The following is a 72,089-nucleotide window of genomic DNA, read 5'->3' as shown; positions in this document are numbered from 1 at the left end:
TCCTTGAGTACTTTAGAAGAACCAAGGATATATATATAATTTTGTATGGGGTAATGACAAACAAATCGATGTAATGTGTTGCACCGATATTAGTTTGGTCACATATAAAAATAAATTTCAATCTCATTTAGGCTAAGTGTTGTTTAAGAGGTAGCACAATGAGCTAGAATAAGTCTATGCTAAATTTAGATGTGTTCTAAATATTGTGATGGATTCTACAGAAGAAGGCAGAGTATATCATTGTCTTGATAATGATTAAGGATGTTAAGTCAAGAAGTTCTTTGAGAACTTGGTGTAGTTCCGATAGTGTCAGAACTTTGAAGCTATATTGTGTATGACAATATTGGTGACATATTTCAGACCGCGAAATTAAGGTTCCACCAGAAGACCAAACATTTTTAAATGCCGACTCATTTGGAAAATGAGTGATGCGTGAAGACGCAAATGAATTACAAAATACATACGGTTCTGAACATGTCAGGTCCGTTGACTAAAACCTCTCCCGTGAGCAAAACATGATAAAGCACCGGAAGGCTAAGGTGTTATATCTTTACATATGTAAACTAGATTATTGACTCTAGTGCAAGTGGGAGACTGTTGGAGATATGCCCAAGAGGCAATAATAAAAGTGGTTATTATATATCTTCTTGTTTATGATAAATGTTTATATACCATGCTATGATTGTATTAACTGAAACATTGATACATGTGTGATATGTAAACAACAAAGAGTCCCTAGTATGCCTCTTAACTAGCTTGTTGATTAATGGATGATTAGTTTCATAATCATGAACATTGGATGTTATTAATAACAAGGTTATATCATTGTATGAATGATGTAATGGACACACCCAATTAAGCGTAGCATAAAGATCACGTCATTAAGTTATTTGCTATAAGCTTTCGATACATAGTTACCTAGTCCTTATGACCATGAGATCATGTAAATCACTTATACCGGAAAGGTACTTTGATTACATCAAACGCCACTGCGTGAATGGGTGGTTATAAAGGTGGGATTAAGTATCCGGAAAGTATGAGTTGAGGCATATGGATCAACAGTGGGATTTGTCCATCCCGATGACGGATAGATATACTCTGGGCCCTCTCGGTGGAATGTCGTCTAATGTCTTGCAAGCATATGAATAAGTTCATAAGAGACCACATACCACGGTACGAGTAAAGAGTACTTGTCAGGAGACGAGGTTGAACAAGGTATAGAGTGATACCGATGATCAAACCTCGGACAAGTAAAATATCGCGTGACAAAAGGAATTGGTATCGTATGTGAATGGTTCATTCGATCACTAAAGTCATCGTTGAATATGTGGGAGCCATTATGGATCTCCAGATCCCGCTATTGGTTATTGGTCGGAGTGAGTACTCAACCATGTCCGCATAGTTCGCGAACCGTAGGGTGACACACTTAAAGTTGGATGTTGAAATGGTAGAACTTGAATATGGAATGGAGTTCGAATATTTGTTCGGAGTCCCGGATGAGATCCCGGACATCACGAGGAGTTCCGGAATGGTCCGGAGAATAAGATTCATATATAGGAAGTCATTTTATAAGATTTAAAATGATCCGGAAGGTTCTATGGAAGGTTCTAGAAGGTTCTAGAAAAGTCTGGAAGAAACCACTTTGGAAGGCGGAGTCCCAAAGGGACTCCACCTCCATGGCCGGCCAACCCTAGAGGGGGAGGAGTCCCAAGTGGACTCCCCTAAGGGGGCCGGCCAACCCCCCACATGGAAGTGGGGAATCCCACCCCAAGTGGGATTCCCACCTTGGGTAGGTTTCCCTATCACATGGAAAGTTTTGGGTTCGGGTCTTATTCGGAGATTTGTAGTCCAACACTTGGGGCTTCCACCTATATAATGAGGGGCCAAGGGGAGGGGGCCGGCCACCCGAAGACCACAAGGTGGCTGATACGTCTCAAACGTATCTATAATTTCTTATGTTCCATGCTACTTTTATGATGATACTCACATGTTTTATACACATTATATGTCATTATTATGCATTTTCCGGCACTAACCTATTAACGAGATGCCGAAGAGCCAGTTGCTGTTTTCTGCTGTTTTTGGTTTCAGAAATCCTAGTAAGGAAATATTCTCGGAATTGGACGAAATCAAAGCCCAGGATCCTATTTTTGCACGAAGCTTCCAGAAGACCGAGGGAGAAAGGAAGTGGGGCCACGAGGTGGCCACACCACAGGGCGGCGCGGCCCAGCCCCTGGCCGCGCCGACCTAGTGTGTGGGCCCCTCGTGTGGCCCCCCGCGTTGCCCTTCCGCCTACTTAAAGCCTCCGTCGCGAAACCCCCAGTACCGAGAGCCACGATACGGAAAACCTTACTGAGACGCCGCCGCCGCCAATCCCATCTCGGGGGATTCAGGAGATCGCCTCTGGCACCCTGCCGGAGAGGGGATTCATCTCCCGGAGGACTCTACACCGCCATGGTCGCCTCCGGATTGATGAGTGAGTAGTTCACCCCTGGACTATGGGTCCATAGCAGTAGCTAGATGGTTGTCTTCTCCTCATGTGCTTCATTGTCGGATCTTGTGAGCTGCCTAACATGATCAAGATCATCTATCTGTAATGCTATATGTTGTGTTTGTTGGGATCCGATGGATAGAGAATACTATGTTATGTTGATTATCAATCTATTACCTATGTGTTGTTTATGATCTTGCATGCTCTCCGTTGTTAGCAGAGGCGCTGGCCAAGTTTTTGCTAGTAACTCCAAGAGGGAGTATTTATGCTCGATAGTGGGTTCATGCCTCCATTAAATCTGGGACAGTGACAGAAAGTTCTAAGGTTGTTTATGTGCTGTCGCCACTAGGGATAAAACATTGATGCTATGTTCGAGGATATAGTTATTGATTACATTACGCACCATACTTAATGCAATTGTCTGTTGCTTGCAACTTAATACCGGAAGGGGTTCGGATGATAACCTGAAAGTGGACTTTTTAGGCATAGATGCATGCTGGATAGCGGTCTATGTACTTTGTCGTAATGCCCAATTGAATCTCACAATATTCATCATATCATGTATGTGCATTGTCTTGCCCTCTCTATTTGTCAATTGCCCAAATGTAATTTGTTCACCCAACATGCTATTTATCTTATGGGAGAGACACCTCTAGTGAACTGTGGACCCCGGTCCATTCTTTTACATCGAATACAATCTACTGCAATACTTGTTTTACTGTTCTCTGCAAACAATCATCATCCACACTATACATCTAATCCTTTGTAACAGCAAGCCGGTGAGATTGACAACCTCACTGTTTCGTTGGGGCAAAGTACTTTGGTTGTGTTGTGCAGGTTCCACGTTGGCGCCGGAATCCCTGGTGTTGCACCGCACTACACTCCGTCACCATCAACCTTCAACATGCTTCTTGGCTCCTACTGGTTCGATAAACCTTGGTTTCTTACTGAGGGATGATACGTCTCCAACGTATCTATAATTTCTGATGTTCCATGCTTGTTTTATGACAATACCGACATGTTTTGTTCACACTTTATGTCATTATTATGCGTTTTCCGGAACTAACCTATTGACGAGATGCCGAAAGGCCAGTTGTTGTTTTCTGCTGTTTTTGGTTCCAGAAAGGCTGTTCGGGCAATATTCTCGGAATTGGACGAAATCAACGCCAAACCTCCTATTTTTCCCGGAAGGCTCCAGAACACCGAAGGAGAGTCGGAGGAGAGCCAGGGGGACCCCACACCATAGGGCTGCGCGGGCCAGACCCTGGCCACGCCGGCCTAGGGTGAGGCCACCCTGTCAGCCCTCCTGCGCCGCCTCTTCGCCTATAAAACCCCTTTCGACCTAAAAACGCAGTACCAATTGACGAAACTCCAGAAAGACTCCAGGGGCGCCGCCACCGTCGCGAAACTCCAATTCGGGGGACAGAACTCTCTGTTCCGGCACCCTGCCGGACGGGGAATTGCCCCCGGAGCCATCTCCACCGCCATCTTCACCGCCATCTTCACCGCCATCGCTGCCTCCATGATGAGGAGGGAGTAATCCACCCCCGAGGCTGAGGGCTCCGCTGTAGCTATGTGGTTCATCTCTCTCCCATGTACCTCAATACAATAATCTCATGAGCTGCTTTACATGATTGAGATTCATATGAGTTTTGTATCACTATTCATCTATGTGCTACTCTAGTGATGTTATTAAAGTAGTTTTATTCCTCCTGCACGGTGTAATGGTGACAGTGTGTGCATCCGTGTTAGTACTTGGCGTAGGCTATGATTATGATCTCTTGTAGATTATGAAGTTAACTATTGCTATGATAGTATTGATGTGATCTATGCCTCCTTTCTTAGCATGAAGGTGACAGTGTGCATGCTACGTTAGTACTTGGTTTAGTCGAGTTGATCTATCTTACACTCTAAGGTTATTTAAATATGAACATTGAATTGTGGAGCTTGTTAACTCCGGCATTGAGGGTTCGTGTAATCCTACGCAATGTGTTCATCATCCAACAAGAGAGTGTAGAGTATGCATTTATCTATTCTGTTATGTGATCAATGTTGAGAGTGTCCACTAGTGAAAGTGTAATCCCTAGGCCTTGTTCATAAATACTGCTATTGCTGCTTGTTTACTGTTTTACTGCGTTACTACTGCTGCGTTACTACTGCTTGTTTACTGTCCTGGGCAAAGCACTTTTCTGGTGCCGTTGCTACTGCTCATACTTATTCATACCACCTGTATTTCACTATCTCTTCGCCGAACTAGTGCACCTATTAGGTGTGTTGGGGACACAAGAGACTTCTTGCTTTGTGGTTGCAGGGTTGCATGAGAGGGATATCTTTGACCTCTTCCTCCCTGAGTTCGATAAACCTTGGGTGATCCACTTAAGGGAAAACTTGCTGCTGTTCTACAAACCTCTGCTCTTGGAGGCCCAACACTGTCTACAGGAAAAGGAGGGGGCGTAGACATCAAGCTATTTTCTGGCGCCGTTGCCGGGGAGGAAAGGTAAAAGGTACTCACACTCCGGATCTCGGCTACTAAGCTATTTTCCGGCGCCGTTGTAAGTACTCAAAGCTATTTCCTTTAGATCCTGCAATTGCATCTTTTTGTTTCTTGTTTACACTAGTTTGGCATAATGGACAAGAATGAGCTTCTTATTCTATTTCCTGATTTAAAACATGGATTGTTTGATGCGAAAATTAAAAAACCTATGGAATCTTATTTGCATGCTGGTAGTAATATTAGTATGAACGCTTTGAACACCATTGTTGATAATGATATAGAAAGTTCTAAGCTTGGGGAAGCTGGTTTTCATGATCTTTTTAGTCCCCCAAGCATTGAGGAGAAAATTTACTTTGATGATACTATACCTCCTATATTTGATAATGAGAATGATAATGATAGCTACTTTGTTGAATTTGCTCCCACTACAACTAATAAAATTGATTATGCTATTGTGGAGAGTAATAATTTTATGCATGAGACTCATGATAAGAATGCTTTATGTGATAGTTATATTGTTGAGTTTGCTCATGTTGCTACTGAAAGTTATTATGAGAGAGGAAAATATGGTTGTAGAAATTTTCATGTTACTAAAATGCCTCTCTATGTGCTTAAATTTTTGAAGCTACACTTGTTTTATCTTCCTATGCTTGTTACTTTGCTCTTCATGAACTTGTTTATTTACAAGATTCCTATGCATAGGAAGCATGTTAGACTTAAATGTGTTTTGAATTTGCCTCTTGATGCTCTCTTTTGCTTCAAATACTATTTCTTGCGAGTGCATCATTCAAACTGCTGAGCCCATCTTAATGGCTATAAAGAAAGAACTTCTTGGGAGATAACCCATGTGTTATTTTGCTACAGTACTTTGTTTTATATTTGTGTCTTGGAAGTTGTTTACTACTGTAGCAACCTCTCCTTATCTTAGTTTTGTGTTTTATTGTGCCAAGTGAAGCCTCTAATCGAAGGTTGATACTAGATTTGGATTTCTGCGCAGAAACAGATTTCTATCTGTCACGAATCTGGGATGTTTTCTCTGTAGGTAACTCAGAAAAATATGCCAATTTACGTGCGTGTTCCTCAGATATGTACGCAACTTTCATTAGTTTTGAGTTTTCTGATCTGAGCAACGGAAGTATTTATTAAAAATTCGTCTTTACGGACTGTTCTGTTTTGACAGATTCTGCCTTTTATTTCGCATTGCTTTTTTCGCTGTGTTGGGTGGATTTCTTTGTTCCATTACCTTCCAGTAGCTTTGAGCAATGTCCAGAAGTGTTAAGAATGATTGTGTCACCTCTGAACATGTGAGTTTTTGATTATGTACTAACTCCTCTAATGAAGTTTATGAGAAGTTTGGTGTGAAGGGAGTTTTCAAGGGTCAAGAGAGGAGGATGATATACTATGATCAAGAAGAGTGAAAGCTCTAAGTTTGGGGATGCCCCGGTGGTTCACCCCTGCATATTCTAAGAAGACTCAAGCGTCTAAGCTTGGGGATGCCCAAGGCATCCCCTTCTTCATCGACAACATTATCAGGTTCCCCCCTGAAACTATATTTTTATTCCATCACATCTTATGTGCTTTGCTTGGAGCGTCGGTTTGTTTTTGTTTTTGTTTTGTTTGAATAAAATGGATCCTAGCATTCTTTGTGTGGGAGAGAGACACGCTCCGCTGGTTCGTATGAACACATGTGTTCTTAGCTCTTAATTTTCATGGCGAAGGTTGAAACTACTTCGTTAATTGTTATATGGTTGGAAACGGAAAATACTACATGTAGTAATTGGTATGATGTCTTGAATAACTTGATACTTGGCAATTGTTGTGCTCATGTTTAAGCTCTTGCATCATATACTTTGCACCTATTAATGAAGAAATACATAGAGCATGCTAAAATTTGGTTTGCATATTTGGTTTCTCTAAGGTCTAGATAATTTCTAGTATTGAGTTTGAACAACAAGGAAGACGGTGTAGAGTCTTATAATGTTTTCAATATGTCTTTTATGTGAGTTTTGCTGCACCTCTTCATCCTTGTGTTTGTTTCAAATAGCCTTGCTAGCCTAAACCTTGTATCGAGAGGGAATACCTCTCATGCATCCAAAATACTTGAGCCAACCACTATGCCATTTGTGTCCACCATACCTACCTACTACATGGTATTTCTCCGCCATTCCAAAGTAAATTGCTTGAGTGCTACCTTTAAATTTCCATTCTCCACCTTTACAATATATAGCTCATGGGACAAATAGCTTAAAAACTATTGTGGTATTGAATATGTACTATGCACTTTATCTCTTATTAAGTTGCTTGTTGTGCGATAACCATGTTCACTGGGGACGCCATCAACTACTCTTTGTTGAATATCATGTGAGTTGCTATGCATGTTCGTCTTGTCTGAAGTAAGAGCGATCTACCACCTTATGGTTAGAGCATGCATATTGTTAGAGAAGAACATTGGGCCGCTAACTAAAGCCATGATCCATGGTGGAAGTTTCAGTTTTGGACAATATCCTCAATCTCAAATGAGAAAATTAATTGTTGTTACATGCTTATGCATAAAAGAGGAGTCCATTATCTGTTGTCTATGTTGTCCCGGTATGGATGTCTAAGTTGAGAATAATCAATAACGAGAAATCCAATGCGAGCTTTCTCCTTAGACCTTTGTACAGGCGGCATAGAGGTACCCCTTTGTGACACTTGGTTAAAACATGTGCATTGCGATAATCCCGGTAATCCAAGCTAATTAGGACAAGGTGCGGGCACTATTAGTATACTATGCATGAGACTTGCAACTTGTAGGATATAATTTACATGATACATATGCTTTATTACTACCGTTGACAAAATTGTTTCTTGCTTTCAAAACCAAAGCTCTAGCACAAATATAGCAATCAATGCTTCCCTCTGCGAAGGGCCTTTTCTTTTACTTTTATGTTGAGTCAGTTTACCCATTTCTCTCTATCTTAGAAGCAAACACTTGTGTTAACTGTGCATTGATTCTTACATACTTGCTTATTGCACTTGTTATATTGCTTTGCATTGACAACTATCCATAAGATATACATGTTACAAGTTGAAAGCAACCGCTGAAACTTAATCTTCCATTGTGTTGCTTCAATACCTTTTACTAAGAATTTATTGCTTTGTGAGTAACTCTTATGCAAGACTTATTGATGCTTGTCTTTAAGTACTATTCATGAAAAGTCTTTGCTATATGATTCATTTGTTTACTCATGTCATTTACATTGTTTTGATCGCTGCATTCACTACATATGTTTACAAATAGTATGATTAAGATTATGTTGGTAGCATGTCACCTCAGAAATTATCTTTTATCGTTTACCTACTCGAGGACGAGTAGGAACTAAGCTTGGGGATGCTGATACGTCTCCAACGTATCTATAATTTCTGATGTTCCATGCTTGTTTTATGACAATACCGACATGTTTTGTTCACACTTTATGTCATTATTATGCGTTTTCCGGAACTAACCTATTGACGAGATGCCGAAAGGCCAGTTGTTGTTTTCTGCTGTTTTTGGTTCCAGAAAGGCTGTTCGGGCAATATTCTCGGAATTGGACAAAATCAACGCCAAACCTCCTATTTTTCCCGGAAGGCTCCAGAACACCGAAGGAGAGTCGGAGGAGAGCCAGGGGGCCCCACACCATAGGGCCGCGCGGGCCAGACCCTGGCCGCGCCAGCCTAGGGTGAGGCCACCCTGTCAGCCCTCCTGCGCCGCCTCTTCGCCTATAAAACCCCTTTCGACCTAAAAACGCAGTACCAATTGACGAAACTCCAGAAAGACTCCAGGGGCGCCGCCACCGTCGCGAAACTCCAATTTGGGGGACAGAACTCTCTGTTCCGGCACCCTGCCGGACGGGGAATTGCCCCCGGAGCCATCTCCACCGCCATCTTCACCGCCATCTTCACCGCCATCTTCACCGCCATCGCTGCCTCCATGATGAGGAGGGAGTAATCCACCCCCGAGGCTGAGGGCTCCGCTGTAGCTATGTGGTTCATCTCTCTCCCATGTACCTCAATACAATAATCTCATGAGCTGCTTTACATGATTGAGATTCATATGAGTTTTGTATCACTATTCATCTATGTGCTACTCTAGTGATGTTATTAAAGTAGTTTTATTCCTCCTGCACGGTGTAATGGTGACAGTGTGTGCATCCGTGTTAGTACTTGGTGTAGGCTATGATTATGATCTCTTGTAGATTATGAAGTTAACTATTGCTATGATAGTATTGATGTGATCTATGCCTCCTTTCTTAGCATGAAGGTGACAGTGTGCATGCTACGTTAGTACTTGGTTTAGTCGAGTTGATCTATCTTACACTCTAAGGTTATTTAAATATGAACATTGAATTGTGGAGCTTGTTAACTCCGGCATTGAGGGTTCGTGTAATCCTACGCAATGTGTTCATCATCCAACAAGAGAGTGTAGAGTATGCATTTATCTATTCTGTTATGTGATCAATGTTGAGAGTGTCCACTAGTGAAAGTGTAATCCCTAGGCCTTGTTCCTAAATACTGCTATTGCTGCTTGTTTATTGTTTTACTGCGTTACTACTGCTTGTTTACTGTCCTGGGCAAAGCACTTTTCTGGTGCCGTTGCTACTGCTCATACTTATTCATACCACCTGTATTTCACTATCTCTTCGCCGAACTAGTGCACCTATTAGGTGTGTTGGGGACACAAGAGACTTCTTGCTTTGTGGTTGCAGGGTTGCATGAGAGGGATATCTTTGACCTCTTCCTCCCTGAGTTCGATAAACCTTGGGTGATCCACTTAAGGGAAAACTTGCTGCTGTTCTACAAACCTCTGCTCTTGGAGGCCCAACACTGTCTACAGGAAAAGGAGGGGGGCGTAGACATCAAGGGAAAACTTGCTTCTATACGCATCACACTTTCCTCTTGGGGTTCCCAACGGACGTGTGTATACACGCTATCAAGCTCTTTTTCTGGCACCGTTGTCGGGGAGATCAAGACACGCTGCAAGGGGAGTCTCCACATCGCAATCTCTTTACTTTGTTTTTGTCTTGCTTTATTTTATTTACTACTTTGTTTGCTGCACTAAATCAAAACACAAAAAAATTAGTTGCTAGTTTTACTTTATTTACTATCTTGTTTGCTATATCAAAAACACAAAAAAATTAGTTACTTGCATTTACCTTATTATTATTATCATGACTAGTCCTGTAGTTGTTACTCTATCACCTGAGGAATCAATCTTCACTTTTAAACAAGGCGGTGAAGAGAGTTTTAAAGAAGCTTGGTCTAGAATTTTTGATTTTTATAGTAAAACTGAACCTAAAATGACGCTAAGTTTGCTTCTTAGTAATTTTTATTTTGGGCTTATTCTTCGTTATAGATATGCCTTAGATGCTGTAGTGGGAGGAGATTTCCTTCATTGCGACGGGGATAGAGCTTTTAATGCCATAAAGAAATTGGTTGCATCATCTAGTTCCACTAATAATTATGATACATCCCTTGTTAGTATTTATAATAGATTGAACACTCTTGAGACAAACGTATCTTGCTTAAAATAAGGGTATGGTCGAATTCGTGAGCATTTTGATTATGTTCCAATAAACTCTGAACCCTCAATGTGGGACCCCACTATTAAAGTTACTGTTGATGGTAAAATTTTTGATGCTCGTTGTGATATTATGACTGAATTTTGCCTTATGCCTGAAAGTATTTATAAATCTTTGACACTCTGGGGACTTACCAAAGGAGGAGAAGGAATAACTCTCGTTGATAACTCTGTTATAATTCCCAAGGGAATAGCTGAAGGAGTATTCACAAACCTTCTTGGAAAAACGGTATCCACTGATTATCTCGTTATTGAATGTGTAGGTACAGGACGAATCACACTTGGAAGATCCCTGCTAAAGCTCTTCGGAGCAATCATAGATGTGGAAAAAGGCACTCTAGACTCCTCCATACCTGGATGCCATCATATATTCCCTAAACCAAAGGGTAAGAAGGGTAGCAAAATCCCTGGTAAGAATGTCAAGGCTCCATCTCTTGATAATACTTGATACACACTTTCTGCGCCTAGCTGAAAGGCGTTAAAGAAAAGCGCTTATGGGAGACAACCCATGTTTTTACTACAGTACTTTTATTTTATATTTGAGTCTTGGAAGTTGTTTACTACTGTAGCAACCTCTCCTTATCTTAGTTTTATTGCATTGTTGTGCCAAGTAAAGTCTCTAATAGAAGTATGATACTAGATTTGGATTACTGCGCAGAAACAGTTTTCTTTGCTGTCACGAATCTGGGTAAAATTCTCTGTAGGTAACTCAGAAAATTATGCCAATTTACGTGAGTGATCCTCAGATATGTACGCAACTTTCATTAGTTTTAAGTTTTCTCATCTGAGCAAGTCTGGTGCCTGTTAAAAATTCGTCTTTACGAACTGTTCTGTTTTGACAGATTCTGCCTTTTATTTTGCATTGCCTGTTTTGCTATGTTAGATGGATTTCTTTGTTCCATTGACTTTCAGTAGCTTTGTGCAATGTCCAGAAGTATAAAGAATGATTGTGTCACCTCTGAATATGTGAATTTTGATTATGCACTAATCCTCTAATGAGTTTGTTTTGAGTTTGGTGTGGAGGAAGTTTTCAAGGATCAAGAGAGGAGGATGATATACACTATGATCAAGGAGAGTGAAAGCTCTAAACTTGGGGATGCCCCAGTGGTTCACCCCTGAAACTATATTTTTATTCCGTCACATCTTATGTACTTTGCTTGGAGCGTCGGTTTGTTTTTGTTTTTGTTTTTGTTTGAATAAAATGGATCCTAGCATTCATTGTGTGGGAGAGAGACACGCTCCGCTGTTGCATATGAACAAATATGTCCTTAGGTTTTACTCATAGTATTCATGGCGAAAGTTTCTTCTTCGTTAAATTGTTATATGGTTGGAATCGGAAAATGATATATGTGGTAATTGGTATAATATCTTGAATAATGTGATACTTGGCAATTGTTGTGCTCATGTTTAAGCTTTTGCATCATATACTTTGCACTTATTAATGAAGAAATACATAGAGCGTGCTAAAATCTGATTTGCATGTTTGGTTTCTCTAAGGTCTAGATAATTTCTAGTATTGAGTTTGAACAGCAAGGAAGACGGTATAGAGTCTTATAATGTTTACAATATGTCTTTTATGTGAGTTTTGCTATACCGGTTCATCCTTGTGTTTGTTTCAAATAACCTTGCTAGCCTAAACCTTGTATCGAGAGGGAATACTTCTCATGCATCCAAAATCCTTGAGCCAACCACTATGCCATTTGTGTCCACCATACCTACCTACCACATGGTATTTCTCCGCCATTCCAAAGTAAATTGCTTGAGTGCTACCTTTAAAATTTCCATTCTTTACCTTTACAATATATAGCTCATGGGACAAATAGCTTAAAAACTATTGTGGTATTGAATATGTACTTATGCACTTTATCTCTTATTAAGTTGCTTGTTGTGCGATAACCATGTTCCTGGGGACGCCATCAACTACTCTTTGTTGAATATCATGTGAGTTGCTATGCATGTTCGTCTTGTCTGAAGTAAGAGCGATCTACCACCTTATGGTTAGAGCATGCATATTGTTAGAGAAGAACATTGGGCCGCTAACTAAAGCCATGATCCATGGTGGAAGTTTCAGTTTTGGACATATATCCTCAATCTCATATGAGAAAAATAATTGTTGCTACATGCTTATGCATAAAAGAGGAGTCCATTATCTGTTGTCTATGTTGTCCCGGTATGGATGTCTAAGTTGAGAATAACCAATAGCGAGAAATCCAATGCGAGCTTTCTCCTTAGACCTTTGTACAGGCGGCATAGAGGTACCCCTTTGTGACACTTGGTTAAAACATGTGCATTGCGATAATCCCGGTAGTCCAAGCTAATTAGGACAAGGTGCGAGCACTATTAGTATACTATGCATGAGACTTGCAACTTGTAGGATATAAATTACATAACTCATATGCTTTATTACTACCGTTGACAAAATTGTTTCTTATTTTCAAAACCAAAGCTCTAGCACAAATATAGCAATCAATGCTTCCCTCTGCGAAGGGCCATTCTTTTACTTTTATGTTGAGTCAGTTCACCTATTTCTCTCCACCTCAAGAAGCAAACACTTGTGTGAACTGTGCATTGATTCCTACATACTTGCATATTGCACTTGTTATATTGCTTTACATTGACAATATCTATGAGATATACATGTTACAAGTTGAAAGCAACCGCTGAAACTTTATCTTCCTTTGTGTTGCTTCAATACCTTTACTTTGAATTATTGCTTTATGAGTTAACTCTTATGCAAGACTTATTGATGCTTGTCTTTAAGTACTATTCATGAAAAGTCTTTGCTTTATGATTCAATTGTTTACTCATGTCATTTACCATTGTTTCAAATCGCTGCATTCATTACATGTGCTTACAATAGTATTGATCAAGATTATGTTGGTAGCATTGTCACTTAAGAAATTATCTTTGTTATCGTTTACCAACTCGGGACGAGTAGGAACTAAGCTTGGGGATGCTTGATACGTCTCAAACGTATCTATAATTTCTTATGTTCCATGCTACTTTTATGATGATACTCACATGTTTTATACACATTATATGTCATTATTATGCATTTTCCGGCACTAACCTATTAACGAGATGCCGAAGAGCCGATTCTTTGTTTTCTGCTGTTTTTGGTTTCAGAAATCCTAGTAAGGAAATATTCTCGGAATTGGACGAAATCAAAGCCCAGGGTCCTATTTTTGCACGAAGCTTCCAGAAGACCGAGGGGGAAAGGAAGTGGGGCCACGAGGTGGCCACACCACAGGGCGGCGCGGCCCAGCCCCTGGCCGCGCCGACCTAGTGTGTGGGCCCCTCGTGTGGCCCCCCGCGTTGCCCTTCCGCCTACTTAAAGCCTCCGTCGCGAAACCCCCAGTACCGAGAGCCACGATACGGAAAACCTTCGAGACGCCGCCGCCGACAATCCCATCTCGGGGATTCAGAGATCGCCTCCGGCACCCTGCCGGAGAGGGGATTCATCTCCCGGAGGACTCTACACCGCCATGGTCGCCTCCGGATTGATGAGTGAGTAGTTCACCCCTGGACTATGGGTCCATAGCAGTAGCTAGATGGTTGTCTTCTCCTCATGTGCTTCATTGTCGGATCTTGTGAGCTGCCTAACATGATCAAGATCATCTATCTGTAATGCTATATGTTGTGTTTGTTGGGATCCGATGGATAGAGAATACTATGTTATGTTGATTATCAATCTATTACCTATGTGTTGTTTATGATCTTGCATGCTCTCCGTTGTTAGTAGAGGCTCTGGCCAAGTTTTTGCTAGTAACTCCAAGAGGGAGTATTTATGCTCGATAGTGGGTTCATGCCTCCATTAAATGCAGGACGATGTGAGAAAGTTCTAAGGTTGTGGATGTGCTGTTGCCACTAGGGATAAAACATTGATGCTATGTTCGAGGATATAGTTATTGATTACATTACGCACCATACTTAATGCAATTGTCTGTTGCTTGCAACTTAATACCGGAAGGGGTTCGGATGATAACCTGAAAGTGGACTTTTTAGGCATAGATGCATGCTGGATAGCGGTCTATGTACTTTGTCGTAATGCCGAATTGAATCTCACAATATTCATCATATCATGTATGTGCATTGTCATGCCCTCTCTATTTGTCAATTGCCCAACTGTAATTTGTTCACCCAACATGCTATTTATCTTATGGGAGAGACACCTCTAGTGAACTGTGGACCCCGGTCCATTCTTTTACATCGAATACAATCTACTGCAATACTTGTTTTACTGTTCTCTGCAAACAATCATCATCCATACTATACATCTAATCCTTTGTAACAGCAAGCCGGTGAGATTGACAACCTCATTGTTTCGTTGGGGCAAAGTACTTTGGTTGTGTTGTGCAGGTTCCACGTTGGCGCCGGAATCCCTGGTGTTGCGCCGCACTACACTCTGTCACCATCAACCTTCAACGTGCTTCTTGGCTCCTACTGGTTCGATAAACCTTGGTTTCTTACTGAGGGAAAAGTTGCTTCTATACGCATCACACCTTCCTCTTGGGGTTCCCAACGGACGTGTGTATACACGCTATCAGTGGCCGCACCCCTTAGTGGCCGGCGCCCCCCTCTCCCAAACCCTAGCGGCCCTCTCTCCTCCACCACATCCCGCACGCTTAGCGAAGCTCCGCCGGGTTTCTCCACCACCACCGACACCACGCCGTCGTGCTGCCGGACTCAAGAGGAGCTACTACTTCCGCTGCCCGCTGGAACGGGGAGGTGGACGTCGTCTTCATCAACAACCGAACGTGTGACCGAGTACGGAGGTGCTGCCCGTTCGTGGCGCCGTGATCAAGATCTTCTACGCTCTTTTGCAAGCGGCAAGTGATCGTCTACCGCAGCAACAAGAGCCTCATCTTGTAGGCTTTGGAATCTCTTCAAGGGTGAGACTCGATAATCCCCTCGTTGCTACCGTCTTCTAGATTGCATCTTGGCTTGGATTGCATGTTCGCGGTAGGAAAATTTTTGTTTTCTATGCAACGAATACCTACATTTATGTCTGCATGTTGTAGTTTGTGATGGATCAATTTATTGTGCATTTTTGTTTTTGTATTGTGAATCTGAGGAAGTTAATCTATTAGATGTTTCTGAAGAACCTAGAAGTTGAGATAGAAAACTTGGTTGCTAGTTATTTTGGAAAAAACTGGCAGCTATCATGTTCTAGGATTATGGTTTATTCATGATTGCTGGTAGTATTTTTCTTGGTTGCTAGTTGCTAGTTACTATTTTTTCCAAATAACCTGATAGTTTGTTCACGATTACTGCCAGATAACATGATAGTTTGTTCACGATTACTGCCAGATAACCTGATAGTTTGTTCATGATTACTGGCAGATAACCTGATAGTTTGTTTCATGATAGTTTGTTCATGCTAATAAGTTGGGACAGAAAACTTGGTTGCTAGTTGCTAGTTACTATTTTTCCAAATAACCTTATAGTTTGTTCATGATTACTGGCAGTAATTTTCTGGATAACTTGGCGCAGTTATTTGGAAAAAACTGGCAGCCATTGTAAATAACTTGATAGTTTGTGGTGTAACCATGCTTTTTTTGTGATAGCATTCATACACTCTTTAAACTTGCTAATTTAGTTACCTAATCTGATTATTGGTATTAATATTGTTTGGCAGCTAAGACTGTCGATGGCTAGGAGAAAGGGAAATCCAAGTAATGATGGTGCTGCTATGAAAAGGAAGGGAGTGCGCAAAAAGCATCATGTAAGTTAATAAATCTTGTTCATGTCTTCACTGTGTTCTACTATAAACGTTGCCGCTAGATATTTTCTTGTATAATCTGTTAGTTGCTTTAGGTTATTTTGGCATCTGTAATATATAATTTCAATGTGTACCAATTACCATGTTATTTTATATGGTCACTACTGTTTTTTCTCAGTTATTTTTTGAATGTGGCTTCACTGTTTTCTAAATTGTTTTTACAATCTCATTGAATTCTCCAGGTTTTTACCGGAGAACGTAATAGGGCTTCTCCATCACCCATAGTTAAGCTTTACAGTAGTTTGACAGAAGATCAGAAGCTTGCTATAGTTGACATGGGTCATGCCAGCTTTCTTGATATCAAGTGTGGACCGTTGCATAACCCGGTCATAAATTGGTTTACAAAGTGTTATCAGCCCGATAGGAGAGCATTTGTTGTCCCTTGTCATGGAGTTATCCCATTAGACGAAGAATCTGTTCATATCATGACTGAATTGCCTAATGGACAACTTCAAGTCAAGTACTACTATGATTACAAGTTGGAAGCTGAGATTTCTGAAAGGCTATTTCCTGGAAAAACTAGCATGCCTAAGGTTTCAGAGATTGGAAAAATGCTCGAGGAGTACCAAGAAGCTGATGATACTTTTAGGGAACTTTGGCTTTTGTTCTTGGTGTCAACAGTTGTTGCTCCAACAACAGATGTAAAGATGAGCAACAAATGTTATCCAATGCTGGTAATAGAACTTCGCAAACTACTTTATTCTATGTCCTTTTGGTTCATAATTTTTCATTTTGTTTGCATGTATACTAAAATCTTCCCCTCTTTTTTTCTGTGTATGTCATGGTGATAAATCTCTTAGCTTGACATTGCTAATGCAAAAGAGATGAACATGTGCAAATTTATTGTTGATGAGCTGCACAATAATCTGTCAAATGGGAAGTATAGCAGGGGGGATGTTTACTGTACTGCATGGTGAGTACATAGTTACTCTTTGTTTATAGTTACTTCTTTTTGTATTTTTTTGGTCATTTGTAAATAGTTGTATTAATTGTTTGGAATGCATTTTAGTATTGTGAAGTTTTTCTTTGCAAATATCTTTTTGTATGTTTAGTGGAATTAATCTGGTGACTAGATTTTGCAATTCTGGTAGTTCAAATCATCAGTTTCATGTAAACCATCAGCAATAATTTGTGTGTTGTTGTTATTGCTTGAAGCTGCGGTACTTTGATGCACTCAACACCAATCACTTGGAGCTTATGCTTGGAGATGAACGTTTTGCTATTAATGCTTGGTCTAGCTTACAAATTGATGCGGTTGGTGCAATGGATGCACAGGAGTACGATTCAACCATATTCGGTGTTCTGGAGGTTAGTCCTCTTATTTTTTGATGCATTGTTCGATTATTTCAACTAGTTTTGATGCACTCGACACTAAAAGCTGCTATGGGTTTTTAATTTTCTTTACTTGTTCGTGCAGCTGAAGGATGAGTATAAGGAGGATATTGCTAGGGAAATGGGTTTGTTTGGCGGTCCTAATGGTTTTGAAGCTTGGATGAATCTTAATACACATCCTTCTTGCAAACAGAAGGTATGATTTAAAACTTTATGCATGTTAAGTCAATCATTTGTAACATTTGATTTTTTTATGTAATTTTGCTGAATATCATCCGCACTAACTAATCTTTTCGGTTTTTCTCATTTTTGGTTACAGCAACGGATCAAAGCCTACACCTTAATGCAAACTTTTGCATCAGGCCTCAATGGTCTGTTGAGCAATCTTGTGCAAGGCATGACTGAATCAGCTGATACTGATACTGAAAATGACGATGTTGTTGAGCAAGCTAGTGATGAAGAAAATGTTGACTTAAGTGCGTCTGAATCAGAGGAGAATGAAGAGATGTCTCCCACTGTTGTTACTAGACGTGGTAAACCCCGAACCCGTCTTGCTGGTAAAGGAATTGTTGATGATCACACTGTAACACCAACAGAAATTCTTCAAGAAGGAAGCACAAGTTTATCTCCTCCTCCTATGCACTCTCAAATTGCGGTTCCAACATATAGTGATTTGGATCGGTCTGAAGCTGAAGGTAACATTGCTGATGTTTCCAGGTTCACACCTGATTCACCGTCAGAAAGTACAGAGCAAGCTGAAGAGAGGATTAGGGGCAGTGCAGCTGTTCTTGCATCAAGTCTTGGTTTGATGAAGAAGCCTAGGATTTCTGGATTGAATGAACTTGTGAAGAATATTGTTGCAGAAGAGCTTGGAATTCGTGTTGACAAAGATGGAGAATATGACTCTGTTGCCCTTAACAATGCAACAACTGGGCTGGTGAAACTATCTGAATATGTTGCCGTAAACATTGCAACATCTGAGTTGGAGAAGGAATCTGAACCTGTTGACTTGAGCAATGCAACAAATGAGCAAGAGCATCATGGTTTTGAGACTAGAATAGAAAGGTATGTTTGTACTACACATTTTTTTACTGTTTTATAATATAGTCCTGGTCACTGTTGGGAGTAATACTTCTCTGTAGTAATCCTATGATACAACAGAGAAATACTGATTGTTGTTCTATTGTTTTAGTTTGGTTTTTACTCATGATTCTGTTAACTATTTAAATTATTCTGATAGCTGAATTGAAGTAACCTCATAGATGCAATGCTAATTATGGTTGCTGAATTGACCAAACTTTATAGTTGTTTCTAATATAACTGGTGGATCCTTTTTATGAAGAAATCTGGTAACTGCACTTAAGTAATTTGGTAGTTTGTTTTTTAAAAACATGATAACTTCAGGTAGATAATTTGATAGCTGCATTTTAAAACATTTTGTAGTTTTTTTTGTTAATAAATCATGGTTTGTTTGAAACAGGGAAAGACTTCATCATCAATTGGACTCTAGTGCTATAAATGTTGCAGCAGGAAGCAAAGATGTACTTTCCTCGGAGAGTCTCATTTCAGAAAATGATTTTGTCCCCTTGAATGTTGTCGTTGCTGAAGACATACCTGTCCTCCCTAGTGGTGTTGTTCTTCACGATTTAACTGCTGATGAGAAGGTGGACAAGGATAATCGGTTAAAGAAAAGGTATGTGGATGATCACAGTTGAACCTTTTGTTAATTACTTTTTCTCTATGTTTTGCATATGCATTTTTACTTTAATTGATCACAGTTGACTCTTACTTTTGCATATGTAGGAAACGTCTTGCATTGCCGACAACTGTACCAGCAAGAAAATCTCCAAGGCTTGCACGAATGCGTGATGAAAGCATTCCTCAATGTTCAGATTCAAGTCTGGAAACCAAGAATGTTACAAAATCTTCAGTTTGTACTAAGTCTGCAAGCAAGCAAGATGGGAAAACAGTTGCCAGTGCCATTCCAATATCTCCTTCTGCTACAAAATCGCCGACAGTAAAAGATGGCAATTCAAAAGACAGTGCAATCCCTATCTCTCCAACTGTTGTTGATGCTCAGACTCCAAAACCTTCCGCTGCAACCAACACGTGCAGGTCCATTGTTGTTTCACTTGTACAACAGCAACATCATCATCTACCAAGTGATTTTTCTGGAAGCAAATGCAGAATCTTTCCTCTTGTGCATGCAAATCTTGGTGGTTATGGGTTAGAGCACCATCCCCCTATTAGAGTCTCAGAAGATATCATACATGCTGTCAGGAATCTTTCTGAATCTGTGAAGAAATCTGGGATACTTTCAAGATTTGTTGGATTGGATAGTATTACTGCTACACGGCCTTTACGTAAAAGAAAACGGGTTGATAAAGGAACTTCATCACATGGTGAAAAGAAATATAGTCATCCTGGTATGTTCACACCACCAAGCTTTGATCTTGGTTTCAATTCCCAGGAAACTTCAACAAGTGGTTCTGAGTTGGATATTATTTGCTCAGATGAAGATGTAGTTACCGATTTTGCGTTGAATGTTGCTCCTCTATCTTGGTCAAATCCTGAAGGTATGCTTATGCACTAATTTCTAGCTTGCACATATATCTTTTACTTTTTGTATACACTAACATAACATTTTTGCTAAGTGTTTTTTTGTCATGTACAATCCTTTTTATTTTTCAGTGTTTTTTTTAAATTTTATTCCCTTGCTTTTTGGATGTAGCTGAAACTGCTGGAAACACATCAAGCGATGTTGATTTTGAAGAATTCACCTTATCTGAGGAGGTTCAGCAAGTAATGGCAGGAAACATTTCTCAGCTAAGTGAAAAGGGAGTTAAAGAGCTTGCAAAGTATGAGAAGGCATCTAAAGCCTTCTTAGAAAGGCAGCGGGCATTAAAATCAGCTGTTGAACCTACTGTTACACAATATGGAAAATTCATCCAAAGCGTAACACCAAAGGTTCAGCCACATAAAGCGAGAGTCAAGAAGTCATCACACTTCATGCAGTCACCTTTTGACAGTGCAATTAAAGTGACAGCTGAACAAGAAGAAATTTACCAGCTTATCATGCTGAGCAACAAGCATCAAAGGCCAGTGAAATCAAATATCAGAAAGTAAGTTCTTTCCTTTTTCTTTTTTGTGCAATAGTGTAGCTTTTTATCTTACACTTTTATTTTCTGAAAGTTTTTAGCGAATCATGTTTTCATTCTTCTTGCTAAGACAACCTGTTAAGTGCAATGTGAAATGTCGTAGTGACCTGCTTTTCTCAAGTATGTACACTAGTTGTTTTTGTTACACTACCTAATAAGTATGTACATAAACTTGGTAGTTGTGTTTCGATTAATAGGAAGTTGTATTTAGTAATTATGGCAGTTTTGTGTCTCCAGAAATATGTTTATATTTTGATACAGAAGCCAATAACTGTACTTATATTTTGCAGATAGTTATCTAGTAGTTATTATGCTATCATAGCTTATTATTTCCATCTTTTAATCATGTTGTCTTCAAAAAAAAAATAGGTACCAAATCATCGGATACCAAGATAGCTGGGCTCACACAAGTGATTTAGCCGATTCTATACATGGTAGAGGTGAATTGTCTAATCACTGTATGGAAGTTGGCATTGAGTACCTGCGGCGCACTAACACTGTTGAAGGGAAGGTGATAGTCCCATTTCAAACATCCCTTTTCCTGATGAATGGTGAATTTGAGAAGAAATCTGTTGTGTCTCTGTTCAAAAGAACCTCGGATTATTCACTTAATGTGATGAAGCAGGTAGTTTCTGGTTTGTTCTTTATTTTCTTTTTCACTTTCCCAAGCCTGTATAATTTTATTTTGCTACCTTGTGTAAACTTTAAACTGTTTTGTTTTACTAGGTTTCATGTGTTTTTTTGCCATACAGGTTACTTTCATTGTTTTTGAAGAAATATCAAGAGGAAATAAAGAAGGAAATCACTGGTATTCTTTGTCTCTCAATATCCAAGCTGGAAGGTTTGAAGTGTTGGACTCAATGCGAGGAGAATCAAGTGAATCTTTGATGAACCGTGCAAGCAATCTTGTTAGCAGGATCAAGTCTAGGAGAGTGGATTTGGTGTTCAGGAGGGTACGTGCGCACCCTCTCGCTACCGTTGGATTTGCTTTTAGATATGTACTGCCCCGCAGAGACATTAGCAGCGACCTCACGGCGTGGAATCTCTTTTAAAGCTGGCCGAGCGGTCACAGCCGAATTAATAGCCACGCGCATCTTATCCCTTCGCTGTCAAGTCTCAACCATTCAATCTCTTCCAAAACCAACACAGAAAGCTCCGCGCCGGGAGGTTCAAGGAGGAGGTCTTCGCCGGCCACACGTCGAGGGAGGAGGCTGCCGCCGTCGTTCAGGCGACGGGGGACGAGGTGGCCGCGCGGGCCACGCGTCGAGGGAGGAGGCGGCCGCCGTTGGGCCCGCCTCGAGGGAGGCCGCCGCGACATGGTGCTTTCGCCCGGCGTGCAGGCGGTGGACAACTCGGGGGCTAAGAGCAGCGGCGAGGTGCGCCTGCTAGCCACGGCCAACCCCGAGCTACTCCGGCGGCGCCTCCACAAGAAGGTCGACCTGCTGCCCTCCTGCAAAAAGCAGGGCGCCGGCGGCAAGAAGGGACGACCTGCTCGACGACGCTGCGCTCTAGGTGCGCTCTAGGCTCCGCTCGTGGAACTGCTATGGGGCGGTGGCGCCCTCTCCCGGGTCTTCCTTGGTGCCCTGGACGGCTGAACCTCCTCTCCCCGCCGGCGCCGGTGGTCGGTGAGCGCCGGAGTGAGGGGAAAATGGGCAGCAGCGACCCCCTCGAAGGTCGCTGACCACCGGCGATTGCTGGCGTCCGCTCCACCGCGCGTCGTTCGACTGGGCCTCACCTTGTGCGCCACTTCTCTCGTGGCCGCATCCGCGTCGACGGCCGTTACCAGGAGCACTCTTCATGGTCGCAGGAGTCGAAGATGTCCAACCAGGCGTCCTTGATTTGGGGGAAAATGAGATCAATTGGATTTGGGATTTTATTTCGATTTGGGATCTGTTCGTGGCCGGTTTTATATGGATCCATTTGGGTTATTTGTGCATGATTTCCAGTACGCTGCTGAATTCCTTGATTTGGGTTATTTGCGCGTCGCCCAGGGTCTCCCCACGCAGTGCCTAGCTGCCACAGGCGCTCCTGTTCGCCCAGTGCCTCTCTGTCAGCCCAATTCCTTGCCATGCGCCGGATGCCAAGAGGTGCCACCGACGGGCGCCGACCACCACCAGATCCGCACTGCTGCAGAGATTCAACCGCGCCGCTGCTGTCTGGCCCTCGGAGGCTGGAAAATCCCATTTTCAACTCAGGGAGCAAGAGGGGCTCTACGCCGCGCTCCGTCGACGGGAGCCCATTTTCCGAACTCATCCTGCTCGAGCCCGGATCGAGGACATGATTCCACCAATGCCATGCCGAATCCTATTCTCTCTTTTCGGATGTATAGGTGTTTCCTGGGATTCACTCACTGGTGTTCTGTGTGGTCTCGCGCTGGTGGATTTCCATGTGTTGAAGCTAGATTACGGCAGCTGGGCATCAGGAGAGAGATGATAAGCGATGGGTCTCATTATTTTATTTACAGGCTAACAGAATAAACGGTGTTAGACACGTGTCGCATAGCAAACGCGTGCTCACCTACCCATGTGAACACCAGCGTTCATCCGTCAAGTCTATATGGAAGGTGCACTATAGTACATCCAAGATTCAGATTGAGAACTGGGAAATAAAAGTTATTGATGTTCCCATGCAGGAAACAAAGTACGTCACGCATGTACCATTTTCTTTCTGTTTGTGATGTTCCTTTTTCTAATATATAATTGTTCGATAACGACTTTTTCCTCTTCTTCATTGTAAGCTTTGATTGCGGTTTCCATGCTCTGTACAATGTTGAGAAGTGGGATGGACAGAATATTCCATTGCTTGGCAAGGGAGACGTCAGCAAGCTAAGAAGAGTGATGCCTTACAGGTGGATGATACGTCTCCGACGTATCGATAATTTCTTATGTTCCATGCCACATTATTGATGATATCTACATGTTTTATGCATACTTTATGTCATATTTATGCATTTTCCGGCACTAACCTATTAACGAGATGCCGAAGAGCCGATTCTTTGTTTTCTGCTGTTTTTGGTTTCAGAAATCCTAGTAAGGAAATATTCTTGGAATTGGACGAAATCAACGCCCAGGGGCCTATTTTCACACGAAGCTTCCAGAAGACCGAAGGAGTCACGAAGTGGGGCCACGGGGCGCCGACACACTAAGGCGGCGCGGCCTGGGCCTTGGCCGCACCGGCCTGTTGTGTGGGGCCCTCGTGTGGCCCCCTGACCTGCCCTTCCGCCTACAAATAGCCTTCGTCGTGAAACTCTCAGTACCGAGAGCCACGACACGGAAAACCTTCCAGAGACGCCGCCGCCGCCAATCCCATCTCGGGGGATTCAGGAGATCGCCTCCGGCACCCTGCCGGAGAGGGGAATCATCTCCCGGAGGACTCTTCACCGCCATGGTCGCCTCCGGAGTGATGAGTGAGTAGTTCACCCCTGGACTATGGGTCCATAGCAGTAGCTAGATGGTTGTCTTCTCCTTATGTGCTTCATTGTCGGATCTTGTGAGCTGCCTAACATGATCAAGATCATCTATCTGTAATGCTATATGTTGTGTTTGTTGGGATCCGATGGATAGAGAATACTATGTTATGTTGATTATCAATCTATTACCTATGTGTTGTTTATGATCTTGCATGCTCTCCGTTATTAGTAGAGGCTCTGGCCAAGTTTTTACTCTTAACTCCAAGAGGGAGTATTTATGCTCGATAGTGGGTTCATGCCTCCATTAAATGCAGGACGATGTGATGAAAGTTCTAAGGTTGTGGATGTGTTGTTGCCACTAGGGATAAAACATTGATGCTATGTCCGAGGATGTAGTTATTGATTACATTACGCACCATACTTAATGCAATTGTCTGTTGTTTGCAACTTAATACTGGAAGGGGTTCGGATGATAACTTTGAAGGTGGACTTTTAGGCATAGATGCATCTTTGGATAGCGGTCTATGTACTTTGTCGTAATGCCCAATTAAATCTCACAATACTCATCATATCATGTATGTGCATTGTCATGCCCTCTCTATTTGTCAATTGCCCAACTATAATTTGTTCACCCAACATGCTATTTATCTTATGGGAGAGACACCTCTAGTGAACTGTGGACCCCGGTCCATTTCTTTTAATCGAATACAATCTACTGCAATACTTGTTCTACTGTTTTCTGCAAACAATCATCATCCACACTATACATCTAATCCTTTCTTACAGCAAGCCGGTGAGATTGACAACCTCACTGTTTCGTTGGGGCAAAGTACTTTGGTTGTGTTGTGCAGGTTCCACGTTGGCGCCGGAATCCCTGGTGTTGCGCCGCACTACATCTCGCCGCCATCAACCTTCAACGTGCTTCTTGGCTCCTACTGGTTCGATAAACCTTGGTTTCTTACTGAGGGAAACTTACTGTTGTACGCATCACACCTTCCTCTTGGGGTTCCCAACGGACGCGTGTTGAACGGAAAGACAATACGTCATCTACGCGCATCAAGCAGAATTTCTGGCGCCGTTGCCGGGGAGATCAAGACACGCTGCAAGGGGAGTCTCCACATCGCAATCTCTTTACTTTGTTTTTGTCTTGCTTTATTTTATTTACTACTTTGTTTGCTGCACTAAATCAAAACACAAAAAAATTAGTTGCTAGTTTTACTTTATTTACTATCTTGTTTGCTATATCAAAAACACAAAAAATTAGTTACTTGCATTTTATTTAGTTACTTGCATTTACTTTATCTAGTTTGCTTTATTTACTGTTGCTAAAATGGGTACTCCTGAAAATACTAAGTTGTGTGACTTCACAACCACAAATAATAATGATTTCTTATGCACACCTATTGCTCCACCTACTACTACAGCAGAATTTTTTGAAATTAAACCTGTTTTACTAAATCTTGTTATGCGAGAGCAATTTTCTGGTGTTAGTTCTGATGATGCTGCTGCCCATCTCAATAATTTTGTTGAATTATGTGAAATGCAAAAGTATAAAGATGTAGATGGTGACATAATAAAATTAAAATTGTTCCCTTTCTCACTAAGAGGAAGAGCTAAAGATTGGTTGCTATCTCTGCCTAAGAATAGTATTGATTCATGGACTAAATGCAAGGATGCTTTTAGGTAGATATTATCCCCCTGCTAAAATTATATCTTTGAGGAGTAGCATAATGAATTTTAAACAATTGGATACTGAGCATGTTGCACAAGCATGGGAAAGAATGAAATCTTTGGTTAAAAATTGCCCAACCCATGGACTGACTACTTGGATGATCATCCAAACCTTTTATGCAGGACTGAATTTTTCTTCGCGGAACCTATTGGATTCAGCTGCTGGAGATACCTTTATGTCCATCACTCTTGGTGAAGCAACAAAGCTTCTTGATAATATGATGATTAATTACTCTGAATGGCACACGGAAAGAGCTCCACAAGGTAAGAAGGTAAATTCTGTCGAAGAAACCTCTTCCTTGAGTGATAAGATTGATGCTATTATGTCTATGCTTGTGAACGATAGGACAAATATTGATCTTAATAATGTTCCGTTAGCTTCATTGGTTTCTCAAAAAGAACATGTTGATGTGAATTTCATTAAAAATAACAATTATAATAATTCTAGGCCATATCCTGCTAATGGTAACTCTTATGGTAGATATGCTTCACCTAATGAGGAAAAGATGTTAGAAATTGAAAGATCCACCAAGAACTTTATGCAATCACAATATGAGCAAAATAATTTTTTTACTAAAACTATGAATGAGCAATCTACCTTGTTGAAGAATATAGGAAATCAACTTGAAAATCTGAATATGGAGATCTCTGGGTTGCAAACTAAACTTGCAAATGCTGAAAACCGAATCTCATACATGTCTGCGTCACAATCTTCTTTAATTAATAAAATGGCTGCTAAACCTGAGGATATAGATAATAAAATTGTTACTACAGCAAATGCCATCCAAGTTAGAATTAATGAGAATATAAGATTGATGGCCAAATTGCGTGCTAGGTGGGAAAGAGAAGAAAATGAAAAAGAAGACAATATAGCTAAAGTTTGGACTATTACCACCACTAGTAATGCTAATGCTACACATGTTGCTGCACCTCCTACTAATAATGGTAAAAGAATTGGTGTAGGCAATGTTTCCACTTCTAATGCAAAGCGCGAAAAACTGCACAAAAGCTAGTAAAGCTGCTGAAAGCTTTTTGTGATAAAACTGCTGAAATTTTTTCCAACATTGGGGACAATGATCCCATTGCTTTAGATTATAATGGTTTGGATTTTGATGATTGTCATATCTCTGAAGTTATAAAGTTCTTACAAAAACTTGCTAAGAGTCCTAATGCTAGTGCTATAAATTTGGCTTTCACAAAACATATTACAAATGCTCTCATAAAAACTAGAGAAGAGAAACTAAAACGCGAAACTTCTATTCCTAGGAAGCTAGAGGATGGTTGGGAGCCCATCATTAAGATGAAGGTCAATGACTTTGATTGTAATGCTTTATGTGATCTTGGTGCAAGTATTTCCGTTATGCCTAAGAAAATCTATAATATGCTTGACTTGCCACCATTGAAAAATTGTTATTTGGATGTTAATCTTGCTGATAATTCTACAAAGAAACCTTTGGGGAGAGTTGATAATGTTCGCATTACCGTTAACAATAACCTTGTCCCCGTTGATTTTGTTATCTTGGATATTGAATGCAATGCATCTTGCCCCATTATATTGGGAAGACCTTTTCTTCGAACTGTTGGTGCTATCATTGATATGAAGGAAGGTAATATTAAATATCAATTTCCTCTCAAGAAAGGTATGGAACACTTCCCTAGAAAGAGAATGAAGTTACATTTTGATTCTATTATTAGAACAAATTATGATGTTGACACTTCGTCTCTTGATAATACTTGATACACACTTTCTGCGCCTAGCTGAAAGGCGTTAAAGAAAAGCTTATGGGAGACAACCCATGTTTTTACTACAGTACTTTTATTTTATATTTGAGTCTTGGAAGTTGTTACTACTGTAGAAACCTCTCCTTATCTTAGTTTTGTGCATTGTTGTGCCAAGTAAAGTCGTTGATAGTAAGGTTCATACTAGATTTGGATTACTGCGCAGAAACAGATTTCTTTGCTGTCACGAATCTGGGCCTAATTCTCTGTAGGTAACTCAGAAAATTATGCCAATTTACGTGAGTGATCCTCAGATATGTACGCAACTTTCATTAAATTTGAGCATTTTCATTTGAGCAAGTCTGGTGCCTCAATAAAATTCGTCTTTACGAACTGTTCTGTTTTGACAGATTCTGCCTTTTATTTCGCATTGCCTGTTTTGCCATGCTTGATGGATTTTTCGATTCCATTGACTTTCAGTAGCTTTGTGCAATGTCCAGAAGTGTTAAGAATGATTGTGTCACCTCTGAACATGTAAATTTTGATTGTGCACTAACCCTCTAATGAGTTGTTTTGAGTTTGGTGTGGAGGAAGTTTTCAAGGATCAAGAGAGAGAGATGATACAATATGATCAAGGAGAGTGAAAGCTCTAAGCTTGGGGATGCCCCGGTGGTTCACCCCTGCATATATCAAGAAGGCTCAAGCGTCTAAGCTAGGGGATGCCCAAGGCATCCCCTTCTTCATCAACAACATTATCAGGTTCCTCTAGTGAAACTATATTTTTATTCCATCACATCTTATGTACTTTGCTTGGAGCGTCTGTTTGTTTTCGTTTTTGTTTTTGTTTTGTTTGAATAAAATGGATCCTAGCATTCATTGTGTGGGAGAGAGACACGCTCCGCTGTTGCATATGGACAAGTATGTCCTTAGGCTTTACTCATAGTATTCATGGCGAAAGTTTCTTCTTCGTTAAATTGTTATATGGTTGGAATTGGAAAATGATACATGTAGTAATTGCTAAAATGTCTTGGATAATGTGATACTTGGCAATTGTTGTGCTCATGTTTAAGCTCTTGCATCATATACTTTGCACCTATTAATGAAGAAATACATAGAGCATGCTAAAATTTGGTTTGCATAATTGGTCTCTCTAAGGTCTAGATAATTTCTAGTTTTGAGTTTGAACAACAAGGAAGACGGTGTAGAGTCTTATAATGTTTACAATATGTCTTTTATGTGAGTTTTGCTGCACCGCTTCATCCTTGTGTTTGTTTCAAACAACCTTGCTAGCCTAAACCTTGTATCAAGAGGGAATACTTCTCATGCATCCAAAATCCTTGAGCCAACCACTCTGCCATTTGTGTCCACCATACCTACCTACTACATGGTATTTCTCCGCCATTCCAAAGTAAATTGCTTGAGTGCTACCTTTAAAATTTCCATTCTTCACCTTTACAATATATAGCTCATGGGACAAATAGCTTAAAAACTATTGTGGTATTGAATATGTACTTATGCACTTTATCTCTTATTAAGTTGCTTGTTGTGCGATAACCATGTTCCTGGGGACGCCATCAACTACTCTTTGTTGAATATCATGTGAGTTGCTATGCATGTTCGTCTTGTCTGAAGTAAGGGAGATTTACCACTAAAATGGTTAGAGCATACATAATGTTAGAGAAGAACATTGGGCCGCTAAATAAAGCCATGATCCATGGTGGAAGTTTCAGTTTTGGACAAATATCCTCAATCTCATATGAGAAAATTAATTGTTGCTACATGCTTATGCATAAAAGAGGAGTCCATTATCTGTTGTCTATGTTGTCCCGGTATGGATGTCTAAGTTGAGAATAATCAATAGCGAGAAATCCGATGCGAGCTTTCTCCTTAGACCTTTGTACAGGCGGCATAGAGGTACCCCTTTGTGACACTTGGTTAAAACATGTGCATTGCGATGATAATCCAGGTAGTCCGAGCTAATTAGGACAAGGTGCGGGCACTATTAGTATACTATGCATGAGGCTTGCAACTTGTAGGATATAATTTACATAACACATATGCTTTATTACTACCGTTGACAAAATTGTTTCTTATTTTCAAAATCAAAGCTCTAGCACAAATATAGCAATCGATGCTTTCCTCTTTGAAGGACCTTTCTTTTACTTTTATGTTGAGTCAGTTCACCTATCTCTCTCCACCTCAAGAAGCAAACAATTGTGTGAACTGTGCATTGATTCCTACATACTTGCATATTGCACTTGTTATATTACTTTGCATTGACAACTATCCATGAGATATACATGTTACAAGTTGAAAGCAACCGCTGAAACTTCATCTTCCTTTGTGTTGCTTCAATACCTTTACTTTGAATTATTGCTTTATGAGTTAATTCTTATGCAAGACTTATTGATGCTTGTCTTGAAGTACTATTCATGAAAAGTCTTTGCTATATGATTCAACTGTTTACTCATGTCATTTACATTGTTTTGATCGCTGCATTCATTACATATGCTTACAATAGTATGATCAAGGTTATGATGGCATGTCACTCCAGAAATTATCTTTGTTATCGTTTACCTGCTCGGGACGAGCAGAAACTAAGCTTGGGGATGCTGATACGTCTCCGACGTATCGATAATTTCTTATGTTCCATGCCACATTATTGATGATATCTACATGTTTTATGCATACTTTATGTCATATTTATGCATTTTTCGGCACTAACCTATTAACGAGATGCCGAAGAGCCGATTCTTTGTTTTCTGCTGTTTTTGGTTTCAGAAATCCTAGTAAGGAAATATTCTCGGAATTGGATGAAATCAACGCCCAGGGGCCTATTTTCACACGAAGCTTCGAGAAGACCGAAGGAGTCACGAAGTGGGGCCATGGGGCGCCGACACACTAAGGCGGCACGGCCTGGGCCTTGGCCGCGCCGGCCTATTGTGTGGGGCCCTCGTGTGGCCCCCTGACCTGCCCTTCCGCCTACAAATAGCCTTCGTCGCGAAACCCCCAGTACCGAGAGCCACGATACGGAAAACCTTCCAGAGACGCCGCCGCCGCCAATCCCATCTCGGGGGATTCAGGAGATCGCCTCCGGCACCCTGCCGGAGAGGGGAATCATCTCCCGGAGGACTCTTCACCGCCATGGTCGCCTCTGGAGTGATGAGTGAGTAGTTCACCCCTGGACTATGGGTCCATAGCAGTAGCTAGATGGTTGTCTTCTCCTTATGTGCTTCATTGTTGGATCTTGTGAGCTGCCTAACATGATCAAGATCATCTATCTGTAATGCTATATGTTGTGTTTGTTGGGATCCGATGGATAGAGAATACTATGTTATGTTGATTATCAATCTATTACCTATGTGTTGTTTATGATCTTGCATGCTCTCCGTTATTAGTACAGGCTCTGGCCAAGTTTTTACTCTTAACTCCAAGAGGGAGTATTTATGCTCGATAGTGGGTTCATGCCTCCATTAAATCTGGGACAGTGATAGAATGTTCTAAGGTTGTGGATGTGCTGTTGCCACTAGGGATAAAACATTGATGCTATGTCCGAGGATGTAGTTATTGATTACATTACACACCATACTTAATGCAATTGTCTGTTGTTTGCAACTTAATACTGGAAGGGGTTCGGATGATAACCTGAAGGTGGACTTTTTAGGCATAGATGCATGCTGGATAGCGGTCTATGTACTTTGTCGTAATGCCCAATTAAATCTCACAATACTCATCATATCATGTATGTGCATTGTCATGCCCTCTCTATTTGTCAATTGCCCAACTATAATTTGTTCACCCAACATGCTATTTATCTTATGGGAGAGACACCTCTAGTGAACTGTGGACCCCGGTCCATTTCTTTTAATCGAATACAATCTACTGCAATACTTGTTCTACTGTTTTCTGCAAACAATCATCATCCACACTATACATCTAATTCTTTGTTACAGCAAGCCGGTGAGATTGACAACCTCACTGTTTCATTGGGGCAAAGTACTTTGGTTGTGTTGTGCAGGTTCCACGTTGGCGCCGGAATCCCTGGTGTTGCGCCGCACTACATCTCGCCGCCATCAACCTTCAACGTGCTTCTTGGCTCCTACTGGTTCGATAAACCTTGGTTTCTTACTGAGGGAAACTTACTGCTGTACGCATCACACCTTCCTCTTGGGGTTCCCAACGGACGCGTGTTGAACGGAAAGACAATACATCATCTACGCGCATCAGTGGCTCACAGCTGACTTCAATGAAGAGAAAGATAACTGGAGATCAAATTTAGTCAATAATGCTATAAGGTAACACACAAACGACAATCAAATACAGTATAGAATGCATTTGTATTACATCTTGTCTGGTCACATCTCTGAATTGTGGAACAACTTAAACAAAATAAGACAGCAGACTGCTTAATTTTTAGTTATTCAGATCAAACAACTCCCCCCTCTGTGTGCATGTCCTTGAATCATGCATTGTGGAGCCACATTGTTTGCATACACGGATTTCCTTCCTCCCTATGTCCAATGGCTTCTGAAATGCTTTCTTTCGCTTCCTTCCTTTTGTGTTTGATACACGTGGATCCCGGATGTCAGGAAATTGTGTTTCTGAAGTTTCTGGCATTGCAGATGGAGTTGCTGTTTCATTCGCTATAGTTGCTGAAGTTGACGCAGATGCTTGTTTCTGTTTCTTCTGATGTGCTTTTGGACCAGATTTTGGTTGCTGCAAAGGCACTTGATCCCTTGCAGATTCTTGCTCAGTTTGGTTTGCAATTGCTTCTGTTGGATTGTGGTTGACTCGCTTAGCTCTCTTAGCAGTCTCCCTTTTAAGTGCAGCCAAGTCTTTCTTCAATGCTTTCATGTGCATACGGACTAATTTTCTGCCATCTTCTGTCTCATTTGCACCAATTGCTATCCCTTTGAACTCATTACAATTGACATGCAGCCACATCTTCTTTCTTGATTCCTCTGGCATTACGGCTCGCTCCCCTGGTTTTTCTACTACCAAATCTTCTTCAGCACTCCATGTCCACCTGCGGAGAATATACCTTACGGGTATCTCGCAAACTCCAAGCTGTAACATGGCCTACATGTTTAAATCATTGGAAAACAGTAATCAACATACATGTGTTTTTAAACTGGCAATAATGGATACTTTTATAGGTAACCTAACTCAGAGAATATGGTTTTTTTGATGTCAACTATATTTTTTTTGCTTTTTTACCTTTAAGATGTGGCAGCAGAGAATACCATCCCTTTCAAACTTGCAGCAAGCACATCTGTATTCTCCATTTTCAGGGTCTGCATAAACTTCATAGGACCTGTTGTAGTAGTTTGGTACAAATTTGGTTATGCAGTACACCTGGTATGTATATTGAGCAATCTCTTTTATGTTGTAGCACATGCTCGATTGCAATTTAGCCTGGAAGCGAGTGTGTATGTTTTTCGTGTAAAGCTGTGCCATTTGAGTTTCTAGTGGGTTCCAACTCCAATTTCTTGCTGTTAAAAGTGCTGAGTCTGACTCCTCCTTGTTTTGTGCTTTTATCATCTTAGATTGGATATCAGCATACTGTCTAACAAACTCGATGATAGAATTAGTAGGGGTTACATATTTCTTCAGTACTGCATTGAACCCCTCACTTCTCTGTGTAGTCTGGAGGAAAGGATAGAAGTTATGCATAAAGTATGCAGGAACCCAGTAGCTTCTTTTGTTGTACAGAGCTGTTATTTTTTCATGGTCTCGCAGTCTATGCTTGTACACCATCAAGTTACATTTCATTTCAAAGTCTTCTGGTCTTAAGCTGCAGTTGATGCAGTCATTCATTTCTTCACGCAAGCCTTTTATCTTTGCAACGAATGGGCCAATCTCTTCTGTTGCCTTTTCTACTATGTGCCATCTGCAATTCCGATGTGTTGCATTTGGAAACATTGCTAGTATTGCAGATCGCATTGCACCATCTTGATCTGTTATTAGGTTTAGTGGTGCTAGGCCATCCATAGCTAGCAAGAATGACTCAAAAAGCCATATGTAGCTCTCAGTTAGCTCATTCCTCAAGAAACCACAACCTAGTTGGATAGATTGTCCATGGTTGTTAATCCCAATGAATGGTGCAAACGGCATCTTGTATTTGTTTGTCAAGTATGTTGCATCAAATGATATGCAGTCATTGTAGTTTTTGTATGCTTTTCTAGATGCACCATCCACCCAAAACAAGTATTGCACCCTATCTTCATCATCAAGTTTATACCTATAGTAGAAATCCTTGTCTTGCAGTTTCATTTGTTCGAAGTACTCCATTGTATCTTGCATATCTGTGAACTTGTTTTGAGCACGAAGTGTCGATCTGAAGTTGGCCATATCTTTAGGTGTGTATGGAACACCTTCCACTGCCTCATACAGTTGTGCCATCACCTGCATCATTCTACTAGTTTCCATATTTACTGTGTGTAGCACCTTGATGAAATCCTTGTCTTCCTCTGGTATATGTCTGTGTGAGCGGAGAAAAGAAGTGAGCGACCACTTCTTAAAAATTGGGTGATTCTGTTCATCATTAAACTCAGTGACCACCCACTCTTTGTCTCGTAGTTTAACTAGCATTCTTGCAGGGCATTCTGTCCTAGCATTTGTACTTTTGTTCCTTTCTGCCACTACTGGTTTGGGTTTCTGTGTATCCTCTTTTTCCTTTGCTTGGTGACCTGCTTTGTGGCAAACCATTGTTGCCCTTATTATTTCTCCAGTCACTTCAGACTTCTTCATGTAGTTGTACCTAATGCCAAAGCCTCTTTTATATGAAAAACTCAAGTAATGCCTGTGTGCATCCTCAAGTGTATCGAATGTCATGTTTGGAAAAGGTGCCTATGGAGTCGAAACTGCTTCGGCATTCCTTGCATCTCTGTTGCTAGGCCCTGGCGGAGGTGTGTTAGCTGTACTTGACTGTGGTAACGTCATCTCGGTGCATTCTAACTCAGCTGACAGTGCCCTGGAGGTTGTGTTAGCTGTAATTGACTGTGGAAACATCATGTCGGTGCATTCTAGCTCAGCTGATAGTGCCATGGAGTTTGTTTCTTCAGTTTGTTTGCTCAAAGTCATATCTATTCATTTTTGCAAATAGAAAATATTAGTACAAATGCAAATTCATAAGTATTCAGTTAAGGTAGCTACTGCATAATACTTTGTGGAAGTTCAGTAGGTAGTTCTTTGGTAATTTGATTCAACAATTCTGGTAACTCTATTCAGTAAACATGAAAAGTCTTTTCCATCTTTTTTCAGTAAACATGGGAACTTTTTTGACTTGTAAAAATATTGTATAAGCATTCTGGTAACTCTTTTTCAGTAAACAATTCAAACTAACTTTACTATTTTGTATTTTCATTTAAGCATTCTGGTAACTCTTTTAAATAATTATGGAAACTTGAATTTGTAAAAATGATGTGTAATATTCACCTTGTTTGTTTGTAGCTGCTTGCACTTCACCTTGGTTGTTGTTAGCTGCTTGCACTTCACCTTGTGTTTTTGTAGCTGGTTGCAATGATACAGTTTGGTTATGCACATTCATCCACATGTGTTTGTCAGTATCCATATCTGCAACCTGTAAGAAAGAGCTTTTTGTAAGAATCCGGTAGTTGCTAATTTCGTTTCATGTTTTTGTATCCAGCAAGAAGGTGTTGTCCAAGGGAAATTGATCAAGATAGGTTTGTTTATCCAAGCAAAGCTGATCAAGGGTGGGAGCATTCAAGCAATCTTTTTGTAGCAATGATGGAGTTAGGTTTCTGGGAAGAGGATCAAGTTCAAGATTCATGCTATGCATCTGGAACATGTGTCCACTCTTTTCTATTATGATCAAGTTATCAGAATCTGCTAGAGTAGTATCCATATCAGAATCTATGTTGTGGAACATGTTGTTTATGGCTACCAGAAACAGTAAGTTTTTGTTTGGCTGATTCATGTTCCTATGTGTGGCTAGCAGAATTATACTATGACTACCAGATTCAGATTTCTTACTGGGAGATTAGTCTGCTGAGATATGCAAGTTGTGTTTTCCAGATGGGTTCTGTGTGCATACCTCTAATCTTCTCTTTTGAGATCTTGGTTTTCGTGTTCTTGCTCCAGTTCTTCTTTTTCTGCTCCTTCTTCTCTCCTTCAACCACTGCAGAAGATGGTCTCGATCGAGATCTAATTTGCTGTCTTGAGGAAGAAGAAGGTCAGCTGTTAAAAGGGGGGCATGGCACGTGAGCTTTTTGTCCTGTAGTTTACTAGGTGGTCTCCACTCGGGGCAGAGATTTTTTGCTTGTCGTGGAAATTTTTTGGCCCAATCCTGTTACGTGGGCTTTTTTCGTTACTGGGTCGTATTTTTGGACGACGTGGACAGTTTTGGGCGGGAAGAGCACGTGATGCGCTTAACGACAAGGTGCGCGGGACCACGCGTGCTGGTCAAGGACGGGGTCGATGTGCGCGGGCCCACAGTCTGGCAGCCGCCGCACGAATCTAGCTTTGTGCGGCGCCACCGGGTAGCAAAGTCCTCGATTGTTTTCAATTTTGTATGGATTTTTTCTCACGCATGTTGTGTAGGAGCTGAACGGGTCAGGGGTAATTGAAAAAAGCCAAGCTACAACCTTATATTTTGAAACAAATACCAAAAATCTATAGGCACTATAGAAAGGAACGGAGGGAGTAGTACCTATTTTGAAAAACACTCCAGCTCTGTGGCTGTATGACTAGGAAGCTATCTCTCTCTACCTCTCACAGTTGATCGGATGGTTGAGTCAGGTGCAAATGTGCATCATAAGTATATGGGAGTATATAGACCGTTTCACTGGGCGGCACCTCAACTTTCCATCTCTAGCAAAATGCACCATGTGTACCGCTCAATAATAACAACGCATTTTGTTGACACCCGATAAAAAAAACTGATGGAAATAGAAGGAATCTGCTGTGTAATATTATGAGAGATTATGGGGTGATATATCGTGCCCGAGCTTGGTCTTGAGCGACCAGGTTTTAGAGTTGCTAGGGTAATTTCATGTGGTGCATGGCAACATTCCCCCCCCCCCCTGTTTCTTAGGGAAAAATCCGGCCATCCACATAAATGGGTGATCGAGACCCCTTCCGGCCATCTATGACCATCTGCGGGCGACGAAGACGGCCTGGGGACACCCGGTGGTCTAACGGCGGCGGGTGCAGCGTGAGGCAGGAGGGCCCAATCTGAGCCCAGATGGGCTTGGCCGGGCCATGTACTACACCTCCACGACCTCAATGTTCGTAGCTGGCGGTGCTCCTGGGGTGGTCCTGCAGAATGAGGAATCCATGGTGTTGGTGGTCTCCTCTTTCGTCGGAGGGGATCGGCTAGTTTGTGGTTGTTTTGGCGTGTCTCGCGATCTGGCATCTAGTCCCCGACGGCGAGGCATGGCTGCCGTTGAAAGCTAGTCCTGACATTTGTCCTAGCAGACGATGGTGGCGCATGTTCGTCGCTACCTTGTTGAAGGCATTGTCTCTGCAATATACGTTTTCTTCTCGCCTAGGCTGCTCCGAGGGAAAACCTAGATCCGGGTGTCCCGGATAGGATGATGGCGGCACGCAACACCGTTCTACCTATTGGGGCATCGTTTTTGGAGCAGACAACGGATGGTGGTGGTGATGAGGTAGAGCGGTGAACTTCTGTTGTGTCGGTATCGTCGATTCTCGGCGGCATGGTGCAGCGGTGTCTTGGAGACGGGCGCAGTGTGATGGACGTGAGCAGGTGGTGTCGTATAGCGTCGTCGCGGCGTCGATGGCAGGCTGGCAAGGTCAATCCATTGATCTCTCTTGGATATGGGTTTGTGGAAGATGGCGGTGGCGATTCTATGGTGTATGCAATGGTGTGCGCTGAGGGCTTGCTAGACTGATTGTGCTTCTCACCCACCAATGTGTGGCTTGGGCAGGCACTCAATTTTTATATGATGTGCGTTGGTGTGAGGTCAAGGCACTGGCTCTGTTCTTGGACATCCCCTTCATCGTTCTTTTAGGTTTAGCGAGTTATCGCTAGGAAGGTGGCTTTCAATTGATCTTTGTATTTATCTTGTAAGGTTTTGTGAATAATTTAATAAAGAAGAGTTACAAGCATCCTTTGGATGCAGAGGCTGGGGCGATGCTCACATTTTAAAAAATAATAGACTCCGGTTACACCCACACAAAAAAGACTCTCGTTAAATCCTCGAGCTTCCAACTCTCAAACTAGCCACGACTTAAAGAATAATAAAATGTTGGCAAACACAGGGAATTGGCGGGCTGAGGCTTGCCTTATTGGGGGTATCGTAACATTTCAAGCATGTGAAAGACAAATGTGCCACTGCAGTTAATGATAAGAGAAATTATAGTGATATCATAGGTAGATATTATTGTATCATACTACGTAGAACTAGAAATATTAATGTCAAATTGATTTTATACATAATTTTACATTGAGATTCTACAAATTAATAAATATAATGAAACTATGAAACTACTAAATTATACAATGCATTATCGATGTAGTAGCATATACAAATATTATATACACGATACTAATGTATGATACTCCCTGCTACGGCCAGCCGGATGCATTTACCGGTTTGACTTTACATCCGTGGGTGATCCTCCCATTATATCTACAAAAACTTGGTGAATGTTGTAAAAAAAAAATCCAGAACATAACATTCTTTTATGTGATAGTGGATGCAATAAATCCCCATTAGTTGGGACAAATTATCGATAAAGCGTATCACTTTTGTAACAAAACAAATCAAGGCATCCAACATATGTGTTGTAAGCATCCAACATTAGTAAAATATGTATGTAGTATTCGGGGGTATATCTTTGTAACATACATCTTGGATATTATTTTAGAATTTTACAAGCGAATACACACACAAAAGGTGAGTTTATAGCAAATCAAAACAATGTATGCAACATCGACAAAAAATCCCCAAAACGTAACCTTTGACCACGGCCATGGAGGCATCGTGAACGATTTGAGCTCACCGGCTACGAATTCACAACACCGCGTACAAGTCGGAGCGGACCGGTTGCTTGTGGTGCCCCACCTAAAGGTCTTACCTGACATGTGTGAGTCTTGGTGTAGCATGTTGATACATGTAAAATGTATCCTTAAACTTTGGTGTTTAATATATGATATTCCTTGACAATTGTATGATATGTGAGGTTCCCCGTTAATTTACGAGATTTTCCACAAAGTCTCCATTATTTTGGTATCTCACTTTGGGTAGCAAAAAACACCTCTGTTTGGTGTTCTTAACTTTCCAAGAGCTACAAGAATAAATAAAAAAAAGGCAAGGTCAAAGTTCTTTTTTCCATTTTGTATTTTTTAAGGCGGACTGGACCAACTCGCAGCTCGTAGCAGCAAAATTGCTGATTCGATTCTTGCATAAGCAAGTCCACCAATAGTCATAGGTTTTTGATCCAAAACCTAGGTCGAAGAAGAAGTACAAGTTGGAAATTTTGATACGAATCCAACAAGCTAAAGTGGGACCTCGAGGTGCCTAATAGGATGGCCTGGAGAGTGAATGGTGTGGGCTAGACCTAGGTCGTGCTAGGCAAGGCTTCTAAAGCCTCGAACGACGCATCGCTCCTCCTTTTTATGGGACTCTCCGTCTCACGAAAAAATTATTCCCTAATTTTCCCTGATTTTTCTAGAGGCGGCGATGGAGGAGAAAGTATTCTCCTTCTCTCGGAAAGGGCGGATCCTGCTACTATGTGACCTCCACCATCGTCATCACCAACTCCTCCTCGACACAGGGGAATGTCTTCAACACCATCTTCACCAACACCAACAACGGAAACATCACCATCTTCGAGATCGACGCCATCCCCCTTGCATTTTGTATACATCGGAACCCTACATCATATTTTTGGTGCCTTGTGCATGTTTGTACTTGGTTTATAGAGGATTGTTTTATGGTGAAGCTATATCTTTTAGATTTATTTGTATCACATATATATGCCACTGATTATGTCCATGTTTCAAAGGTGTGAGTAGTTCTCCATGTTCATCTGGTGTAGGATGAATTATCCATGATTTCTATCTAATATGGTTTGAATATTTGGTCAAGCTCTATATTTGGTGTGGTTCAATGATGGTAATATGTGAACGTCGATTGCATGTTATTTCACTTACATGGGATCATAGGGATGCACCTTAGAGTGATAAAGAAAATAGTTTTGGAGTGGACACCAACCATGTTCCAATTTTAGACTTGCAATAGGGGTTCTTGATCGAGGATCTTAAAACTTATAGCGGTGGCTCAAATATGTATTAATAACTTGTCTGCGCACATATGTAGTCTTTGGATCTATCACTATCTCTAGGGGTGTAATTGCATGTGTACACATATGCACCTATATTAGGCTCTGTTCAAATAGAAATAAAATTTGACAAAATATTTACCTTGTTCATCTGGAAACTTATGCATCTCACCCTCAGGAACGTTTGACTCACATAAGTCCACACCAAGATTTTCCTCTTTCTAAATAGGGGACTGGGCTTTCTCTGACAAGATCTTGTTACTTTGTTACTTGCATTTTACATTTCTTGTGTTTATACCTTTCAAGAACTTATACACCAAAATACCAAAAACCTTGCATCTCTTATTGTTTACTTTGCCAAACTAGAAATAGTTTCCTCCACTTCTCATGGGTTCGACACTTAATACTAAATGAAAAGCACTACTCCCTCTATCTTGAAAAGGATGTCTCATTTTTTTATTGATTTGCATGTATTTACACATTAAAACAAGTCTAGATACATGAAAATCTAGACAAAGTTGAGACAATCCTTTTTTAGGATGGAGGAAGTATACTTGATCCCCTACACTTGTGAGTTTTCACATGCCTAGGTGACGGCCTTGGGCATGTGGCCGGAGGATCTACGAAGTGGCTGCAATAGCGGTAGGATCTGGCGGTAATACTACGTCCAATGCCCCTTCCTCTACAATGGCAGGTGTCGAAGGAGGAGCGACATGACCAGAGTGAGGTGGCTGAGACCTCCACTAGTTTCCGGCATTTTATCTTGCGGTGTGAGTGGGCCACCTACTCCCTCATCGCTAGGTTCAAGCTAGCGAGACGTCATCAGCCGGTAGAGAGGTTGCTGGCACGATGGATCCGACAAGAAGTATGCGCACGGTGCTAGTGATACACAACACAAAGAACGAACCAGACAAAATGGGATGCATAGACTAAAACACACATATTTTGTTGAGGTGGGTAGGCTGCATGTTTAGAGAAACATGTTGATGGGGATGAACCAATTAGTTATATAGGACGTTTATACCCACTTCACTTTTATTTATCATATGAATGCATTTTGTAGGGAACCACTTCATTTCCAAAACTTAGACTAGGAATGGCCATTTCATTTTATAAAATGCCTTCTCGAAGTCGATTTTTAAGAGGACCCCTGCTTTTATATTCTTATGTAGATAATGAATTGTCTCATGAAGAACACAAACCCCCTAAAGTGTCAACCTACCTTTCAAACAGGCAGTTTTTGAAAGTTTAATATTAATGATTTGAGTTAATCTGTTCACCAAAACTTTGGTTAAGATCTTCAAAGTCACATTAGGAAGGCCTGTATTTCTGAATTTTGTCAGCGTCGTAACCTTTTCGTATCAGGGTAATCACTCCATAGTTGAGTCTATCAACATCTAGGTCTCCCATGTGGAAATTAGTTAATAACCCAGCTGGTAAATTATATATGGCATGTGGCTTTGTTAGTGACCATGACAAAAACAATGTTACATGCAATTCTTCCATTGAAAATTCTTGAACTAGAAATATACTATTCTTTTCAGCTATCAACTCCAGTAGCCTCCAAGTGAATGCTATAGTCGTGAGGGTGTCCAAATAGCTTCTGGTAGAAATCGGGAATGTATCTCTTCAAATTCTCCTTCCACTACATCACCCCTTCATCTTCATCCAACCTTATGGTTGTTTTTATTTTTCTCACATTAACTTTGGCATTGTAATATTTTGTATTATTGTCTACTTCAATAATTTTATTTTATTTTCTTCTCTGCGGCCATTGTATCTCCTATTTTAAAATCTGTTTAAGTTGAACTTGGAGACGAATTTGTGTAGCTTTATCTATTACACTTAATCCAAACTCCGCCCTTTCTTATCAATTTCATCTAGTCTCTTTGATAATTCCCCTCTTTTATTTTCATATTCTCCCTCATCATTTTCACTCTATCCTCATAATTGTTGCCTCGTTCTTGTCAACCTCCCCTGCCATTTGTCAATGATTTTCTTACTAGCATAGTTCTCCTGCCATACTTTTGCTATCAAAACTAATGTCGGGTCTTTTTCCCCACGTTTGATGAGCAAAGGTGTGTGGTCAAAAATATCACTAGATAACGTGAACACACACACTAAAGGAATGTGTTCTTCCCAAGAAGGTGAAACAAGAACTCTGTCTAGCATTTCATAGGAACGGTCATCATGATAATTGCACGAGGTGTATTTTGTACGACTGCACATGGTGTCAACACAAATTCCATGAGGCCCCCTTAATCTATGACTGCATTAAGCAAAGAACTCCATATGTTATAATCCCTAGCTTGTTTTATCGCTATCTTTTCTAGTCATGGTAAAATATCCAACAACCATGATGGGTATATGTGAGCTTCTCATGAAATTAACCAATTCGATCGGGAATTCGACTTACTCATCTTGTTGAAAATCTCTATACACCACCACGAGATTCCAAGGGAAGATGTCATTTTTGCTAGTAATTAGAAATATGAAAAAATATTTAACCAATTCTTTTTCCAACCAATCATAGTCAACTTGTTCACCCCTACTTGAATTCCTCCGATCACCCCTAGTGGGAATATATTCCCAGTGAAAATCACCAATAATCTACAAGAACTCATTGGGATGGCCCCGTATCTCGGTTTAACGTATCCCCATAAAAATTAGTTTATGTTCCACCACGTTTTCCCTTATATAACCATTATTGACAATGTCTCCTGTCCCTCTACTATTCCATATAAAACCACTCAACATGATATCAATTTTATTCTCCCACCTCTTTTTTTCGGAACGATTGTGATAGGGGTTTTGATTTGCACCAGTTTGGTAGCAGATTTATGTTCCTTCTCACCACCAAACATTGGAAAGTTAAAAAAGTAATCATCCATGTCTTCAGCCCTCCTTAGTGAGTTGCAAATCCTGAAGCACAATGTCAGTAGCCTCTGTATTCTTTGTGACATCTGGCTCGAGATTTTCCTATTTATGAACATTTTAACTCTAGCTTGCTCTTGATCTCTCAAATTGTTCAAATTATGATCAACTAGCCCCATTGCAATTCCTAAACCAATTCCTAACGCAATAGTTATGAACGGACCTGAATCAAAGTCAAGGTTCTTAGCTTTGTGATTTTTTGCCCTGTCCAGAATTGGAACATCACTGTCTTTCATGGTTGCCAATATGTCATTGTACCTTTGTGTTTGGCTTTTCTACTGTGTTTCCTCTAATGCTACATTGGTGTAGCACCCCAACATATTTACATGGGGCATTGAGCAGTGCAGCCTCAACACCTCGTGTATAGTTTTGAGAAAAATGGTGAGATCCAAATTACTTTTGAGAACTCCTTTTTTCGTGTTGAACATTTTGTTATAGGTCAGATTTATCATTTCAAATCCCCGACAAATCAACAAAGAGACTACTTCTTCCTATTCTAAAATGTCTCTATAGATACATCTACTCCCTCCAGCCCATTTTTTTTTTACGCGGAGTACTTCATTTGCATGCATGTGACAAGTGTTCTGAGAGTCTCCAACATAGGGTCGGGTTCCTCCCGAGACCCTCTCGCATGAATAGCCGGCTGGAGGTGGCAAAGGGGTTGCGTCGGAGTAGATCTAGGGAGTAGAAGTAGTGGTAGGGATAGATTCGGCGAGTTGCCAGTAGTATGGAGTAGGGCACCGGTGATTTTGGGCAAGATCTGGTGCAGCCTGGTGGGAGTTCTTCGTGTTCTTCTGCTCCGATGGTAGGAGCGGGCGGGGGGGCACCTCCTATTCAGGGATATCCATGAATAAGCTTAGGTTTGCGGTGTTGCTTCTCCTTCTCGTGGCTAGCCGTGGAGGCGAGCGAGAGAAGGAGTGTAGTGAAGTAGTAGGTGGAGCTGAAGGACGGCGGGATTCTCCTCTGCTCTGGTGCGGTAGCGTGGCGCCAAGCCTTCGTCCATGAAGCCCTCTACGGTTCTTCTGAGGTGGAAGGCGACTGAGTTTGCTTCCGTGACTGGCCATCTCGATAAGCGCAGTTGTTGTCTTCCCCAAGGTCATGGTGTTGTCTATGTTCCCTTGACCGGCCATGGTGGCGAGGGAGATGAGGTTGGCAGCTCGATGGCTCTTGGAGTTTGGCAATGGCGCCGGGAGATTTCAGAGTATGTTCTCCCTTCAGTGGTTCTTCTGTGACGACGTGATGTTGCCGCCACTATCTTTGGCTAGAAGCCGAGTCCCGGCATGCTCGGCAATGAAAACTATTGCTATGTTTTCTTCCTCCATCGGAGGATCTTCTATAGCCTCGGTGCGGCCGGCCTGGCAAGAGATGGAGTGGCGGCATCTAGAGGCTGCTCATCGCCAGCGTGTTCCAAGAACTTGATTGCATTTCTGCAATCTTTATTAGGGTGTTCCATGTTAAAGTGCAGGGTCTCATTGTAATTCCCTTTCTCTCTATGGTCCTTTATACAAATGTACACCCACAGCCGTAATACAGATTCTAGGCCCTTCGTGGCTTTTCAAAGAGATGGTATATGAGACAGTTAATATAAATACAAAATGGGTGTATCTATAAAGGTGTGAAGGCTAGCCACAGGAAAGCGCAGATGCCTAACCCTCGAGAGGTTGGAAAGAACAGGCCCATTTAGTTGCCGGTGAATTTCTAGCAAAATGACTACATGTGTGCAAAGCGCGCTATTTCGGCGTTATAGCGACGCTATAGCGTATTTGGAGAGTGAACGCTACGCTATGCACATTTGGCTCGCTATGGCGCTAATCACGCTATTAGCGGCGCTATGCGCGCTATTTTTCGTAGCGTTATAGCGGCGCTATTTTTATAGCGTTGTAGCGATACTATTTTTTACAGGGAAATTGAGCAGGCGACTAGCTATTTTGGATCTTTTGGCCCACGAGCTTCCGAAATTCCCATTCTAACCGTAGCCATTCAACCCGTTGGAAACCACAAAAGCACATCGATAATTTTCACTCCTCCTCACACAACGCGTCCATGTTGAAGAAGAATCAACATCACAACGAGTAAAACCTGTTGATGCAATCTGCCTAAGAAGAAGAAGTTGCTTCTAGTTTTTCATGGGATGAGCTGCAATATGCGGTTCTTCTTTTGAATCAGATGATGACCGCATGCATTATCTGTCAGTTCATCTCATTTTGATTAATTAATTACTACTTCTGCTATGTAGTTGGCTCTTTAATTGTTTGCATGTTGGCAGGTTAATTAGTTATCTAATTAGTTATCTACTTGTTGGACTGAAAATCTTTATCTTTCAGCGCCAAATCTTTATCTTTCAGTGCCATTATGACTTTGTTAATTTGATTCGTTGATCACTCCATCATGACTTTGTTAATTTGATTCGTTGATCGTTGTGATGTGGATAATTTTTGAGCTGCTAAAATCCTTAGTATACATACTACATTAATTTGTTATTTTTTAACTTTTTGCGAAACGCTATAATAGCGTGCTATTAGCCGGAAATTCAATTCGGCTCCCAGGTGCATATGCTCCTTCTACCCAAAAAACATATTTCGAAATGTCTAAAAAATTAGATAAAAAAATTTACATGTACATCTCCATAATGTATGTGCATTCGCTAAGTTTCACGAAAAACCAATATTTTTTGTGGTCTATGTAAAAAGGAGAAACTTTATCTTGTGAAAAACATTATTTTTAGCACTGAATTTTATCTTTTTTACACACGTCACATGATAAGTTGATTTTTTATGAAACGACTTTGTGAGCGTGTAGCACGTGAAGATGTACGTACAAATTTTTTGTTTCAATTTTTATGAAATTTAAAATGTACATAAGATGCATTTCAAAATATAGGGAGCATATGCACCCATGTTCCACGCTATTAGCACGCTATAATCTTCATAGCATATTTTGGAAGGCCACGCTATGTTGTTTAGCGCGCTATTTTTTTCCTTGGTGCAAATAGATCAAAGCCTTATATCAAAGAAATATTTCAAACTTTTAGCCACGTTTTGGAACGACTTACGAAATGTGAACTCTAATTTGCAGAACGCATCAAGATCCACAAAAACCTATAGAAATAAACAGCATCAGTCATCAGACATCAATATGCCAAAATGATAATGAACCAATAGAGATAACAGATTCACTATATATATTTCTTCTATAAACAACTCAAGCCCCCCCTGCGCATACAAGCCGTTCATGCAATCTCTCCACCAAGCTAGCGCTCACTCTATCGTCCAATCAACAAATCCGCTATTCCAATCTCCCCCAATAATCAGAAATAGGACGTGTGCCTAGCAAGAAGACATGGTTTGCATTTATACTAATCAGCATGATTAGTATCTTGGTGGCGCTGGTGGCATCCGGTTTGGTGTGCGTCGGCTCGCATCTCCATTTTCAGGGCGCCGACTGCGACCATCAGCACTTCTCGACCTTGATTCAGCAGCAGCAGCTGGGCCATTTGCTGCAGAGTCGAAGGCCGACCTCCAGTCCTCACCAGGGCGGCTCGGTGTCCGTGGGCTCCCTGCAGATGATTTTGTTCAAACAAATATTTATTGAGTTTAAAGAATATGCACATCATATTGATCTCAATCTAAGTTGCTAAGAATTACAGATACACCCTGAAATCTAATATTTCCTCCGATCCATATTAAGTGTTGCTGATTTAGTACAAATCGGAGGGAGTAGCAACAATTCACATTAGTCACCTACATTGCAACATGTAGCAGAAGCCAGTAGTAGTGAAAAGATTAGGTGTAAACCAGACAAATAAATTAAGTATAGCCCCCTATGGAAATGTAGGGCATAGCCAAGTTTGAAGTTCGGCAGTAAATTTTTGCACCACATATACAACGATCATAAGAAAGTTTTTTGCATACAAACCTAGTACATGGGGCACACAAAAACAAATAGCTAAAGCAGGATTTCAAGCAAGTACATTGGGTTGGCCAACATACTAAACAGCATAAAATAGTGCATACCAGACAGATAGTATACTACCTTAACAACTTGGTACTACTAATAAGGTAAACCAACATATTTTCCAGTTCACTCAAATATTATCAATCATAATGTTCCGCTAAAAAGGTGATTTACCTACCATACGAGTTACCAATGAGAGGGCTATCAGGTACCAACTGCCTATATTAGATGCCGCATCCATATTTATAAAGGTGTCGCCAAAGCTTTGCTTAGGCATGGAGTTTGTTAGCGTGTTTGTGTGTCGGATGTGTCAGTATCAAGGCACCAGCTAGGTATGATATGGTGTCGGCATGAGGTGCAAAGCGATTGGTGGCTGGCCGCCACACGTCAATCTTGGGCCGGGGAAGCATATCTGGCAGTGAAGTACTTATTCGTCACCGGCATTGTCAGCTTGTTTCACAGACACACGCTACTGGCAGCCGAACCTTCGTGGCTTGCAGCCGCCAAATCTGGCTGCAGCTATCACTGCTCACCATAGTCACAAGTGGTGGCCGGCTGGAGAGCAGCTGGTCGAACTTCAGTGGCAGTGGCTGGTAAGTGGTAACCTCACCTGTTCCGATTGCCCTTGGCAGGGGCAGTGCTTGCAGCTGGCTGTTTAGGGTGCACATGTCAGGGGTGAGGTAAGTTGAGTTGCTGAACTTGCTGCGGTCTTTTTGCCCTTTTCACTTTACAAATGTCTACTAATTTTGTATCAATTGCTAACATACCAGGTCCGGATATGCACCACCTCAACACACACCTTAGGTGCCAAAAAGTTGTGCCGGTAGTCAGGCAACTGTAGAGAGCTACTCCCTCGCTAGTAGTCTTATATTAGTGAACAGAGGAAGTATTAAACAATTTTCAATCGCTAGTATTCAGAAGAAAGCAAAAAGAAACATACCAGCTTCAGGACTGTCATTTGAGTAAGAGGAAACAGCAGCTCGATTGTCATGTATGCTGAGTTGGCGTGTGAGCTTTGACAGCAGAGAAGACTGTTTTTGGAACTTTTCTCTTCTACGTTTAGCATTGTGGTCTTCTTGCAGAAGTTCTTCAATTTTTGCATTGCTTTGTCCACTGATAATGAGAAATGAGTGAAGTGATGAAGTGCAGAGATATGCGATATGTGAATTAAATTGAGCATTGAATCTCCATCTACAGTTAACCATGCAAGCAGATGTATGATACATATGAAGAGAATATACAGATTGGAAATAATGCATCATCACACCCTAAAAAAGGTTTTTGACATACAAATAGATCATATCACATGTCCCAGAGAGAATTATATTCTCGGGAATCAAACATTGAATTGAAAAACATATTCAAAATGTGTCAAAATATCACAAGTTGCTGTGGGTGCACAAACTTTCCTTAGTCATAAATATATCTCTTTCATACCACCAATGAACTATGTTAAACCTATTAGATGGTGTGGATAAAGGCTATCAGGATTCCTTTTTGCTTCTGATCCATTTGGCCAGTCTAGAAACCAGGCATCAGAGGTAGCATGCTGCATGCATCTCAAAATTTGTATTTGCATTTTCCTCTTGGATGGCACTAATACATCAACATGAAATACTAGGAATAAATCTCCAGAAGAAGAAATGGACACTATTTCTGGACAGAACATTCACCTTATTGAGGTGTATAGCTGGTTCAGCATATCTTCCTTTGCCTTCTCCACTTGGCAAAGCACAATAGCCTGATAAGCAAATGAAGATTTTATTTTTATGAAAACTTGGCCTTGGTGATTAGGTCAAATAAAGTGAACAAAACTAGAACACAAACCTTAGGGACATTTGCTGCTAGGCTATTTAAAACAGCCTCAACATAACCGCGAACTTCTTGAGACATCCATCTAAGTTCTTCTTCAGGATCAGCTGGTCTCCGCACCATTGCATCCTTCTAAAATTATACAGATCAGACATCAATTAAATTACTGAAATGTACACAAGGCAGAAGGAGATCCATGTCATGTTGACACACCAAAGGAACGAGCATACTGATGAGCGAAACTGGAATTGCATAATAACACTCTTACTATCAAACTGAGAAGAAATAGAAAAAAAAAATAGAACTGAAAATAGAAGGGACAAATGTGCATAACATAGAACTTACGACGGAGCCTTCTGGCTGACCTTGCTTCATAGGACCACCATCGGCATCTGCAGCCTTGAACGAACCACCTTTGCTCTGAATTACAGCTTTTATCTTATTTACCCACTCAACCTTGTCAGCAATGCTCTCAGCTTTCAATACAACAGCGCTATGAGCTGCAAAACAAGAATACTGTTTTATGAAACTGCAAAAACAAGGTACAAATGACACTACAGTGTTCAGGGGTGGAAACCTTTAAGCACTGTCTTATAGGCGACCCTGTTAGTTATCTTAAAGACAAGACTTGGGCCTTTTTCAGGTCCATTAGCCTTTTTTGAATCCTTTAAGCTTTTAGAAGGTTCTTCCTCCTCTACTTCCTCAAGGTTGCATTCCTACACAACAAGAATACAAAGTTACCAAATCAATTCATTTTATAGAACTCTCATAAGTTACATGTGTGGACATAAGTTAGCTCATCCGGTGGAGTTAATGGAAGAAGTAAAACAAAGATATTCCCATCATTTAGTGCCAAGGTTGAATAAAAGATACTCCCTCCATCCCATGAAAGATGTCTTAACTTTGTTTCATCCAAATTTAGACGAGTTAAGACATGTTTCATGGGACGGAGGGAGTACATCAACAAAAGTAGAGCTTCTGCACACCTCAAGAGTGATGACACCACGAAAATGCCGTTCCTCTTGCTTCTTTGTGTATCCAAGCTGACAAAAAACAGATGGCGAATTGAACTCAGGCATACCAAACAAGTAAAAAAAATCAACAAGTGCCAAATATATTATTAAAAGAAAACAATGAGAATAATCAACCTTTCCACTCTTCTCATTTAGGACAAACCACCTTCTGCTCCACCCGTTAGTTTTTGCACTTTTCTTCAAAAGGTAACCTGAAGAAAAGGGGGGTATTTTATACACTTAATGGTTGCATAAATCAGCATGTAATTTTACATCATGGATAGACATGTTACTCTCGAAAAAGTGGTCAAAATGGTGCATGATTTCTTGTAGAAATGTTCATGTCATTCTACATGGACTAAATTGATAAGTTCTCTAGGGATTAAGTTCCATTTCTACATGAAACAATGATGTTGCCAACTGAATTAAGACATGTAAACAAGAAACTTCTGTATGCATTTCATGGTCTAGCCCAAGCAGAATAACAGTTTGCACAAGCGTAAGTGTGGAACACTAAAAATAGATTTCCATGATGGCCAAACTTCAGCAGACAAATTAAATGCCTGGTTCTTTACCTGCAGTAATTTCACCAGCTGGACCAGCAACCTGCAAATTTGGTCCCTCCTTCGTGTCTTTGTCTTGCTGACTTGATTTTTCTTTTGTTGATTTGCCACTAGCTTGCTCAGATTTTGTTTGGGGACTGGAGGCCTAAAACCAAATAATACCTTATGTTAACCACTACAGGCAACATGTGCTCTATGTCTACCAATCTAAAAGTTCATTACTTTTGAAGATTGTTTTTCTGATAAAACATGTTAGTGTGTATCCTAAGACAAATAAGCACGAGTCATACCCGGTTTGTCATGGATTGTTCCGCCTCTTGTCCTTTCTTGGAAGGTCGATTTTTCATCTCGTCCTCACGACGCTGCCTCTCCATTCTGCCAATTGAACAAAAAGGCCAAGGGTCACAAACAGAAACAACAACCTCAAAGCCTTTTTCCCAAGCAAGTTGGGGTAGGCTAGATATGAAACCCAACAGAAATAGTATAAGGAAACCAAAAAGAGATGAGAGAGAAAAAGTAAACGAGGGGCAGCATTCTAGAAAAAATTACTGGCAGTCACTAAGAGAAAAATGGCGTATAGTTCATTATAATGCCAAACTGATTATGGGAAATGAAGTTACAAGCTGCAAGACAAAATGAAGTAGAAGCCAACCAAATTTAAGATTCTTGTTCTAGTTTTATAATGGCAAAATTGATTATGTGAAATGACTACAAATTGCAAGAAAAAATGTAACTAGATCTACGTAAGCTTTGCAAGTAGGGAATATTAAGAAGGGTGAAACAGCAGGTAGTAACACGAACAACCGACCTTCTTTGTACTAGCCGGATGAAATGTTGAGGAGGAACAAAGGCACGCTCCATATCAACAAGAGCAACTACCATCTTCTTGGCATCACTTTTGAAGTTATCCAATGCATTTGATGCTATTGCAATGACCTGGAGGAAAGGACAAAACAGAGTTTATGCCAGAATGGTCAAATATGGAACCTACCAACAAGTAAATAGGAGCAAAAAGATGCTTGTCAAACATATGAGTGATACCTCGCGCTTGAATGGAGGATATCTTCCAAGCCCTGGTGTGGCGTTGGCAGAAGCATTGACTATGTCCATCAATACACGATGTACCTAGTACATGAACAATAAAAGATTATTATACACGGCACTAAACAAGATAGATAAACCAAAATATTCTTCAACCTTGCACAAGCACATGGATGCTAAATACATTGCATCAACATAATAGAAACAATGCTGCAACGAAACCACCCAACAGAGATAAGTCTGGCCAACTAGAATTTGAAAGTGACACCAGGTTTCAAGTCACATGCATCAATACCTAGCAAACAAACAGAACCAGACCACAAATTGAGGAGGTTTTTCTAATGGTGCCCAGGGAGGAAGTGGCGTAGAGCATATTTATAAAAAAACAATAGAGTATGTTGAGATTGCAATACTTTCTAGAAAGGAGTATGAATTAGTTCCTTTTGTTGACAAACCATGCTTATTACTTGGATGGACTGGAACATACCTCTTCAACACATAATCGTGATGGCTCCTTTGCCATTTCTAGTACTATTTTTATTAATGACCTCAACCCTTTCTCCGGAGATATCAAGTATGGTTGATAACCGTCGGCTTCCAGGACAATCTAGCAAGTCAAGAGAATACCTTTCATAAGAGGTGCAAATTTGTCTGCTGAAGTTAGAGTGTATGTTACAAGTAAAATTGATCTTACCCTTTTGACATTGTTGAGATCAAAATGCCTATCCAGTGGTAGCTGTTTAATTCTATCTGGAAACTTTCCTTCGAAACTTGCAACAATTTTCCAACCAGACCCCTATGTTCAAAAGGTCCGCTGATCTTGTTAAGCATTATTCAATGTTGGGGGAGCATAATTCAAATCCACAAAACGTACAGCTGTTGAAATTTGACACTAACCTCACCAGAAGTAATATGAGCAAGAAACTTGTCTTCGAATTCCCGACACAGCTCTAGCGCAACTGCTCGGGTTCCTTCAGCACTTTGTACCATAGATTCTCCCAGCCTTGCCAGTTCATCCTTGACCATCTGGGATTTACCCTGAAGGCTGAAATAGTAACACAGAAAGTGAGAGCATGCTATTGCAGCCCTAGACATACAGTACTGAATTAACATCAATGTAATAAGGGAAGGATTTCATGTACTATGCAGATCAAATTAACAGGCACTGGGTGCGCCTATTTGAGCATGAGACACATCTTACCCAGTCAATAGATTAGGAACACGCACTTTCATCCGTTTTCGTATCTGCTTAGCAATCGTGTCAACCAAAGAAATTCTACCAAGCTTACTAGGAGGAGCTCCAGTTAAGATGGACTTGAGGCTCTCAGCTTCAGCTTGCCACGCAGCTTCAAGCGAGTTTTCAGAACCAACCGCTCCAGATTGTGCTGCTGCAATTGCAACAGATTGTCCAATCAGAGCAACCCACTCAATGTCAGGAAGGTTTTTTGGGCCCTTGTTCGACAAAAGAGCCTGCACACAAGCTATAGTTTTCGCATCTCCTTCTGATTGATCAATCTTGCTTAAAACGCCAATAGTTCTAGAACCTACAGCAAGCGGAAAACATCATTTGCTAATGAACAAGAGGAGATGTTATTATTTATGATATTTAATCCAGTTTAAAGACAGACCATCTGAATCAATGTCCTTCGCCAGCCTAAGTGCACGAGATGATGCAACTTCAGCTGCCTGTGCTGCGGGTATCACGACTAGCAGTATTGCATCATTGTGTCCGGCATAATCATTTATCTGAATTTAAAAGGTAGTCAGCATTCTATAACACAAGGTAAGCAAGTATGACGATATTAAAGAACAAGTTTTGGCATGCTGTTTATCAGTAGGCAAATAAGATAGTTCAAAAGGCTCCAACTCGATATAAGGAGAATAACAACATAAATATGATTTCTGCAAGATATAATCTATGTAACCCCTACCATTCTATATATCGATCCCATAGATGGCATAAGATGTTTAGGTCGAGGTTCTACCAATATATCTTGAACAGTGGCTATAAATGGGTATTGCGAAGTCCTCTGATATATAATCTTTAAGCATTAGCAGTATATCAGAACTAACTCACAAGTAAACTATCCATAACAAAATGCTTACCATTGAATCATCCACGACTCGTTGGTCTAACCCAGGTAGATCAATCAGTTTTAGGGAAGGAGCTGAAAACATAACAAGAAAATGTAAAATGAGAGATTGGTAGGTTTTCGCGAGCACCACAGCAAATAATAAAGGCAGGCAGAAGAAGTGAAAACAGAGTCAGTACGGAAACTAAGCAGTGGAAATTATCACCAGTTGATAACAACGAAACACTCTGACTGTGGAACAAATTAGACTCCTCATGCTTTGGCAAGCAGAGGATTCGTCTGCTGCTTTTTCCACACCACATACAATGCAACAGACATAAAACCCTAGCCTGATTTACGTGCATAAATGCTGCGTACTACAAGTACGAGGACAACTTCACCAGGTCCTATTTTAATGTCTAGAGTATATCAGCTGTTTCGTATCCTCAGCTCCAGTATATACTCTGCAGTGCTATTTACATTGCCGATGGAAGGATAAGGTAATCGGTTTAGTGAGATTGTCGCTAAATTATTAGTCGTGCACAAACAAACCTGTGCTGGTTCGCAGCTTGAGGGAAATCTCCTCTGCGCGTCCCCTCCCAGACCCACTGGTGGCAGCCTTGCTGAGTCTCTCCTGCAGAGACCGGCGCAGAGCACCTGCACCACAACGGACAGCACCAGGTCAGGCCTGAAAGCGCAGTGGTGACCAAGTGGCGAAGCAGGGGGTGTGTGAGATCCTACTGACTTGAGGACACCTGCTGCGACTTGCTGTCGATCTGCAGCACGATGGACTTGGTGCTGAGGCCCGGCTCCCGCTGCAGGTCCACCACGATCGGCGCCCTGGTCGCCCCGTTCTCCCCCGTCGGCTGCACCGCATACCCAAGCCAAATTTAAGATAAGACGCTGCTGGAGAGGTGCGGAGGGAGGTGGGAGGTGGGAGGTGCTGGGATGAGGAAGGCTTACCAGCACTGCGTGGCCGATGAGGCTGTTCAGCACGGCCGACTTGCCGGCGCCCTGCAGAGGCGGATCGGAACGGATCGGTCAGATCGAGGCACGAGCGGGTGGTAGGGGGGGTTTCCGGGGGAGGGGGGGGCGGTACTTACGACGTTGCCGAGGACGACGGCGTTGAGGAAGGTGGATGGGCGGCGCGGCGCGGAGTCGTCGGAGGGGTCGTCGTCGGCGAGGAGCGAGGCGGCCTGGCGGATGGACTCGGAGAGCTGCGACAGCTCCTCCATGGCCTCCATGGTCGGCGTGGGGACGGGCGGATCTCGCGGGGCGCCGGATCGGGAGCGGACAGGGACGGCGGCGGCGGCGGAGACCTGGCCCTCGTCGTCGACCCGACGCGGATTTGAAATCTGCGGAGACGAGACGTGGGCGAGGTAGAGATAGAGAGAGAAACACAATGAAGGAGAGAGAGAGATGGGAAACACGGGAGGAGTAGTCGTTTGCTTGCTTGCTTGGCTGCGAAGGAGGAGTCCAGGTCCAGCCAGAGCCACTGCGGTTCGGCAGAGGCCTTGCTTGGGCCGCTCAGGACTCTGAGAGGCTCACGCGCTCTCCTAATTTTGAAAAAAAAATCCAACATGATTTGAAATCTCAATAAGTTCAAAACAAATACAGTATGTCATGTGCATTTTGCAAAATTTGATGAGCATCCGTAATCTGCACTAGAAGACAAGCGTAACATGCTAGAAAAATACTCCCTCCATCCCTATGCTTAAGGCATAACAAAAAAAAAATCCTCAAAGAAGAAGGCGTGGGGGTGAAGAAGTAGTGATAATCTCTCCCTTCATTGTCCTCTCACGTCTCCATCTACCATGGCACAAATCCCATCGGAGCCACAACACCTCTGCTTCTATTGCAGCTTTGACCACCAGCAGGTCACCACGCTCCGGCCAGATGAGTATCGATGACCACCACCAGTCCTTCTGTCCTGGCGCACTCCAGCAGCCGTTGAGGCAGCCCCTGTCTCCCTCCCGCTCTTGCCTCGCTTCGACCACCGCCCAAGAAGCTCCAGCCTCCATCCGCTCTGGTCGTGCTCCGTCCATCGCCTAAGAGCGTGTGCACCGCTCACGTGCTCGAGGTCGACGAGGGCCGATGCTACGGATGTGTTTGGTAGGTCGGATCATCTCAACATGTCTTTCTCACCTCATACATGATGACCTTAGCTATGCTAGGTTGAGATTTTTTGCCTTGTTTGGTAGCCTGCGTCTAGTGAGAGATTCTCAGTCCAGATGTTGTTTGGTTGTGGTATGAGCAGAGATGCTGCTGAGTCCAGATTTTTATAGAAAAGTCTCTAAACAAAAAAGGAAAAAAGCAATCAGCTCCTTGGTTCATGTGACCACCATGTACTCCGACCATGGCGGTGGATGGAGCAGCTCGTGGCGGACGTAGCTGCGAGTTGTGCCATTCGTGGATGGCTGTTGTGGAGCGAACGCCTTGCCGCAGATCGCGCTGGGGAAGCGAAGGTCCTCCACCGGCGTGGGGCGCTGCCTGTGGAGGTACGGTCGAGCGCTGCGAGGGAGATGGCGAAGCGGGAGGAGGGCCGGCCTGGGAGCTTCGGCCTCTGCCCGCGCGAGCATCCGCCTCTGCCCGGCGTGGGGCGGGAGGGCGCCGGCGGGAGAAGGGCCGGCCTGGGAGCTCCCGTGGATGGCTGCTGCGAGCAGCCGCCTCTGCCCGGCGTGGGGACGGGAGGCGCCGGCGAGATGGAAACCGTGCGTAGGGAGGTCGCCGGCAGGAGGGAGGCCGTGGTACGGGAGGGCGCCGACGGGATGGAGGCCGTGGGGCTGGGGGATGCCGGCAGGAAGGAAGGCGTGGGGCGGGAGGCCGACGGGAGAGGAGAAGGATGGGGGGAAATGAGAGAGAAAAGAGGTGGGGGTGGGGGTCTGGGGGTGGGGCGCGTGGGGCTGCTACAGTGTATTGCGGGATGAGCTCGACCGGGTTGAGTTGTGAAGCTCGATTTGAGCTTCCCAACCCGACCTGGCAGAGAGGGCTTTTGGGTGTGTTTGGTAGACTGGGGCTACTCAGAATATCTCCTCCCAACCGAGATTTTGAGGGGATCCTTTGTTTGTTAGACCGGTTCTTCCCACCTCCACACTGCTGAGGAGATACGAAAAAGGGCTCAGCGCCCTGCCGAGCAGCGAAGGCCGAATCGAGCTTCTCAGGTCGCCCAGGCTGAACTCATCCCCGCAAAAGACTGTAGCATGGGCCCCGCGCGCCTCTCCTCCCCCAGACCCCCAGCCCCCTCCTCATTTCCCCCCAATCTTGCTCTCCCTCCCGTCCTCCTCCTAGAGAGCAACCACCGCCTCCTCCTCCCTGCGACCGTCCCACGCCCTCTTCCCGCTCCGGCGCTCCTCCACCGACGAGGAGCTCGCATGCCTGCCCACCTCCCGCTCCGACGCTCCTCCGCCGACGAGGAGCTCCCGTCGGCCCTCCTCCCGCTCCGGCCCCTTCCCGCAACCCAACCGCCTCACCCCAGCATGTCTCGGCCCCGTCTCTAGCAGGAGCCGTCGCGCCGGACGAGGATGTCAAGCAGGCCAGCGCCGCATCGGATGTTTCCTCACGCGAGCAGGCCAGCGCCGCCATGGCCTCGCCCCGTCTCCAGCCACGGTCGCGAGCAACGGCCACCTCGGCCTCGCGCCGCCTCCAGCCACGTCCGCCTCCCTCACCGGCGCGAGCCACGGCCGCCGGCCTCCACAGCAGCATCTCTGCCATGGACGAGTGTTCTAGGGGCCCGATTGCTTTTGTTTCTTATATTTAGGGACCCGATTGCTTTTTTATTTTTGTATGGCCCGGCTCTAGTCATACATGACCACCAAACAACTTCTCTACTCAGCAAATCTCAACACATCCAGCCTGCCAAACAAAGCAAAAATCTCAACTCAGCATAGTTGAGGTGAGCATAGTTGAGGAGAGATGAAGAATCTGAGTAGACCCAGGCTACCAAACACACCCTTTCTGTACGAGGTGGGCACTGCTGGGATGACCCGAGCCGATCTAACAAACAACAAAAAGTAGGTTTAGCTCGGTTGAGATGAGAACTAGGAAATATGCCCGTGCGTTGCTACGGGTCTATCTTTGCTTAATATTTTTTTTAGCCTATAAAAATTGGTACAATTAAGAATAATGCAGGTCTTTCTTGATGGCTGTTGTCTCACCATCATGAGAATGTGATCTTCTTCCCCTTCGTTGTCTACCCAACATGGTTGAATGTGCTAGGTATCTATGTGGTTTTCTCAAAGCTCTTCTCCTTGACTACGATTTACACTGATTCTCCTCGATAGCCTTAGACATATCTATCTTGATCTTACGTATGAGTGGGTTCTTGTTTTCATCTCATAGCTCCATATCCAATGTGACCTTCACATTGATGGTGTCGGCCAGTTCACCCATCTTGTCGTTGTCCTCGGTGCCTACCGACACACTCAACTTTACGAAGTCAACTGCGTCGTCCAAAATGTGCACATAGTTATCATTGAGCGGGCCACCATAGTTTCATCCAAACTTCAACCGATATTTCCTTCCGTGACACATTTTGCATGCATCTTTCCTTGAGAAATTGCTCATGGTCCGGCTGGAGGGTCATTGTATCATTGCCACATGATGGCAAACCCTTTAATCTTGCCTCTTGACGGTGAACCGTTTCAGCTGATCACCATTTGTTGCGACGCTTTATGCCTCGTCCATCGGCCTTGTTGGCACGATTGGGCCATGTGCAGACAGAGTTCCAAGAATGCCAACAAAGCGGTTTTCGTAGAGACACGAGTCTTTTTTATACAAGATTTTAGCTTGCCAAAAGTAATACCAACCGCTAACAAATTAATCTGGCCTTGAATACAAGCTTTGTGTAAATTGGTCACATCATCAGCCACGTAGAATTTTCGAAAAATCATTTGTTCTGAAAAATGTGGAGGACACACAATACACTGTTTTATTTACTTTTATCCCTGACAAATCAGTTCGCAAAACCATCCCCATGGATTCAGCTCCAGCAATCTTGCGGTCTGCCATTGGTCCTTGCCACCTATTAGGCTATTACCCATGGGACCAAGCTGTGGCGACACATAGTAGATTCTGAGGCGGAATTTATTTTCAGTCTAGACTCTAGATGGTCACAACTCATAATACACATCCAGATAAGAGAAATTTGTGAACAAAATCATGGAGAAATTGATGTAGGGGAGATACGCGAGATGGAGTTGAGAGAGGAAATTCCAGGAATTTGGGGCATCGAGTTGGGTTCGCTGTAGTGGAAATTCCAGGAACGTTTTCGCTCCGACTCTTGGTGATGGGAAGCCAGGCGCCATACAGCCATGTGAGTTGGAGCATGTCCTCATGGTACTCGTGCGAATCCTCCTTCACCCGGCGTCCAGGCGCCGTTCGCCACTGGTCGTCCATGGTGTGGAAACTGAAACTCTTTTTTACAGGATTTACAGGATTGGGTCACGATTTACTGTTCTGGCCTTCGGTGTCGACCAGATGAATGTCCTGCGAGCCGATGGGGGGCGCCATCGACGGGAGAGCTTGATACGGAGCAGCGGCTGTGTTTGGCGAGTAGCCGACGGTGTGCTTGAGTTGGCGGGGATTCTTTCGTCGGAGTGTACGCCGATCCAGTGATGCTCCATGTTTGACCTCCGTCGCGGGAGATGCTCCATACCGTCCTAGCGCTAGTGCAGCCGCGCGGAAGACAAGGCGGAGGGCGGCGCTACTGCTGGCCGTTGGTGGAAAGCAACGAGGCAGATGGCGGCGTTGCTGCTGGCGGAATATTTGCACATTTGCCACACTTTACATTTTTTATTGCATATTTGCCCTATGACCACCACATGTCAGTGACACATGGTGTGGCAAATATGCAAAGTGCGAAAAAAAGTGTGGCAAATGTGCAAATCCCCCGCTGCTGGCCGTTGGCGGAAAGCAGGAAGGGGCAGGCGCAAGAGTGTTCGGTTGGCCGGAGCAAACGCGCGACGAACAGATATTTCGCACAGAATCCTTTTTTCTTAGCGGTGGCAGTAGACGTAATTTTGGCTAATAATTATGGGCAATAAAAGACGGATGAACAGGAAGCCTTATTTTATTTATTATCTTTACTATACTAATACTATTATATTCGAGATGGTACGTCATCAAACATATTTGATGTCAAAGATTGGAGACATCTTAACCATCCAATCTTACTAAAAGTCTCCCGCTTGCCATCCAGCCATCCGTTATATACTTACCAAAACAAACGACATAATCAGATCGGAAATCGTCTCGGGAGTCCATTTAACGGGAATCAAGATAGGAAATCAATCACGGGAATCCATTTACTTCCCATAAATATGCTGAGAATCCATTCAAGCGGGAGACGTTTACTTCCCATACAACGAAAGTCATTCATTCTATCTACGTCCTAGGCGCCTTGCACTTTCCAAACATGTGCTTGATATCTACCTACAATCAGGATCAGGAGCATTACAAATGACGTCCAGATAAGGAAGTAATCAGCGCACAACGACAAGAAATCAGAAAATAACCATTAGTAATGCATGGAAAGCAATCAGCCGTGTTGCCACACCAATTCAAAGAGAAACATAAAAAAGCACACACCAACAAGTATGGAAGTACATTATGTGTACCAATAATCTTGGGATTTCTACCATCGCCGGAATTTTGAAAAAAACATGGAAAGAATGAAAGAACTAATTTGGAAAGCAATTTTTGGGTAAAAAAACTGAAAAGTAATCACGGTTAATTATTTCCCTGACTTGCTAAACGGCGGACCGACCTACACTATCTGATCACCTAAACTCTCAGGCTATCCTCTGCTACCGTGATCTTGAAAAGCTATCATATCACGGAAGTATTATGTACCGGGCTCCAATCGCTATAATCAGGAGATTTCTACTTTCCTTTTTCGATTAGTAACTTAATCGCATCTTAATCGCCGATTGGGTAAAATTCATCCTCACTTATCTATACGAAGGAGTAAGAATTGTTTTATCGTTCGTGATGTTTTTGCATCTCTGCAGATTTATTCTGGTGGATAAGTTGCTCCAAACCGCGTTTCGCAATGGCGACCGGGCAGAGTCAGCGCGAACGCACCTATTTTTAGGTGTGGCCTCAGCTTAGCACCACTACCACGCCCCAACGCCGCTTTCTTGCATCACCACATGCCGCCAACAAAGTACCACACCACAACATCCTGTGATGCACAATTGGCCGCCCAGGAACTATACCATCGGACAAGCCTAGGTCATATGTCTTCTCTCTGCTCTCCCCTTTTGATCTCACAATGAACCAAGACGTCACCGATAGCCATACAATCCTGAGCAGCGTCATGAGCGGATTCCCAGCAATCGTTGCCACCAGGAGCGGAGTCACTGCACCGACCACAAATAGGAACGGCATGCTCCCGCCTTCGACGTCCCTGACATTCCTCCCTGCTGTCATTGGCCGATGTGGAGTGTCGAGAACACCATTCCGCAAGCACTGGACTCTGGCAAATTCACCTCTAACGGTTTGCTCCCCTAAAACATATGGACTTCTCCACCAATTTATGGAACAATGTATCTCCGTCTCTAGCTACATGTAAGGTTTTTTAGGGAAGAACTCCATGTCCCTGGATGCTGAGATCATGAAACAGCATGAAGAAAAGAAAAGAAAAATATTGTATAGTGAAGATGCATTACTTTCTGGTAAGATCATACTACTTGTGGGGTTGATTTTTTCATACCAAATCTACATTGTGATACAGGCAGATTCATGGTATATAAGTGATGCATTATAGCTTCATTCATTTCATCACTGCAGAATAATGTTTTACAATACTGACTAATTATTGCTTGGATTGAGCTATTGGTTCATCTATGTAACATGAAGTGTGCTCATACAATAACTATGTGCACGATATCATTAGGTATCATTAGGTTTCAATGTGTTTGCTCAAACTGAAACACAATGTTTCTCAATGAAACTTGGTAAAACACGATAGCAAGAATCTGAAAGCAGGATATCAATGGTACAAACATGCACGCGTGCACGTCACAAACACATTTCTCCAATAACTACCTAATGAAGGTCTGATGTAGCTAACTTGGTGTTATCATGATTCAAGAGTTCTACTCAGTACCGTTTGCATGGTAACATAGAAATGCAGTTGCGTGCATCACCTGAAGGTGGAGCTCTCATTCACCTCCCGTTTGGTTATTCTTGAAGAAATAATATATGTTATTTGACATGTAGCATATTTCGTGGGACTTTAATCAAGATTTATATCGATGACACTTTTGCTCTATCGTTTATTTATTTTGTGTAGCTTTGTTTCTCCAACCATTAAGCTTTTACTTTAGCTACTTGCTTGATTTGGAGCTACATCTTCTTCTTTTTCCTAAATGGGATTTTCATAACGGAATACAAGGTTCAGGAGCTACATCATCTTGGTTGGTGATTTTCTTAACATATCGTTTGGTTCTTAAATTGTACCTGTGTTGCCATTCTCGTAGGCAGAAGAACAACTTGAAAATTTTGGAACACGTCGAAAGCATTGAGGCACGAGGTCTCCCTGGTAGGCACCGAGACAAAGAAAAGTGCTCTGCTGAGCATCGTCCCAAAGCCGAGTATGTGGTCATGCAATTATCCCAAAACTTACTTCTATAAATGTGGCATCCTTAACTTAAAATACGTATTTTTTAGCAGATTTTACATCTCTTTTGAAAGATGCTCGAATTTAGCTTGTAACCTCTTAAATTTATAAGGTATATGTGTTGAATTAATGCGACAATATTTTAATTGGTGTGCATAATCAAAACAGACATTCAGGAATGGATCAATTTGGTTCGGTTGACGGGTTATATGATGGGTTGTTTGCATGTGAATCACGACAGTTTATAGCAGCCGTTGCAAGATTTGTAAGTAAGATTTAGAGTTATTATGATTTGACTTTAATATTTTATTTTGTCAATTTTTGGTGCATCAACGACTAGGATATATGGAATGACATTAATTTATTGATCGACCTAAAGTTTTGCACATACCTTTACCTCTCCAACACCGCTGGAGGAGGTTCATGCTATGTTGGTGGACTTCTCTTGCAGACTAAACACCATCTAGGGGCAGAGATGAGGGTGACTATCCATCCTCCTGATACACCAGGCATTCGAGTTAATTGCTCCTAGTTTCTAAAATCATATTTTATATGTTTTTAATAATTCTTGCTATTTTATTTTTAAATTTTCTCCTCTAGAAGGAAGATAAATTATTGTTCGTCAAGTGCTTCGTAGAAATTGTTTTAGAAGATAAGGAAGTTCAAGTTTCAGATTTGAAATGAGATACTATGATCAACACTTGTGATATGCATGAGCTTTGAAAATTCGGTTTTCTACCCGCAATCCTTTTGTATGCATGCCCATCCTAGATTATAAGAGATGTAGCGGTACACATAAATACAATATGTTTTTTTGAATCATAAAACATGCTTTCTGCTGAATCCATTGAAAATAATGAGTTCTACGTACCAAAGCGGAAAAAATAAGATTGCCGTTCTAGAAGCCAACCTTCATTGTCTATGTTGACATTAATAAGACTAGGTTCCGATCCATGTTTTGAGAGAACTATTGTCAGCACAACATGATCTCTTGAGATCTTACAATTCTATAAAGATGTCTCATCATAGGGGAAGCCTATATTGCTTTTGCTCAGCGTAGCTCATATATGGAACAGTTGCCAAACCAAAGTTAGTTCCTATATCCTCTAGAAGAAAACTCCAACTCACACTAAGCCATGTGGTTTTCTTTCTTTTTTGTATTAAGTGATCATGCTTATTATGTCAAAAGGAAGTGAGTAGTTCTTTGTTAATAAGATATAATTGGATGGATCCTCTCTTTGTACGCATACAAGCTTTTATTTAAATACATTTCAAACTAACTTAAATCTTAATATGTTTGGGATATCATTTAGCCATCCTTAAATTTTCATATGAAATACTTACTCTTGCGCGCGAGACAAAGAAAATTAGTGACCGTGGCAACGCACGGGCATTCAACTAGTTAGGTATAGATATCTGAGTTCCCCCAGGCTACCAAACACACCCTACACGGATGAGGGCTGTGACGAGATCCGCGTCAATAATTTCATGGAGATGTGCTCGAATTCTTTCCACGGAAGGGCGACAACCAACTCGCCCACATGTCTGGCGGTAACCGGAACCATGCCCGATTCAAGGAGCTATATATAGCCGGAGCTCCATCTCGTGCGGATAGACGAGGAGCACTCATGTAGTGTTCTTCCGAGTGGCTGGCGCCAAGCATGATTCAAGCAGCTACAGCCGGAGCTTCATCTCACGCGACCAAGCAAGTTCACCGGCCACCACTACGACTACATCGCCGATGCAAATCAACACGAAGGCAGAAGGGGATTTGGTTTCATTGTGTTCTCTATGGAAGAGGACAGAAGAGAACCAACCTGAGGTTGGGTGGTTAGGAGAGTGGTTGTACCCCCAACCCACCAAACTTCAAACCTCAGGTTTGACATATGTGTGTCTCATAAAGGTGGAATATTCATTCAGTGGGAGGCGACGTTCCCGTCGACAGCGAGGCGCCTGTCGTAACTTCGTCAATTTCAAGATCCAATCCGTCGGCTCAGTCTTTCGAAGGTACTCATAGGGGTAGGGTGTGCGTGTGTGCGTTCATAGGGGTGAGTGTATGCGGTGTATGTGAGCGCCTGCATTTGTACTGTGTTTCTCAACAAAAAATTAGATGGATGAGGACAGAAGGAAGATGAGGATACGATGAGATTTGGTTCCATTGCTCACAGCAGTTATTAGGGGTAGTTTTGGAAAGTACTCATCACGCCTGACCCACCTTAATAGTTGTGCCTAAAAATTTACGCCCTAAGGACATGTACAATGGTAGAGAAGGCATGTCTTCCCTTATCCCGCCACATCAGTTAGAGAAGGCATTAGATATAAGTCATACAATGCATTATCTCTTACATTCATCTCTAGCAATTAATATGAATAATTAAATTTTGGTAGGAAATTTGTTGCTAAGGAAAGACATATGTGATACAATGGAGAAAATAGTCTTCTCTTATTTTTCTAAGAGATGATCCTTTAGCTAAGGGAAGATAACCTTCTCTCTCTTCATTCTCTCTCCTCCAACTAAGCAAAAATCTGAGGTGGCATCTCTAAGGGAAGGCTGACATCACCCCATTGTACATGCCCTAAGCATAGAATCGGAGGAAGTAACGATCATCTGATCTAGGTTTCTTATTTAGGAATTCTAATAAATGACACCAATGCAAAATTTGTCTTTAGAATACTTATACTTAGGAACAAAAATGTACGGAATGGTAGTACCGCAAAGAAATCATGGGTTAAGTAATGCATCACACAATTGTTCAAAAGATAGAAAAATGTAGGTGCACAATTTCCATTTACAAGGGGATGTCAAAATCTACCAAGATGCCAAAACCTCTATAAACGGAATTTTGTTATATATTGATGCAAGCTCATAATAAGTGCAGATAATAGGTTTGTGTTTATTTCAATCCGAAGAACACTCACATGGTAGAACCTTGGCTGAATGGGCGATGTGGTTGAGGGTTGTTAGAATACATGTACGTCTGAGATTAGACTAGGATTAGATCTTCTTGTAGTCTAAGTATTTTCCCCTCATTGTACCTCTATATATACCCCACAGGGTCATTGCAATATAACACACAATATTCTAGGGTTCTATAATTTCCACATGGTATCAGAGCGGTTAGCCTCGCGGCGCCGATCCTAGGGTTTCTCACAACTTCCGCATCGCACCGCCCCCGAGGAGATCTCTGCTCGGGGGGCGTGGCACCCGATTTTGATCAAAGATATGATCGGTTCTTTAGTTTAGATTAGATTCAAATTTTCAAATTCCCATTCCATAGATTAGATCGAGTTTAGCCAAAATAAAGCCCTAAATCCCAATACCTGCATCTCCAGATCGAGCCTAGCTCCGGCGGAAACACACGCGCGCCAACGCATGATCGCCAGCAGCCGAGCAGCACACCTGCGCGGCTGCGCTAGATGGCTCCACCGACAACATCGCTGCTCGGCTGCGCTAGACGGCTCCATCGACAACATCGCGTGTAGCAGCTGCTGCACCAGGACTCCATGGTGCATGCATAGGCCGATCCACATGTGTGTGTTGTGCTTTGTGCATGAATACGGATGGGGCATGCTATGCAGCGCTGGTTGGATCTCTGTGTGCCTACACGAGAGCCCCGCGCCCGCGCCGAGGACGTGGATAACAGGAGGGTGAACTCCCGGACATGCACCAAGATGTTGGGATTCGCAGCATAGAAAACAAAAAAATTCCTACCGCAAGAACGAATAACAAGCCAAGATCCAATCTAGAAGATGGTAGCAACGAGAAGATCATGAGACTAACCCTCGAAGATTTCCAAAGCCTACGAGATTAGATCTCGTTGTTGATGTAGTCGATCACTTGCCGCTTTCAAAAGCGCGTAGAAGATCTTGACGGTGCCACAGTTGGCGAGACGGTTCCTTGGCAATGCCCACCATGAGGGGCTTGGGTTTTAGAGAAAGGCGACGACGGAGGTTCCGGGAGCGAGGCGGTACACGACGTACCCAGGTTCACGTCCCCGCGGTGGAGGATCGATACGTCCTGCTAGCAATCCAGTATATGAAAATATATGTACAGGGGGCCGACATAGGCGGAGTAGTTGTATCTAGTCTAGTTCTAGTTCGCGGGTTGCGATGTCGAGGCGTGTCGCCTCTATGATCTATGTTTCTGATTGTGTGTGTCTAAGGGGTGCCCCTACCTGGCTTTATATATCAGCCAAGCTAGGGTTTACAAGAGTCCTAGTAGGATTCGCGTTGGAGTCTTCTTTCCTTGTAGTCCAAGTTGAGGCGCGTGCAGGCCCAGCTTGTCGAGTCCTTGTGCTGGTCCAGCTTCATAGTTTGCACCGGGTATGGCAATGTCGAGTACCCGAGGGGTTATGCCCACGTCAGTAGCCCTCGAGTGTCTGGCCGAAGTGAAGCTTCGGGCAGAGACTCAAGTTGTCTTCGTCGAATATCTTGATCATCCGTTGAATCTTGTGCTTGATGTAGAGTCGAAGTTGCTTTCTGTCGGGTGCGCGAAGCGCTCCCGATGGGAGTAGCCCCCGAGTCTATGGGCGGGTGCTTGCAGCCACGCATAGACTCAAGTTGTACTACTCGAAGATCTTGATTGTTGATGCTGACGTCTTCAAGTTTATTCTTCTTTGTTGGCGAGGTTGCCATCTTTTTCTCGGGTGCGTGACCAACGCTCCCGATGGGAGTAGCCCCCGAGCCTGTAAATGAATATGAAACAATTATGTATAGAGTGTAAAATGTTGAGTCGAATACCGTACATGTCTTCGAGTTTCGAGAACATGATGTCGATGACTCTGATGATTTCATAGATAGAGGATTTGACGATTTGGATGATGTCACAGAGGAGCCGGTGATTCGGATCTTGTCCCAGAGGAACCGATGATTTGGATGATGGCCCAGAGGAGCCGATGATTTGGATGATGGCCCATAGGAGCCGATGATTTGGATCTTGTCCCAGAGGAACCGATGATTTGGATGATGGCCCATAGGAGCCGATGATTCGGATGATACCCAGGAGGAGCCGATTATTCGGATGATACCCAGGAGGTGCCGATGATTCGGATGATAGCCCAGAGGAGCCGATGATTGGGATGATGTCCCAGAGGAGCCGATGATTTTATCGAGTGCGCGTCCAGCGCTCCCGATGGAAGTAGCCCCCGAGTCTGGGAACTGATGCTTGCAACCGTGAGTAGACTCAAGTCGAGCAACTCGATGTTTATAGTTTTCTTCAGGTGTCGTTGACACATTGTTTGTTTATTTCAAGGGGCAATTCTTAATGCACCTTGAGCATCGTTGATGCCATTGTTTGTAAGTTTATCGGCAGCAAATTATTTAAGTGATCAGCTCGTGTTGTAGGTCTTGCTAAACCCGTTGTATGTGCAACTTTGCTTTTAACCGATGCATGTCTTGACCGTGGATCGTTTTTGTACGTGTTTCATGATCCTTGCTATCTGCGGCACTCTTTGAGGCATCTATAGCAAAGGAAAAGAGCAAGGTCCCCGTTGCTTCATGATCCTTGCTATTTGCGGCACTCTTTGAGGCATCTATAGCAAAGGAAAAGAGCAAGGTCTTCGTTGCTTCATGATCCTTGCTATTTGCGGCACTCTTTGAGGCATCTATAGCAAAGGAAAAGAGCAAGGTCTTCGTTGCTTCATGATCCTTGCTATTTGCGGCACTCTTTGAGGCATCTATAGCAAAGGAAAAAAGCAAGGTCTACATTGCTTCATGATCCTTGCTATTTGCGGCACTCTTTGAGGCATCTATAGCAAAGGAAAAGAGCAAGGTCTTCGTCATGATCCTTGCTATTTGCGGCACTCTTTGAGGCATCTATAGCAAAGGAAAAAAGCAAGGTCCCCATTGCTTCATGATCCTTGCTATTTGCGGCACTCTTTGAGGCATCTATAGCAAAGGAAAAGAGCAAGGTCCTCGTTGATTTTGCATCATAGCACTCGTAATTTCAGAGGCTTTTTCATTATCCTTGCTATCTGCGGCACTCTTTGAGGCATCTATAGCAAAGGAAAAGAGCAATGTCCCCGTTGATTACCATCCATTGCAGCACTCGTATTTCCAGAGGCTTTTAGATGATAATTTCAGGTATAAGAAGTCTTCATATCTTCTTGAATTTCGGTATGGATTCCAGTGAACCAGCGCCCAGCGAACCGGTGCTCCCGATGGGAGTAATAGTCTTCATATCTTCTTGAATTCCAGCGTGGATTCCAGCGAACCAGCGCCCAGCGAACCAGTGCTCCCGATGGGAGTAATAGTCACAATAGTTGAAGATCTTCCAGAAGCTCCCGTGTAATTGCAGCACTCCCGAGAGTGCATTAGGAGAAGATATATCCAGGGCCGAAGAGGATAAGTCTATCGAGTAATCATAAATGATGAAGCCATTGACCCGAGGTAGTCTATGCGGCGGGCGCAGCCGAAATAGTTGCGCCATCCAAGATAGTCCATGCGGCGCCTGGCTGACGTGGCCGATGAAGAAGGACGCAGTCGATACGGCCGATCCGCAGCGGGTGAGCACCCGAATATATCGAGTCCGCAAAGTTGGGTCCACGGCAGGCGAGCCCTCGAGTACGGCAAGTGCACGACAGCGGGCGCGATCGACCGAACCGAATAGTCGAAGCTTTGTTCCGATCTGCAGTCATATTACAACGCAAAAAAAACTGTGCACAAATAATAGTACGAGCCAAAAATATTTGGCGAAATAAATTTGCAAAGTCGTAATTAACTGGAAATATAGCACCTGATTTTCGAGTGCCGCAGCGACACGGATGGTGTCGGTATGGTAATATTCGCATATGATGACGATGCTAGCTTCTCCGTAGCCGGTCGCGACGCAGGTTTCTTTAGACTCAATAGCGGCCGTGCCGAAAGTGAAGGAGACGGTAGTGAAATTAAAATATCTTCCGTCTTGTCCATACGACTTGCTGGCGTCTGAATCGTCGTCTTTGGTTTTACGTAAACATCTGGCTCTTCCTCCTTTCTCTGTTTTTTTTCTTCCCTGGACCTTGATTCTTCCTTCGGTAATTGCCTCTTGATGTGTAGCAATCTAGTACTTGCCCCTGCTGTATAAGATCTGCCCTGGAGCTTAACCCGTCGATCAGAGATCCATCTTGTTAATTGATTTTGGCGACTCGATCGGCCTTAGGTCGACAGAGAAAAAAGCTACGCTGCGTAGAAATTTGATAGATTCAATGTCCCGTGTCCCTAGGCACGGATGATTTTTGCCGGAGCTTTCACGAAGTGGTCGTCGTTTGTTGATGAAGAATCCCGCCCGGATGACGAAATCCAGCGTCGCGCTTCCCACAGACGGCGCCAATTGGCGAGGCGGTTCCTCGGCAATGCCCACCATGAGGGGCTTGGGTTTTAGAGAAAGGCGACGACGGAGGTTCCGGGAGCGAGGCAGTACACGACGTACCCAGGTTCACGTCCCCGCGGTGGAGGATCGCTACGTCCTACTACCAATCCAGTATATGAAAATATATGTACAGGGGGGCGCCATAGGCGGAGTAGTTGTATCTAGTCTAGTTCTAGTTCGCGGGTTGCGATGTCTAGGTGTGTCGCCTCTATGATCTATGTTTCTGATTGTGTGTGTCTAAGGGGTGCCCCTACCTGGCTTTATATATCAGCCAAGCTAGGGTTAACAAGAGTCCTAGTAGGATTCGCGTTGGAGTCTTCTTTCCTTGTAGTCCAAGTTGAGGCGCGTGCAGGTCCAGCTTGTCGAGTCCTTGTGCTGGTCCAGCTTCATAGTTTGCACCGGGTATGTCGAGTACCCGAGGGGTTATGCCCACGTCAATAGTCGGGCAGCACCCCCGTACTCGGTCACACGTTCGACATTGATGACGACGTCCTTCTCCCCGTTCCAGCGGGCAGCGGATGTAGTAGATCCTCCTCGGAATCCCGACAGCACGACGGCATGGTGACGGTGGTGGTGGAGATCTCCGGCAGGGCTTCGCCTAAGTGCTACGGGAGAGAGGTCGAGGAGGGAGTGGTGCTAGGGTCTGGGAGAGAGGGAGGGTGCGGCCAAGGGCAGCCTTGATGTGGCTGGCCAGCCCCCCTATCCTCCTCTTTATATAGGTGGAACATCCAAGGGTTTGCCCAAAGATCTGAATAAGACCCCAATTCAAAAACTGTCATATGGATGAAACCTAGAGGGACAGGGACTCTCCCTTTCCCCCCTTTTCTTTGGCAGGCCAAGGAGGTGGAGTCCACCATGGACTCCACCCTCCCACTTGGTTGGCTGGTGATACGTCTCCGACGTATCGATAATTTCTTATGTTCCATGCCACATTATTGATGATATCTACATGTTTTATGCATACTTTATGTCATATTTATGCGTTTTCCGGAACTAACCTATTGACGAGATGCCGAAGGGCCAGTTCCTGTTTTCTGCTGTTTTTGGTTTCAGAAATCCTAGTAAGGAAATATTCTCGGAATCGGACGAAATCAACGCCCAGCATCTTAGGATCACGCGAAACTTCCAGAACACCCGAGAGAGGCCAGAGGGGGGCCACTGGGCCACCAGACGCCAGGGTGGCGTGGCCCAAGCCATGGCCGCGCCCCCTAGTGTGTCACCGCCTCGTTGACCTTCCGACTCCGCCTCTTCGCCTATATAAAGGTCCCTGACCTAAATCTTCGATACGGAAAAGCCACGGTACGAGAAACCTTCCAGAGCCGCCGCCATCGCGAAGCCAAGATCTGGGGACAGGAGTCTCTGTTCCGGCACGCCGCCGGGTCGGGGAAGTGCCCCCGGAAGGCTTCTCCATCGACACCGCTGCCATCTCCACCGCCATCTTCATCACCGCTGCTGTCTCCCATGAGGAGGGATGATGTCTACGGGAGCTTCTATTCTTGTAGACAGTGTGTGCACCGTGTCGGTCTCTTAGGCTATATTTCACAGAATACTTATTCACTGTTATGAATGGCATAGTGAAGTGCTTATTTATATCTCTTTATGATTGCAATGTGTTTTGTATCACAATTTATCCGTGTGCTACTCTAGTGATGTTATTAAAGTAGTTTATTCCTCCTGCACGGTGTAAAGGTGACAGTGTGTGCATCGTGTAGTACTTGGCGTAGACTATGATTGTGATCTCTTGTAGATTATGAAGTTAACTATTGCTATGATAGTATTGATGTGATCTATGCCTCCTTCATAATGTGATGGTGACAGTGTGCATGCTATGTTAGTACTTGGTTTGGTTATGTTGATCTGTCATGCACTCTAAGGTTATTTAAATATGAACATCGAATATTGTGGAGCTTGTTAACTCCGGCATTGAGGGTTCTTGTAATCCTACACAGTTAGTGGTGTTCATCATCCAACAAGAGAGTGTAGAGTCTAGCATCTATTTATTTATTCTGTTATGTGATCAATGTTGAGAGTGTCCACTAGTGAAAGTATGATCCCTAGGCCTTGTTCCTAAATACTGCTATCGCTGCTTGTTTACTATTCTACTGCATCTGTACTGTCTGCAATATTACCACCATCATCCACACGCCAGTCCTGGGCAGCAAAGCACTTTTCTGGCGCCGTTACTACTGTTCATACTTATTCATACCACCTGTATTTCACTATCTCTTCGTCGAACTAGTGCACCTATTAGGTGTGTTGGGGACACAAGAGACTTCTTGCTTTGTGGTTGCAGGGTTGCTTGAGAGGGATATCTTTGACCTCTTCCTCCTTGAGTTCGATAAACCTTGGGTGATCCACTTAAGGGAAACTTGCTGCTGTTCTACAAACCTCTGCTCTTGGAGGCCCAACACTGTCTACAAGAATAGAAGCACCCGTAGACATCAAGCACTTTTCTGGCGCCGTTGCCGAGGAGGAAAGGTAAAAGGCACTCATACTCCGGTTCCAGGTAACTAAGTACTTTTCTGGCGCCATTGTGTGTGTGCTCGAAGCTATTTCCTTTAGATCCTGCAATTGCATCTTCTTGTTTCTTGTTTACACTAGTAAGGCATAATGGACAACAATGAGCTTCTTATTCTATTTCCTGATTTAAGACATGGATGGTTGATACGCGTACAGCACGCGTCCGTTGGGAACCCCAAGAGGAAGGTGTGATGCGTACAGCGGCAAGTTTTCCCTCATTATGAAAC

General features: G+C 42.8%; 2 protein-coding genes across 2 annotated transcripts; both read right to left on the bottom strand.

The window, feature by feature from the left end:
* Positions 1 to 31,938: 31,938 nt before the first annotated feature.
* On the bottom strand, positions 31,939 to 34,549 carry LOC139833587 (protein FAR1-RELATED SEQUENCE 5-like). The gene is made up of 5 exons (XM_071823902.1): positions 33,957 to 34,549; positions 32,933 to 33,605; positions 32,210 to 32,794; positions 32,060 to 32,078; positions 31,939 to 32,003 (listed from the first exon to the last, which is right to left on the bottom strand). Exons 1-5 carry the CDS (start codon positions 34,547 to 34,549, stop codon positions 31,939 to 31,941), a joined length of 1,935 nt encoding a protein of 644 aa, XP_071680003.1.
* An 11,506-nt stretch (positions 34,550 to 46,055) lies between these two features.
* On the bottom strand, positions 46,056 to 54,759 carry LOC127317427 (dynamin-2A). The gene is made up of 22 exons (XM_051347987.2): positions 54,478 to 54,759; positions 54,338 to 54,388; positions 54,120 to 54,240; positions 53,927 to 54,031; positions 53,409 to 53,470; positions 52,931 to 53,048; positions 52,504 to 52,846; positions 52,200 to 52,347; positions 51,997 to 52,098; positions 51,790 to 51,909; positions 51,303 to 51,386; positions 51,070 to 51,197; positions 50,552 to 50,636; positions 50,274 to 50,406; positions 49,834 to 49,910; positions 49,672 to 49,728; positions 49,263 to 49,401; positions 49,031 to 49,185; positions 48,701 to 48,817; positions 48,547 to 48,614; positions 47,814 to 47,986; positions 46,056 to 46,475 (listed from the first exon to the last, which is right to left on the bottom strand). Exons 1-22 carry the CDS (start codon positions 54,616 to 54,618, stop codon positions 46,288 to 46,290), a joined length of 2,715 nt encoding a protein of 904 aa, XP_051203947.1. The 5' UTR covers positions 54,619 to 54,759; the 3' UTR covers positions 46,056 to 46,287.
* Positions 54,760 to 72,089: the final 17,330 nt, after the last annotated feature.

Source organism: Lolium perenne, chromosome 7 (genome assembly GCF_019359855.2).
Source record: "Lolium perenne isolate Kyuss_39 chromosome 7, Kyuss_2.0, whole genome shotgun sequence".
In the NCBI taxonomy this organism is placed as follows: domain Eukaryota; kingdom Viridiplantae; phylum Streptophyta; class Magnoliopsida; order Poales; family Poaceae; genus Lolium; species Lolium perenne.
This window is presented reverse-complemented; position numbering and strand designations above follow the sequence as displayed.

Excerpts from the sequence above, each read along its gene's own strand:
- LOC139833587 (XM_071823902.1), bottom strand. The coding sequence starts at position 34,549 with ATGACATTCGATACACTTGAGGATGCACACAGGCATTACTTGAGTTTT. Across the intron at positions 33,606-33,956 it reads GACAAGGATTTCTACTATAG|ATGGCACATAGTAGAAAAGG; the intron begins GTATAAACTTGA and ends TCGGAATTGCAG. Across the intron at positions 32,795-32,932 it reads TCTGCTGCCACATCTTAAAG|GCCATGTTACAGCTTGGAGT; the intron begins GTAAAAAAGCAA and ends TTAAACATGTAG.
- LOC127317427 (XM_051347987.2), bottom strand. The coding sequence starts at position 54,618 with ATGGAGGCCATGGAGGAGCTGTCGCAGCTCTCCGAGTCCATCCGCCAG. Across the intron at positions 49,186-49,262 it reads CTATAAGACAGTGCTTAAAG|CTCATAGCGCTGTTGTATTG; the intron begins GTTTCCACCCCT and ends CTTGTTTTGCAG. Across the intron at positions 47,987-48,546 it reads CAGCTATACACCTCAATAAG|TGGACAAAGCAATGCAAAAA; the intron begins GTGAATGTTCTG and ends TCTCATTATCAG.